A 54,306-nucleotide genomic window follows, 5' to 3' on the forward strand; every position below is an offset into this window, starting at 1 on the left:
GTCAGAAGCCGCTCAGGATCGGCCCGAGATGAACGTCCGGTGCCGACCCGGTCCGGTCCGGAGACGCTTAATAATAATCACCGTCGTAATAGTCTTATGGTGAAGCGCCCTGGGGCGCTCCGCTGGGCGAGGGGCGCCACGTCCACGCGAGTTGTTGCCGGCTTCCCGTTCGGTACCGCGCCTTATCACGTCGTCGAGGCGCCTCAAAGGCGCTTCGCAAGGTGTGCGAGCAAAGTGATGTGTTTGCATCACTCCGGGACCCCCACCCCGTGCGAAGGGCACGATCTCAACGCAAGTTGCTGTTGCTGCTGAGCGTACTGTACTTCTGGCGGCCAATTTGCATACAGCAATAATAATAATAATAATCCTTGCATTTGATATAGCGCTTTTCACGTCGGGAGGACGTCCCAAAGCGCTTCACAGAACACACTGTAAAGTGAATTGACTGTATATTTGTGGGCGAACGCGGCAGCCAATTGCGCACAGCAATGTGGGCAGGACTGGCAGGACTGGTAGGCGAGGGCAGGCAGCGCAGGGAGGGAGGGGAGGGGCTGCAGGGGAGGGAGGGCAGGGCTGGCAGAGGGAGGTCAGGGCAGGCAGGGAGGGAGGGCAGGGCAGGGCTGGCAGGGGAGGGGAGGGCAGGGCTGGCAGGGGAGGGGAGGGCAGGGCTGGCAGGGGAGGGGAGGGCTGGCAGGGGAGGGGAGGGCAGGGCTGGCAGGGAGAGGGAGGGCTGCAGGGAGGGAGGGCTGGCAGGGAGGGGAGGGCAGGGAGGCGGAAGGCGCAGGAGGGCTGGCAGGGGAGGGGAGGGCGAGCAGGACAGGACAGGGCGGAATGCGAGGAATCTTTGGCACAGGTAAAAGCGTAAACAGCCATAAATCAGCCACTCATTCCCATGGCATCAAAGCCACTGTTCCCCCAAACAAGAAGGAATGTAACCCTTTCAGGCTCGTCAGCCCACTGCATAATAATAATAATAATAATAATAATCATCATCATCATCATCACGAAGGTGATAATCCACGCATTTGATACAGCATCTTCCAGACTTCATCAACAACAACAACAACATTGCATTTATAGAGCGCCTTTCACATCGGGAGGACGTCCCAAGGCACTGGACAGTTGGGTCGGGACCCGAGCCTTGGGGGGAGATGGTCAGGGGGAGGGGAGGGAAGGGAGGGGGCAGGGAGGGGGGAGATGGTCAGGGTGAGGGGAGGGAAGGGAGGGAGCGAGGAGGGGGGGTGGTCAGGGTGAGGGAGGGAAGGGAGGGAGCGAGGAGGGGGGAGATGGTCAGGGTGAGGGGAGCGAAGGGAGGGAGCGAGGAGATGGTCAGGGTGAGGGGAGGGAAGGGAGGGAGCGAGGAGGGGGTAGAGAGTCGAGAGTGGAGCTGAAGGCTGAAGGTCAAAGAGAAAGGTCTTGAGACCGGCCTTGAAGGAGGAAAGGGAGGAAGCGGCGAAGGCACTGGGGATGGACATCCAGAGCCTCGGGGCTGAGAGGCTGAAGGCCACCGATAGTAGGGCGGTTGGGGCGGGGGATGTGGAGCAGACCGGAGCCAGAGGAACGGAGGGTACGGGCAGGTAAGTTGGGGGAATCAAACACCTTCGGGGTATGTACTGCAGAGTCCGGCGACTGCATGTGTTGCGGGCGAAACCGTCCCCGCGCACGGCCGCGGATCGAGTGACCGGATTATTATTTTGGGTTTATGTTTTTTTTTGAAGGGGCTTTGTTACCGCCCGGAAAAGCGATCCGTCGATCAATCAACAACCGGCTCCTGCTTACTGTTAGGTAAATGGAGGCGGGCGGAAGGGAAAACTGGCCTAAGGTTACGCCCTTCCCCGGGGGAATCGAACCCGGGTCCTCTCGCTTCCTAACCACTAACGCTCAGGACACTTAGTGACTGACTAAGTCTCTCAGTGACTCAGTCTCTCAGTGACTGTAAGCCGCTCCACACTCAATTTCTGGTTCGCACAAATATTGCCTGAGAGAATAATCCTCGCATTTAATGCAGCGCCTTATCGGGTCTCCGAGACGTCTCAAAGCGCATCACAGGACACACTGTAAAGTGGAGTGACTGCCTGTTTTGTTCGCCGTACGGGTGAAAGGTGACAAAAAGGTATTACCAGCGAATTCCGAGCTTTGACTGTGTGTGTCCAGAGTGACGTCGGTCACTGGTGCCCAGTGTTCGGGGGGAACGAGTCACAGCTGTTGTTTGGAGGGAGACTACCGGGGACCAATCCCTGTAGTGGATGCTTCTCTCACAGATAAATCCCAGGCACAAAAGATGCTGTTCTGAAGCAGGATTTAGACACCATTCTGTGGGGATTGGCCTTAGAGCTGCCTTGGGCTGGCAGCCCGCAGTGGAGATGGCTGCCGCCAGGGTCAGGGACCAGTCTAGATGCTTCCTATGCGGAACCGCAATGGAAATCCGGTCCGTGATTACGTCAACGCTGGGAGAGGACAGCGAGCTGTGTCCTGACTGTGGTCTGCCCCTCCTGTGTGCAGTCACGGCGGAGGTGGAGCGACCAGAACGCTCAGGCGTCCAGCCCGGGGCGAGTGTGTCCCAGAGTTCTGCCATGTGTCCCGTTAACAGCCACTGGGATGTGGCCGGTGATGAGAAGCCCTGGAGGACAACTGGCTGGCCACGCACAAGGGAGGACGCCGATTGTTTGAGGAGCTTTGACAGGCAGCCTCGTCAGACGCCAGGTTTTCCTGCCGCTGACCTGGCCAGAGATGGCTTCTCCTCCGCGGGCTTCGGCGACGAAGCTCAGAGGTGCGGGTGTGGGGACGGTTTGAGGACCCGGAGACCAGGTGACCGGCTGACGTCAGAGCGTTGGAGGCTTTTCCCCGCCGGCGTGTCTGTCTCCCACAAGCAGAGAGCCGGGAGCATTCCCCCCCGCGGCCCCGACACCGTGGACGGGCAGCTGCTGAGCCAGCTGCAGAGGTTGGGCCTGGAGGAGCTGCCCGTCGACCGGGCCAACAACCCCGCCATGGGGACGGAGGAGGCCAGGCTGAGCACCTTCCAGAACTGGCCAAACGTGGCAGCTGTTGAGCCCCGAACGTTGGCGAGAGCTGGTTTCTTTTACACAGGTACACCTTCCCATCGCGGCGTCCCACACCGTACCCCCGCATTCCCCCAACTCTGACCCACGTCCCCAGCCATCTCCAGCGCAGTCGCTTACATTTGACGAAAAGCAGACACATTCATACATTCATTGCTCCATCTTCACATGTCCACTCCCTCCTACTCCAGCCCTCGCACCCCCCCCCCCCACTCCCCTTCTCCCTCGCCCCCCCCGCTCCCTCACTCCCCCTTTCCCTCACCCTCCACACTCCACCTCTCCCACGCCGGCCCCCCCCCACCCCACTCCCCCAGCCCCAAATGCCCCTCCCTCCTCTCCCCCACCATCACGGGAAAGCGCACATTTGCTGAGGTGCAGCTGTAGCCACCCCAGCACCCAGCAATCACACTGCGCTGCCCCTCACGGGGTCGGGGGTGGGGGGTGGGCTGAGCTGCCTCGCCATGTCTGGGATGCTGTCATTTGCTGAGTCCTGTGACACCCATGTTGTGGGAATCTCTGAGCTCGAGATAAACTCAGTGGAATCAGATGGAACCTATGAAAAGCAAATGAGTGCTGCTCGTGAGCAGCGAACCTTCTGCCCTTTGTCTCTGTGAATTGCTGACAGGCAGCGGCTGGCGGAGCCTGAATAGAAAGTGTTTAGAGCAGAAAATGTGGGTTGGACACACAGCCACAATCAGCCCCGGCCTCAGATTCCCCACCACACGCACAGCTACCCCAACACAACAGCTTGCATTTATATAGCGCTGTTTACACGGGGTAGGGTCTTGTAACTAAGAATTGATTCGGGAGTTTGTACATCTCTAACACAGGCCAGGGCAGTGTGTACTCCCCTTTCAGGCCTCTCGCTCTCTCTCTGCCTCAACATTGTATTATCAAACACAGGAGGCTGAGCAGGAGACATTGCTAAATCAACTGATTTAGATCCCAGACATTGTACTGCGTGCAACGAGTCGCTGGGCGGTGAGGTTTGGCATCATCTGCCGGGAAAAACATAAATGTGACTGAAACCATCTCTGTGCACAGGACACCGGGACAATGTCAAATGCTTCTACTGTGACGGTGGATTACGCAACTGGGAATCGGGGGACGATCCTTGGATGGAGCATGCAAAATGGTTCCCACGGTACTAACAGTATTGCCTGCTCCCCCTCCCCAACCCCGCTTGCCCCCCCCCGCGCTTGTCCTGCTCCCCGCCTCTCCCCCCGCCCTGCCCTCTCCCCCCGCCCCACGCCCAAGTCCTAGCCCCTGACTGTTCAGCGCCTTGACGTGAAAGGCGCTTTACAAATGTAATGTATTGTATGTGTTGTCTTCCTGCTGTATCGCTCACTGGTGCCTTGGGTTTGCAGGTGTGACTACCTGCTGCAGGCGAGAGGCAGCGAGTATGTGTGCAGTGTGCAGCAGCTACACGCCGACATCCTGCAGTCAGTGGTGAGTGGAATGTTCTGGAATGTTGCCTGCTGTGTTCTGGCGGTTGCTGTGTTGCGGAGCTGACACGTGCCTTTGTACAGTTTCAGGGCCGCTTGCAGATCCAGTCGCAGAGACCTTCCACACAAGGTTTGCTCTCAATGTTCCGTTTTATGTCTACCAACACCCAGTGTTTACAACCGCCACATTCAGACCATCACGTCTCTGTTGCAGGAGTCAGTCTAATAGCACGCACGCACTCACTCACTCACTCACTCACTCTTTGCCCATCCTTCAACAGTCACCCCAACTGGGCTGTGATCTTAACGGCTCTAATGTGTGATGGTCTGGCGGGCCAGGCTGGGAGATACAAGCTATTTTCCAGAGAGACTCATGCATGATTGGAGAAGTTCCAGGTGGGGCATTGCCTCACTTACATAAGAACATAAGAAATGCGAGACCAACAAAAGACCAAGGTCCACCGAGTTCACCATCGCTTACCAATAAGAATTAATTCCGGGGCTGGGGCTGTGCTCGGGCGTGGCCGTGCAGGGGCGGGGCTATTCTTGGGGGTGCGTGACCGTGCACACAGGGAGAATTGATCTTCCTGTGCTGTGAGCCAGTGCAGACTCGATGGGCTGAATGGCCTCTTTCCACACTATAAATTTCAGTTTCCCTGCTCCTCTCCAGACTGTGGAGTCGATACTTTATCCGTTCACTTCTTGCACAGACGGTGAATGAGGACTTGGCCGAAGCACACCTCAAGGCACCAGGAAAGTGGGAGACGAACAGTGTCGGCAGATTGTTGTTTCGCTCACCTCTTTCTCGCTGGTGGAAACACTTTGAGAAGAGAGTGAGAGAACGAAACAGGAAAGAGGGTCAGGTGTTACATAAAACACTTACATAAAACTGTCTCTTTCCAGAGGCAGTTGGTAATCAGGAGCTGGATCCTCGCATGCAATCTGCTGTGGTGCAGAGTGCTCTGCAGATGGGGTTTGACCACAGTTTGGTAGAGAGTTTGGTTGATAGCAAGTATCTGCTGACTGGGTCACAGTACATCTCCATCACTGACCTTCTGTCTGATCTGTTAGGAGCTGAAGAGGAAGAAAGAGAGAGGAGGGAGGAGACCAGAGGTAAAAAAAAACAAATCATTTTTTGAGTTTTATTTTTGAATTGTTTTTACTACATTAAGGTGTTTTCTGGATGAGCCAAGCATTTTAATATTTAGGTAGCAGCCTGGCTCAGTTGTAGCGTTCTTATCCCTGAGTCAGAAAGTTGTTGTGGGTTCAAGCCCCATCTTGGGATTTCAAATTTGAATTCACTTTACAGTCTATTCTGTGAAGCGCTTTGAGACGTCGAGAAGATGTGAAAAGCGCTATATCAAATGCAAGGATTATTATTATTATTATTGAATTACACCGTGTAAGATGGTGCTCCTCTGCAGTGCTGTGGGTGTGCAGCATTGTTGGAGGGGCCGTCCTTCAGATGAGGGTTTCTCCCCTGTCCTGGCCAACAACCCCCCAAGTGAAATTGGTTATTCACCAATTGGCTGTTTGTGGGACACTGCTGTGCGCAACTGGCTCCCGTGTTTTACCCACAAAATACACAGTCAAAAAACTTTACAGTATATCCTGAGACGACACGATGATGTGATAAGGCTCTTTATCAAAATGCAACAGTTATGATTATATATAGAACAAATGTAAAATATAAGAAGTCGACTGGCTGGGGTTTGGGGCACATCCCCTGATGCTTTTCAATTGTTTTCCAGGTGTCGTTCAGAGGCCAAGCGAATCAGCCCAAACTGGAGCAGAGCGGAGAGAGACGACCCCCACACAGAGAGGTGATCAGAGCATTGAGCACACGAGAAAGAGTCTTCTTAGTCATCATCAGTTACATTGTGGGTTGACCAAAGACTAAATCCTTCTATTTGATACACATTGTCACCATGTACCCAAAGGCTTCATAAGAGTTCAAAGAGTATTGGAGGTGAACAGGGTGAGGGCTTCCAGCCTACATTGAATGAAAGAATACACCAGCGTCAGAGGCCATTCAGACTGGATTAATACTCGGTCTTTTTTCTTCCTAGGTCTGAGTGCTGAAGAACAACTGCGTCGGCTGAAGGAAGAACGGACCTGTAAAGTGTGCATGGACAAGGAGGTTTCCATTGTCTTCATACCTTGTGGACATCTGGTTGTGTGCGGAGACTGTGCTCCTAACCTCAGGAGGTGCCCTATATGTCGAGCTCTCATTCGAGGCAGTGTTCGAGCCTTCATGTCCTAACTCTGTAACTCGCTCTACTGTAAATTCTGAAGTTCCTAGTTTGAAAGCAGACCATTCTGTCCCTTTGGAGGGTGGGTGGTGTGTATTGCAATATATTGATGCCCCAAGGAGTAGTGACATTGATTATCCACTCACTTCACTTCTCAATCTCTACTGCATCATTGTGGGGAACAGCCCAAACACTTCCCAGTCAAACCATCTACAAAAACAAGGGAGCTTTGGGCCTGGACTATTCTCAAGCACTTCCTCAGAGTGACCTGGCTTCAGAGCAGCTTCGGTCCTTTTGGCTTGAGATGGTTAGTGACTCAGAGAGAAAATGAACAGAGTTTGAACTTTGCTATTTGTTCTGAATCTGTAGCTCATTGTGTCACACCTGCCTTGTTTCCTGGATGATGGTGGCACTGTTTTGTGACCACATGGTTCTGCCTGCATTTAAGTTCTGTCGGAAGGAGGGAATTGCTATTTACCAGCGTGTTATAGAGAGCAACGTTTTCGGCGCCAGCTACTCAGCGGGCCTGGAGACGGCCGAAGAGTGGAGCCATTTATACAATAAAGCCTTAGACTCGGTTTCTCTGTGAAATAACTGCCCGCAATAAACCGTTCAGTAATTACAGTCTTACGATCTGTCACTTTTCCTACCATTGATTCTGCCCGCTTGTCAGACATTAAAACCTGGATGAATGCCAACTTCCTCCAGTTGAATATGGATAATCCAGAAGCCATCCTCCTTAGCCTTGTCAATGTCTTGTCACTCGTGGGTCCGACCCCCTTAACCTCCCTGGCCTCAGACTTACTGAACCTCAGCTGTCCTTCCTAGCTCACACTGGTCCCTTCATTTGCCTCAATGCCCCACCGTTTTCTTCTCCTCCGCCACCTGGCCCACCTCCGACCATACTTCACATGTGTCCGGATCACCCCAATCCTTGCCAGGTTCTACTGGCTCCCTGTAGCATAGCAGATCGATTCTCACAGTCATCTGCAAAACACTTCATGCCGTAGCACCTCCTTACATTTCTAATCTGCTCTGACCCCCACACACCTTGTCCCCACACCCTTCACTCAGCCAGCTCTGGACATCTGCATGTCCTTCAAGCCCTTCGCTCCACAATCGGCGGCTGTGCTTTCAGCCTCAAAGCTCTTTAATTGCTTCTTCACTAAAATCTAATCACTTTTGAATATGCAGTTACTGATACGCAGTTTCCACTATCTCTCTGAGCGGTCATAGAAACAGCAGGAGGTCATTCAGCTCCTCAAGCCTGTTCCGCCATTCTGTAGGATCATGGTTGATCTGTACCTCAAGTCCAATTACCTGACCTTGACCCTGACCTAACAAATAGGTCAGAGTATTAAGGGATACATCTCTTTCACATGTTCACCATGTCCTGATTAGTTTCCCCTTCTGGCCCTAAATCTCTTTTGTAGAGCTTTGTGGTTATGCCAAACCTATTTGCATTCAGGGGGTTAGGAGGTCGCAGAGGTGGGGTGGGGTGAGGCTATGGAGGGCTTTGTATGTGATGACCAGGATCTTGAACTGGATCCTCTGAAGGATAGGGAACCAGTGGAGTCAGACGAGAGTGGGGGAGATGGGGTCACAGAGTTTGGTGCGGGAGAGGACATGGGCTGCAGAGTTCTGGATTATCTGCAGCCAGGTCCGCGAAGATTGAGTAAAGAGGAGAGGGGGTGTATGAGGATGGAGTGGTCGACAGTGTTGAAGGCGGTAGAGAGGCGAGGAAGACAAGGAGGCAGAGGGAGCCCTGATCACAGATGTTCAGAATGTCATTAGTGACTTTGACCAGAGCTGTTTCCGTGCTGTGGGCAGCGCGGAATCCGGATTGGAGGAGTTCAAAGAGGAATGGCGAGAGAGAAAGGAGCGGAGCCGGGACGCAACGACTCGTTCCATTTGGAGAGGAATGGGAGGTTAGAGATGGGGCGGGAGCTGGAGAGGAGGGATGGATCCAGGGAAGGTGTTTTTAAGATGGGGGTGATGACAGCTGTTTTTAGGGGGGTGGGAACTGAACCGGTGCACAAGGAGAGGTTGATGACATCGGACAGGAGAGGGGCCAGAAGGTGGAGCTGGGAGACGAGGAGAGAGGTGGGGATGGGATCGAGGGAGCGGGTGGTGGGTTTGAGTTTGCGGACAGTCGTGGTGAGGGAGGAGGGAGGGATAGGGTCGAAGGATTACATCTTTGTGATGGATTTTCCCACAGGCCCCAATTTATATTTCGAGGATACAGTGTTGCATTGGTAGAGAAGTTTCACAATAATGTTTGAAAACACGTTCAGACAAGAGGAAACAAACTTGTTAGTTGGCAGGATAGGATTTGCCACATTGAAACCACCAATTTTGCTGATGGGTGTTTTGGAATATTTTCTATTTTTCTTTAAATAAAAAAGAAAGTAAGCCAATAAAATTCTAGCAACTCGATCTTCGAGAAGGTTTGTTCCAGTATTGGTGGTTGCAATGTGGTAATTTACGGTACTGTAAACCATTACAGTTATTGTACGAAATGGCCATTGATTTGCTCAGGTCCTTCCTGGACTTCTAACCTTGTGAATTTATCTCCAGTTTGCGCTTTTACTTTACTGGGAGAAGCAGCTATGTTTGAGAATAAAGTCTTGCAGGCTTGGGACTATGTTGTTTTTGGAGTTATGCTGGCTGTATCAGCTGCAATCGGAGTTTTTTATGCTGCTAAAAATGGGAAAGGAACTACTGAAGAGTTCTTGGTGGGAAACCGGTCAGTACAAAACTGAAGTTCAACGAGTAATAATACTAGTCCTTGCATTTGATATAGCGTCTTATCACAACAACAATAAAATTAAATTTATAGAGCGCCTTTCACGTCGGGAGGACGGGCCAAAGCGCTGAACAGTCAGGTGTCGGGGCCCGAGCATGGGGGAGGGGTGGAGTAGGGGTGAGGGATGGCTGAGAGGTGGGAGGGAGACCAAAGGCACGGTCAAAGAGAAGGGTCTTGAGACCGGCGTTGAAGGAGGCGAGGGAGGAAGCGAGGCAAAGGGACCGTGGGATGGAGTTCCAGAGTGTGGGGGCAGAGAGGATGAAAGACCGGCCACCGATGGTAGGGCGGGTCGGGCACGAGACACGGAGCAACTGGAGCCCGATGAACGGAGGGAGCGGGCAGGTTGGTAGGGAGTCAGCAGATCAGAGAGGTAGGAGGGGGCAAGGCCATGGACGGCCTTAAAATTGAGGACGAGGATCTTGAACTCGATCCTCTGGGGGATGGGGAGCCAGTGGAGTTGGGCGGGGGTGGGAGCGATGGGGTTACGGAGCCTGGTGTGCGAGAGTACACGAGCTGCAGAGTCTTCTATACGTATCAAAGAGCATCACAGAATATACTTTAAAGTGAATTGACTATACTTTGTGGGTGAAACAAAATGCAAATTAACCATATTATATATATTTATTCCTTTTGGATGTTTGAATGTGATTTAGTTATTTGAAAAGAAATGCCGCTGCTTTCATTTGCAGTCCTTGTTGTTACCTAATAATATATAATAATCCTTGCATTTGATGCAGCGCCTTATCACGTTGTCGAAACATTTTTGTTGTTGTTTCAAAGTGAGTCACAGGATGTACTATAAAGTGTTTTTTTTCTTACAGGAAAATCTCTGCATACCCAATTGCTCTTTCATTGGCATCCAGTTTTCTGTCTGCTATTACTGGTACGTGGATTTTATTGGCTTATTCACAATCAAAATAGTAACATGAGTCAAACTCTCCACTATTCATTACCTATTTCAATCCAGTGTTCCTTCTCAAATTTATCCAATACATTACAATTTGGTGACTCCAGTTAAGTGAATGCAAGTTGTAGACCTACTTTCAGCTCTGTACTTTTCAGGGAACTTTTGGGAGTCAATTTAGAAAAATTGCCAAAAAATGTTGTTGGAAAGCTTTGTTTTTGGGACAGTTCGTCATGATTTACCCCAATATCTTAACGTGCAATATTTACAATCGTTAAAATCTAGCTGGTGGGTGAACAATTAACAACAGGAATTGTAGACAATAATTGTACAAAATAGTATACGTTTACAGAAGAAACAAAGTAGATACCGGTGTTTGTTGATTTAACTATCTGTATCTGGTTTAACTGAAAACTATCTTTATGGGCAAGCTTGTTTTTATAACATTGTACCTTTGTACCAACCATAAATTTGGACCTTAAAAAACAATAGTGTTTTTCCTCTGAATATATTTTAGTAATAATAATCCGTGCAATTAATATTGGGCTTTTACATTGGGAGGACGTCTCAAAACCTTTCATAGGATTTACTCTACTATGTAGTGACTGTGCATTTTGTAGCCTTCAATAAACGCTGAATAAAATTTGCTCTAATGTTAAAATGTGAAAGAAATGCCTCTCTTAAGTTGTTTTCTTCTGATTCTCATTACAGTGATTGGAGTTCCTACAGAGATTTACACATATGGAATAATGATTGTGTTGCACAACATTTGCTCTCTTTTTACAATGGTAGTAACCTCCCTCATCTACATCCCTCTATTTTACAGACTGAACTTGATTAGCACTTATGAGGTAAAATATTTTTAAATTTCCTGTTACTCCTTCCATGTTTTGATCTCGTTTATTCTTTCTCTAACCCCAACTTGAACTTGTATGGTACCACTCTTGTAGGATTATGTCTTGGTGACATCATCCGCAGACATGGGGTCAACTTCCACATGTATGCGGATGACACCCAACTCTATCTTTCTGCCTCCAGCCTCAACTCCAGGACCATCCTGACAACTGTCTGTCGGACATCAAGTCCTGGATGAGGGCAAACTTCCTACAGTTGAATGTGAACAAGACTGAGGCCCTCCTGATTGTCTCGCGCCAGCGCCTCAGCACCTCAGGCTCTGGCAGCATCACCCTCCATGGTTGCTCACTACAACTCACCAGTCAGTCAGGATCCTGGGTGTCGTGTTCGACCCTCAACTGTCTTTTCTCCCCCACATTCAAGCCATGATCCGCTCTGCCTTCCCTCACCTCCGTAACATCGCCTGACTCCGCCACTATCTCACCCCTCAGGCCACTGAAACTCGTGTTCATGCCTTCATCACCTCCAGGCTCGACTATGCAAACCCCCTGCGTGTCGGCCTTCCCAACTCCTCCCTCCACACACTGCAGATAATCCAGAACTCTGCAGCCCGTGTCCTCTCCCGCACCAAACTCCGTGACCCCATCTCTCCCACTCTCGCCCGACTCCACTGGTTCCCTATCCTTCAGAGGATCCAGTTCAAGATCTTGGTCCTCCTTAGCCTCCTCCAAGTCCCGCCTCAAGACCCTCCTCTTCGACCCAGCCATTGGCCATCCCCTTTCCCCTCCACTCCCTTACTCCCCCAACTCCAGCTCGGGTCTGAAATGCTGTTCTCTGTTCAGCGCCTTGGGACGTCCTCCCGACATGAAAGGCGCTATACAAATGTAATCTTGTTGTTGTTGTTGATTATGTCTCAATGTGCTTTATAGAGACATTGAGACGTTGTGGTTCCCCAATCAGGGTAGGAAGGTGATTGGGTTGAGGATATTGCCCACCTTCCTTTACATGTTTAGTTTTCCTTATTTTAAGGACAAAATGATGGACTCTTTATAATTTTCTCCATAAACATTGAACAAGTTTTGAATCAAGACATTACTACATTCCTATAGCAACATAGTACCAACTCCATCTAATTGGATCACATAAGAGGTGCATTTTCCTGTTGTTTTCTTACAGTACCTTAATAGAAGATTTGGGAATTTCGTCAGGTACCAAGCTGTTGGTTGTTTCTTGTTGTATATGGTAAGTTCGAAGAAAGATTTATAAAAATTTTAGATGTTCCCTATGCTTCTGGGACACACATCTAGTGGATTTTTGTGGCTTTAAACTGATCAATTCAATGTTTCATTAGCATCCACATTTTGAATGAACTCCACTACATTTTATAATCTCTCTGCTGTGATCCATACATTGAATGACAAGATTTGTTATCAGTGACTAGGCTCCAAGGTGACATGTTTGGCAGCAGAAAGTCAGGTCGAGCCAGTCCTCTGTGACGGTCTTTAATCTGGTTTCTGAGCCAGGTGGATCTGCAGCATTCCAGGGCACTGCTGATGACAGCACAGCCCAGCCTGGCTCATCAGCGGGACTTGGAAGGGCAGACCAGTCACTGGGGGCAGGGAATCCTCCTACTCAGCTCCTTTAATCCTACAATCCAAAGCCCTAACAGGCAGGGTGGTTGTAAATGGACAAACAGCAGGAAAGCTTGGCAGACAGCGCTCTCAATGGCAAACTATGCTGGTTAGACTCCAGCAGTTACCATAACGCACACTCTGGGGTCCCCAAACCATGGATCTTGCCAACCTGCACTTAATACTCTCCAGAGTTAGGTAAGTAAGATGCTTCCCTCTCGGGAGCAAGTGGGCATTCCATTCCAATAAACATCTCTGGGATTTCCAATTGAAGGTGGAATGCAAGGAATTCTCGGATACTCTTAAGCACGGTGATGTGTTTCCGCATGTGCCAGATACCTGGCTGAACCAAAAATCCTTATCAGTTACTAATATAATTTAATGACTCGCAATGACAAGCTGGAAATGAGCATAGGATTCACTCTCTAGGTTTCCCTTCCTCTTACAGTCAAGCATTAAGATTGAAATTGGTAAATTGCTACCTTTGGAATAGTGTTTGGGTGTAGCAAAGGAGGGTGTGTGTGCATGTTATTATTTTACTTGTAATCTATTAATTATTGAGATGGCGGTTTCCATCAAACGACCAAATTGCAGTGTTGTTCTGAGGATGGGCTTCACTATAATCCACTCTAGATCATCATTAATATGTTGTATTGTTTTTTTTTCCTAGTTTTTTTATCTTGGGATTGTCACCTACATACCCGCCCTAGCACTAAGTGAAGGTAAGCTGGGAACATTCTCAGTATGCTGCCATAGTAGTTACTGTTCAAAGCTACTGTAACGAGGGGTTTCTGCTCATTTCCACAGAATTAGATTTCCATCCCGTGCTTTGCTAAGAAGTTTGGTTTGACGAAACAAGTTATTCATTGTGGTTTTAAAAACAGGTCATAAAGTATGTGTTATGAATAATTAAGACACCCGGATCAAAGGGCATGTACATCAGAATCTTCCAAGAAAATCAGAGAAGAAGTATGTGAGGCTGTGGTTAATTACTGCATTGATGAGTTTTATAAATACTGATGCTCCACCTCGATGACATATTTTTATCATGATTCGATACGTTCGTTTTTCAGGAATGATTGATCAATCAAAGGTAACTTGATGATACATACCGCAATGGTACCCCAAATCCAGTATGTACCATCAGCTTATCTTTTCTTATCTCATCTCAGCAAGTAGCGCTTGAATTTGTAACCTGCTACTTGTGGCATTGTAGTTTTCCAATAATTTTCTCTTTTTCAGTTACAGGCTTAAACTTGTGGATATCCATCATAACAACAGGGCTTGTGTGTGCACTATATACAACACTGGTAAGGGAACGCTGTCTAAGTGTTCAGTCGAGTTACTAGTAATAGTTGAAAATACGCTGTCTCAAATGCAAGAATTATTATTATTTTACGATTATTACGGGCATCTATTTTGTATCATACATATCATCTGTCATACATAAGGTATAGTTTACCAGCTGAGTGAATACCCTGCTGTATATTGTCATTTGGATACCAGTATCAGACCTTAATTAGAACTTTTATTGGTGTTTCTAATTTCTCCCCAGGGTGGCATTAAAGCTGTTGTGTGGACAGATGTTGTCCAGATATGTGTGATGATGGCTGGACTTGTGGCATTGTTTATTCAGGGAACTATTCATGTTGGAGGATTTGGAAAGGTCTGGAGCATTGCAGAGAGTGGCGGTCGCCTAAATTTTTTTGAGTGAGTAGTTTTGACACAGGGGTCCCTGGCCTGCTCCACGTTCCCTGTCTGACCCGCTCCACCATCAGTGGTCGGGCCTTCAGCCTCTCTGCCCCCATCCTTTGGAACTCCATCCCACAGTCCCTTCTCTTCGCTCCCTCCCTTGCCTCCTTCAAAGCATGTCTTAAGACCCTCCTCTTCCACCGTGTCTTCAGTCAAACTCCTTTCTCTGCCCTCCACGCCTCCTGATCCCAACCCCCATCTCGGGTTCAGATCCCTGACTGGCCAGTGCGTTTGGATGTCTTCCTAACGTGAAAGGCGCTGTGTAAATGTAATTTGTTGTTGTTGTTGCCCCTTATTTCTTAATGGCATACTTTTGCACCTTTTCTATCTCGTGCCTAAAAATCTACAGTATATGGTTTTAGGACATGACATGTCAAGCGACTGCCAGGATGGTGGAAGGTGAATTGGATGGACCTCGGTCTTCGTTCGCCAGCAAATTATTCTGTTCTTATGGAGCATTTTTCTTCCAGCTTTGATCCTGACCCTAGAAGAAGACTTACATTTTGGACCATATTAATTGGAGGGACATTTTCATGGGTGACAATATATGGTTGCAACCAAGCACAGGTACAAAGATATCTGGCCTGCAAGAGTGAAAAAGAGGCAATAAAGTAAGTTAACACCATATTTGATGATTCACTGTCATTACATTGAACATCTCCAAAGCTTTGCGAGGTTCTGGCAAAAGACCCTTCATGATTTAAACCTTTTTGTCTTCTATGATTTTTCTTTATCCCTGCCTGTCCGGTGCCTTGGGATGTCCTCCCGACGTGAACAATGACAACAAGATTACACTTGTATAGCGGCTTTCACATCAGGAGGACGTCCCAAGGCGCTAAACATATGTAATTTGTTGTTGTTGTTATTATGGGGACATCGTAATACAGGCATGATGTATTAGAACGTGTGATATATCTCATAAGAATGTGACTAGTTATAATGTTAATTGCAACATTGGCATTTGAATTCTGTGTGTGTGATCTCCCAAGTGCTCAGGTATGCAACTCCTGCATAAATGCAAGTTGTTGTTGTTGTTTTGATCCTGTTTTCTGCAGTTACCAACTTTTTTTTCTCTCTCTTAACAGAGCTGTCTTACTGAACTGGCTTGGAAGCATTATAGTGACAATCCCTGCTTGTCTTTGTGGATTGGTTATGTATGCTGTGTATGAAACCTGTGATCCATTGATGACAAAAAGAATTAGCAACCCCAATCAAGTAAGTTTTTTAAAACATTTTTTTTGAAAACTTTCATCATTTAAAATAAAAGATCTGTTTGGAATACATTTGCTACATTCTTGGTATTTCAGAGCGTCCAGAATTTGGAAAAATTTGTCCCTCACCTCTGTAACATCGCCTGACTCTGCCACTATCTCACCCCTCAGGCCGCTGAAACTCTTGTTCATGCCTTCATCACCTCTAGGCTCGACTGTGCAAACACTCTACTTGTCGGCCTTCCCAACTCCTCCCTCCACAGATGCAGATAATCCAGAACTAACTCTACAGCCCGTGTTCTCTCACACACCAAACTCTGTGACCCCATCTCCCCCACTCTCGTCCGACTCCATTGGCTCCCTATCCTTCAGAGGATCCAGTTCAAGATCCTGGTCCTCACCTACAAAGCCCTCCATGGCCTCGCCCCACCCTACCTCTGCGACCTCCTAACCCCCTACCAACCCGCCCGTTCCCTCCACTCAACCGACTCCGGAAAACAACATGTTGAAGACTTTAAACACATTTCGCCCACAAAATGCGCAGTCAATTCACTTTACAGTATACTCTGTGAAGCGCTTTGAGACGTCTCCAAGATGTGATGAGGCGCTATATCAAATGCAAGGATTATTATTATTTTTATGATGATGATTATTATTATTATGATTAAAAAATGCCAATCCAATTAATTTGTTTTACTTGTAATCTTTCTAAAGATGACTCCATTGTTGGTTATGGATATTCTTTCTCAAACCCCCGGAATCCCTGGCCTTTTTGTGGCGTGTGCATTCAGTGGTACACTGAGGTACAGAAACATATTGTTTGAGATACAGTGCGTTAGAACGTGCAAGTTAGAACAGCAAGACTTCCCATTCAGCGCGTCGCTACCTCACTTTACCTTTGTAAACCACTTGTGTTGATGACCTGATGCGAGCGGAAAGTTGAGGTTTAATCCCATTTCTTTTGGCTTTAAATGTTGCTTTGGAGAGAATGTAGTCAAATTGAGATTGTGTAACATTCCTCATGTAATCTTCTCAGAAGTATGTTTTACATTTAGAAGGATCTTAAAGAATATGTATATATATATATATATTATATATACCTGCACACAAACAAATGAAAGGATCATTGATATCAGGAAAACACTCAGCTGATAATCGCAGTGTCAAAGTGATACATCATTATTTAGTATCTATGAAAGCATATTTTTAAAATATTAAATAAAGCCGGTGGAAGCAGATTCGATAACAGCTTTCAGAGGGGAATTGGATAGGTACTTAAAAAGGAAATATTTGCAAGGCTATGAGAGTAAGAGCGAGGGAGTGGGATTAGTTTAGCTCTTTCAAAGAGCCAGCGCAGGCACGATGGGCCGAATGGCTGTAACATTCCCTGGTTCTATGAAATTATATTATGGAATCGCAAGAATATCGGATTCTGTGGTACTTGTGCGTAAGATTACTTTTGTTTTCCTTGTACACAGCACAGTGTCATCGGGAATTAATGCCATGGCTGCAGTTGTGGTTGAAGATATATTCAAAGCAAAATGGAAACCTTGGAATTACATTTCTAATGACAAGAAGACACTGATCTCAAAATTCCTAGGTTACTTTTTAACTTATAAGACACTTTTCCTCTTCATGTATGCGCTATATACATATATATTGGTGATGGAAGGGGTGGGAGGGGTGGGCGGTGCATATTTACTGGTATATTTCCTATTGAGTTTATTTCAGTGGAAGGTTTAAAATTATATCTTATTTTGCAAGCTTTTGAGTCTTTGCTAACCATTGTATAGTTATATTTTAGCCATGACGTTTGGACTTGCTACAATAGGCCTGGCCGGGGTAGCATCTACTTTACAAGGAAATATAATGCAGGTAAACACAAGTCTGCTATTTGTAAAATTCTTCTAGTTTGTACCATTTAAAAATAAATAAGTTGCAAACAGTAATGTGGTTTATGTTCCTGGTGTTGTATCTTTTATCTTCTACACAGGCATCACAAACCGTTCTAGGTTTAATTCAGGGACCAACATTAGGTGTATTCACTTTAGCAGCTTTGTTTCCAAGGAGCAATAGCAAGGTGAGGTTTCACATATACTGTGGTAAAATCCTTTTACAAGCTCATTTTCAGGGTCTGGTACTTTAGTATTTTATGTTAATGTTTGAAAAAACTTGACAGAATCAGGCTATTCTTGCTTTTGTTGTTCATTTTTTATTGAGGGGAATAATCCCTTCCAAAATATTAATTTGGGTCACTCACTCCGGGACTGTTTGTGGGACACTGTTGTGCGCAATTGCTGCCGCGTTTCGACCACAAAACATACAGTCTCTACACTTCACAGTATATTCTGTGAAGCGCTTTGAGACGTCTCGTGATAAGGTGCTGTATCAAATCAAGGATTATTATTATTGTTAACTGCTGTGATACATCCTCCCGATGGATGCAAAATGTAAATCGTGTTGAAAATTGTCTCCTAGCCTTTCCTTTTCCGCTAAGATTATTTGGTGCTTTGATATAGATTGTCGGCCAACTTAATTTCTACTGTATTGAGAAACAGCATCTAACAAATATAAAAAGTGGCTATGGGATTAGGAGAGGGGCATTCTATTTGTTGAGCTTGCTCTGACTATTTATACTTGTTATATTTTGTATTTTTATACATTAGTCAACAATATACTGTATTACCTTTCATTTCTTTTTTTCCTCGAAGGGAGCACTTGTAGGCATGTTTGTCGGTTTAGCGCTTTCTTTGTGGTTAGGGATTGGGGCACAAATCTACCCACCTGTCACCAGATTTGCAAGGCAACTCAACATATCTTCAATAGGTTGCCTGCAGCCTAATGCCACCATCTCGACCCCAGTGAATGGATCATCCCTGGTCACAACCACGATAGCATCCGAAGCACAGGAAGGGATGTAAGTCATTCAGCAACGTAGGACTCACATCTTACATTCAATTCACATTTTTTTTTTAAAAAAAGAGTTTAAAAACGCAATAGAATGCAGTGACCTTCTGCTGTTTAAAATATAGAACAGCAAACAAACTCAGTAATGTGAATATCCAATAGTTCATTCAAATTAATTACAATTGTATAGCGCCTTTCACGTCTGGAGGACATCCCAAGGCGTTGGATAGTCAGGGATTTGGCCACACAGGGCCTCAAAGGCGAGGACGAGGATTTTGAACTCTATCTTCTGGGGGATGGGGAGCCAGTGGAGCCGCGCGAATACAATAACATAGGATCACGGAACACGTGTGATGCAGAGCAGATCACACCTTATTCTAAAAGAAGATAAGATAATTGAAGTCTTTGAAAATATGTCGCGCTGGCCTAAAACAGACCCAATCTGGATCGGAACTGCAAAACTCCGTCAGCAGTAATTGATCTTTTATTCAGCTGAATCCACATTTAATTGACTTAGAATTTTGACGCCTTTCCCGATTTTCGAAGGCTATTACTAGCAAAAATATAAACTCTGTTAATGGGCCAGATCAATCGTTGTATATACTTTTTTTTATTGCATTGACGAGTGACTTAACTTTCATCGAGATGAACAGTTAAGCTGCCTATTTGATAAATATATGCTAGGTTAGGAACACAAGTTCACAGTGCATTAAGAAATTACTATAACTGTATGTTCTATCAAGAGGGTCCCATTTGTCCCCTGAAACTAGAATTGTGCTTTTTGAAAATATTGTTTTTTTTAGTTTCTTTGGTCAGGAGGATTTATTCTATTGAATGATACGATGCTGTTCCTTGTTTCTCCCACCAGAAGGCATGCTCGAGAAGGCTGGAATGGGAGCTTCGCCCACACATGTCTTGTTGCCCTGTTTTGTGGAACTTTTCTTTTATCAAAATATTATTATTAACTTGTCCTGATCCATGCCCCATCTTCAAAGGAATGTATCTAGCCAGGAATTCACAGGAAAACATTTTGTTTGTTTTGCCTACAAAATACACAGTCTGCACTTTACAGTGTATCCTGTGAAGCGCTTTGAGATGTCTCGAAGACGTGATATGGCGCTGTATCAAATGCAGGGATCATTATTATTGATTGATTGATCGATTGATTGTTTTCACCCGCAAAAAAATAAAGATAATATTGTTTAGGCACAATGTGGCACTATTAATTGACTGGACCATACAGTTTGATGTAGTCCCAGAATAAAATTGTTTGTTTAATAGGGACACAAAACGACTCAATCTGGAAACTTAACCTTAATTACTTTCTTTTGTATTTTAGATCCAGCATCATGAAAAATTTCTACTCCTTATCCTTTATGTACTATTGCCTAATTGGTTGCCTGTGTACAATTTTAGTAGGTTTAATGGTCAGCTTTTGTACGGGTAAGTAAAATGATATTACAAATAGTGACTAGAAAAATCCTATCACAAAACTGAATCAATGAGGTTGAAAAAGCCCTTGAATAACATAACTACTGAAAAAAACTCGTCATCTGTAACAACTTCTATACAGGAATTATATCAAAGTCACACAGTTTAGTCTCGCAGAAGCAAAGAGAGGCAACTATTGAAGGTATACTTATGCCTTAGCATAATGCCACTAAGATGGGAATCTCAACAAAGCCAGTTTCATTTTTTATTTTAAAAAAAGACCTTGGGATATTTTATAAGAAATTAAAACATATGATGAAATCTTGAGAAAATAGCATATTTTCACATACGGATGTATTTTGGTCTATGTACTTTTGCCAGAGTGGCACAAAAGACCAACAGAGATTTAAATCGATGTAAATTATGAAATATGAATACTGCAATGCAAATTTTTAGGTCTCTTTCTGAATAAAGTTTACTTATATTTTAGTCATTGTGTTGCTAGGTACCCACAAAATGTCTTAGCAACATTTCCTCCAACTGTTTGACTTAAATTTTATATCTGCTATGGTTAGTTCACTTTCACTGCTAACTCTGAACTCAATATTATAGGAGGAGCTAAAGATGTGGATCCAACTCTCATTGCTCCGATAATAAAGAACTTTTCCATGGCCCTTTTGAGGGAAGAACAAACCCCTCCATTACCTGAATCAGTAAGATTATGTTTCACTTCAACTTAACATGTGGTCATCGTGTAGAGTCCCGTAACTTAATGGTTAGAGCGCTCGCCTCTCAAGCGAGAGGACCTGGGTTCGATTCCCGGGCAGGGCGAAATGTTGGGCAAGTTTCCTTACTCCACACACCTCTGCTTACCTAGCAGTAAGTAGGAACCCGCTTGTTAGTTAATTGTCGGAACGGTTTTCCGCGGGGGTAATAATCCCTTAAAAAGATAAAGAAAAATAATAATAATTTGGACACTCAATCCATGACTGCTGTGCGCAATTGGCTGGAGAGTATTACTAATATAACCACTTTGTATATAGAGATATACATACACAAATTTTAGACTCTCTCAGTACTTAAAATTTCCTTTATAAGGTTGATTATTTTTGCTGGTTCTCAGCTGAATTGTTGGGAGAGTTGTCTATAGAATTTAGAAGAGTAAAATTCAGCCTCCACACAGCGCAAACGACTCATGGAAGCCACATGTGAGAGCTGCTAAACATCCTTTAGTCCTTGCACTTTATGGGTAACTTAGTAAGATTTTATTTCAGGAGAAGTAACTTCATTTTGTTGAAGCAACACACATTGAGCAAGAATGAGATCTTGAGAGTTCAAGCACTGATGTGAGTTAAAGAATAATTATAGGAATAGAGAACACTGGTTTGAAATTAAAAAGCAGCATTTTTTTCCGTCAGAGAAAAGTTGATAGCTTCAGTAAACACATTAGCATGTCTCACAGTTTATAAATCTATTTCTTCAGTACATGTTTCACCATACAACAACAAATTGTATTTACATATAATAACACCCCTCACATAGTCCCATACTCAAAAATGTCCAAAATAATGTTCAAGGTTACTTACATTCAATGATATTTGTCACATTTACAGAATGAAAATACGTTGCTGAATTTGGTGGACAATCATTTCGAACTGTTGGAGCCAGTGAGGTTAAAGCATAAGATAAGTTTATAAACTGTGAAATATCCTTTAAAAGAGCTGACGCAGACACCATGGGCCGAATGGCCTCCTTCTGTGCTGTATAATTCTATGATTCTATGAGATATGCTGTGCAAAACTAACTAATATGTAGTGATTTTTTCTTTGAGAAATGCTGACTGTTGAGTCATTACATTTATTTGAAATGGAAATTAAAACAAAACTTCCAGAAGGATTTTGAAAGTCAATAGTGAGGATTGTAAGATTTATATAAAATGTAAGAATCTCTAACCAGTTCTCTAAATGGACGAATATATTGATTGTACTAATCCAGTTAATTGATTGTGAATAAATAGTGAAACTGTTTAACAAGGAGTATGTCTCTTCTTTTAACATGGTGTCAGACTGAACTGAGCCCATAGCATGGGTATAAAGTAAAGAAAAGGTTATCTTTACAACAACAACAGAAATAAATGATGTTTACACAGCGCCTTTCATGTCGGGAGGACATCCCAAAGCGCTGGACATTCAGGGATTTGGACCTGAGCTGGGGTTGGGATTGGGAGGGAATTGCAATGATTTACAATGATGATGAAGTAAACATTGTGCATCTGGAACACCAAAGAATGGACGATAACATGTATTCACCAACCAAAGCTCTTGAAACTGGCAGACAATTGCCAAGAACACCGGGTGAAGTTTGACACAAGGTTTGAAATCTTTCCAAAGCAACAGGCAGGACCGCAAGAGAATCACAGTGCTGCTGAAAACGGATGGGATAGAGTCAATAGAACTAGAATTCAGCTGAGAAACGTGACATAACGTTAAGTATTAAAGATGACTGAGGGCCATCAGTTGTGGCGAAGAGAACATAATAATCAAAAGGTTTGAATTTGGAATAAGACGACAAACAAGAAGTGAAAACCTCGACACCTATTACAGGGCGCTGGGGTTCTGAACCATTCTTGTGAGTTCAGGGAATTAAGGGATGACATGGTGAGAGATAATCTGACAATAAGAATCTGGGAGCCGATTATCAGGAAAAAACTGTTAATAGAAAAACACGAGTGAGCAACAGAAAATTGTGACGTTATAACATGCAAACCATTGCCAGGCCAGATGCCATGAAGATGGAAATGGACACATGGTCGTGTATCATAAAGGATGAAATGGGATATTGTTATCAAAGGGACCTGAACAAATTCATGAGAAACCTTCGAAGGGGAAACGGCTGGAGTGGAAAGAAGTGTGGTTAAGGCACTTGATTGACAATTGGCACAGCATCAAAACCGGAATGGACTTGCATTAAAAGTGGTGACCACTCAGCGGGAGTAAGAGGTTTGTGAATAACTAGTGAAACAGATTAAAGGTGTATATCTCTTGACTGGAAACAGACTGTGAAACAGAACTGACACAGCAGAGTACAGTAAGTGAAAATGCCTTTATGAAATAACAGTTACACATTTAAAGGTAAAATTATTTCCAAAATACTCTCCCACTAGGTGGGAGAGTAAGCTCTGAGGATGATGCAAAAAGATTGCAACGGGATATCGATAGGCAAGGCGAGTAGGTAGCAAATGGAATTTAATGTGGGGAAGTGTGAAGTTATTCACCTAGCTAGAAAAAATAGAAAAACAGATTATTTTCTAGAGGGGGAGAGATTAGATAGTGTTAGTGTTCAGAGGGATTTGGGTGTCCTTGTACACCAGTCTCAAAAAGTTAGTTTGCAGGTGCAGCAGCAACTAAGAAGGCGAACGACACGTTTGCGTTCATTGCAAAAGGTTTAGAGTACAAGAGTAGGGAAGTCTTGCTGCAACTGTATAGGGCCTTGGTGAGACCGCACCGAGAGGATTGTGTGCAGTTTTGGTCCTTATTTAAAAAAGGACATACTTGCACTCGAGGGGCTGCAGCGTAGATTCACTCGGTTAGTTCCTGGGATGAGGTGACTGACCTATGAGGAGAGGCTGAATAAACTGGGGCTGTATTCTCTATAGTACAGAAGAATTAGGGGAGATCTTATTGAAAATTATACGATTCTTAAAGGGCTGATAAAGTAGACACTGAGGGTCTGTTTCCCCGGTGGGAGAATCTATAACCAGGGGTCACAGTCTTAAAATTAAGGGTCAGCCTTTTAGAACAGAGTTGAGGAAACATTTCTTCACTCAGAGGGCAGTGAATTTATGGAATTCACTCCCCCAGAAGGCTGTAGATGTCAGTCCTTGAACATTCCCAAGGCTGAGACTGATAGATTTTTAAAAAATAGAGGAATTAGGGGATATGGGGAGAGGGCGGGTAATTAGAGTTAGGTCAGAAGATCAGCCATGATCTTATCGAATGGCGGGGCACAGGCTCGAGGGGCCGAATGGCCGACTCCTGCTCCTAATTCTTATGTTCTTATGTTCTTATTCAACAACACTAATCTGATCAGAGAAATATGAACACATTCATTTGCTCGCACAATCTTACTTCAGCAAGGTGAGAGATTAAAAGCCAAGCTATTGAATATTTAAGTTTAAAACACAGTGCAAAAGTTATGGTCTGATAAAAGTTATTTAGTACAGTACCTCTGAATATTCCCAATAATTAAATAGCATATTTTTATATGGTTTGTTGAAAGTAATTTCAACTACGTTTTCAGGCCATGATAAAGATTCAATACAAATACAGTATAAAAAAAGGGGTGATAACTTTCTTTGACAATGGTATTAAAACTTCATAGAGGTAAAATTTGTGTTGATATTGAGTATGGGGGCTTCCAGTTATTTAGTTTATTATATATATATTTATGAAGGATCTAGGAAAAGAATATGTGTATGTATACACTGTATATATATATATATCCTCTATTAAAGAAAACAGTAGCTAGTGCATTGATGTATATTTTGAATACTTTTAACTGGCTTTAGGATAAGAACAGCAACAATTTGCATTTATGTAGTGTCCTGCATACACGATAGTGCCCCAGAGCAAAGATAACACCTGACAGGCAAATCGGGACTATTGAATCCTATTTAACCACAAGGTTATAAAGCCAATAGAGTAACTATCATATTTCCATTGCAAGAAGTGAGCAGTCACATGTCTTTTGATGGATGTGTTATTCTTGGATTGGTGACCTCCTTTTCCCCTTTGAAGGTCACTCATGAATTCTTTTCGTTCAGTGCTTTTCTAATTTTGATCTGAATTGGAGAAGCGACTATGTCTGAAAGCAAAGTTTTTCAAGCCTGGGATTATGCCGTGTTTAGTTGCATGCTGGTTATATCTGCCGGAATTGGGGTTTTTTTCGCTCTAAAACCTGGAGGAACTGGAACTACTGAAGAGTTTCTTGTAGGAAACAGGTAAGTCCAAAACTATAATTGTAAGCAAAATAGAGATTTTACTTAAAGCTTGTAATTAACCTAAAAAATCACTTTCATATTTCAGTTCTATATAAGGAAACAATTGATTTTTACAATTACAAAAATTCTTGTAATTGCAAAGGGAAAGGTCCTACATTTAGCTTTTTGTCTGTGTTATCTTTTTTCAATTGGGATGGACAATTGGTCTTAATATCTCCCGAGTTAGTTAGAGAGGGACAATATTTGATGAGGTTTTCCAAAGAAAAGAAAATTAGATCCCTCAGTCCACGACTGTTTGTGGGACACTGCTGTGCGCAATTGGCTGCCATGTTTCGCCCACAAAATACCCATTCACTACACTTTACTGTATGTCATGTGAAGCGCTTTGTGACAGCTCAATGACGTGATAAGATACGATATCAAATGCAAGGATTATTATTAGTATTTTCATTAATACTTTTTGGCAAGCTGGTTGCCCCCTTATCTCCCAGTTGGTGTCTTTGTATGAATAGTAGGGGAGGATAGGCGATTCAATGTGATTTGCTCAGTGGTTGAGTACCTGGTTAGGTTAACTGCCACATTCAGATAGGAAAAATAACCCCCAGATAAAGTAACTGAGGGCTGACTGCATTCATGCAACTAACTTAGCAAAAGTATTCCCTTTAAAGAGAGGAGGTAAATGGTCCAACCCAAAGGGAAAGTTAATGGGGGGGGAAAAAAATGACTTCTGTTTGTTTTAGGCAGATGTCTGCTTTCCCGATTGCTCTTTCGTTGGCATCCAGTTTCCTGTCGGCTATTACTGGTAGGTGGATTTTGTACATTTGCTCAGATTTGTCAGAAAAAATGACATCAGGGATGGATAAATCATTAAATCAATTTATGGAACATTGCTGTCTTTGCCTACAAGAATACGCAGTTACTACACTTTACAGTAAATCCCGCGAAGCACTTTGAGACGTCCTCCCGACATGAAAAGCACTTTATTGAATGCAAGGATTTATCACGATTGATTAGTTTTACCAGCGAAATACTAAAAAATTCCCACCTTTCTTAGTTTCTTCTGATGGAGTGCTGTTAAGTTCATGGGAACATTACAGATGGAAATCGTATCTGTGCCACTGAACTTCCTTTTTAGTGCCATTCAGTCTTCAGGATCAAAATGAATAGACTGAAATACTACGGATAGAACACAATTTATTCAGGACAAGAACCTTTGTATTCTTACAATAACATGCCAATTTTTGACTGGTTAAGAAAACTTACAGTATATTTAAAATGGTTGAATTGTAGAACATGGATGAGCAATTAACAGATAGCTATTTGCACTGTTGAGAAGTTTTGGAGTTTGGGCTGCAAAAGTACTAGAAAAACTACAAATTAACAGAAGCAACAATGTAAATGGTGTTGGAGCTGGTATTTCAGTATTCCCGAATTGCCAACTTAATGGTTCGTGTTAATGTTAAGAAAAGGACCTTTGCACCAGTCACACCATTGCATTGCCTCGTATTATTCTGCCCTGGGGTAACATGAGGTAAAAAGCAGCATTCACAACCAAAATTTGCTGCGTTAAGTATGATTTCTGTGTTAGCCTTAAATTTGGGCAATTTCTCTTTCTGATTGCAGGCAGTGTTTTGTTTTCAACCGGTTCTTTACTAAGAAAAGGCACGAAAAGTGCAAGTTGATTAATAACTTACTAGGTAATTAGGGAAGCCTTTCAGCCTATTTGATCTCCAGAATATCCACGATAGTGTCTTCCCATCGCCACATCGAGCATTTTTAAATGAGTCCAGCACCCTGACCTGAGCCACACTTCCCAACAACCTGTTCCAATTATCAATAACTCTTTGTCGTCTGTCCTGAAATTCCCCAGAGCATCTCTAAACCTACCTTCCTTGTCCTACTGACTCGGTGCATCTGAAAGTGCTAAATAAAGTCTAGATTCTAACCTGATTAAGTATTATTATAAAAGAGTTACATTAATCTCATGTGCTTCAGAAATGTTGCTCTTACCTTACTCATCAGAGATATCTCTGATTGTTGTTACAGTGATTGGAAGTCCTGCAGAGGTGTACACATTTGGATCGATGGTTCTGTTGTACATCTTCTCTTCTTTAATTACCATGATAATAACCTGTGTGATCTATTTACCACTCTTCTACAGGCTGAACATTCTTAGCACGTATGAGGTAATGGAAAAAAAANGTCTTCTTTTCTCTTTGCTATTGGGAATGGGGAGCCAATAGAGCCAAGAGAGATTGGGTTGATTGACTCACAGAGCCTTTTATGAGAGAGGACATGGGCTACAGAGTTCTGTATAGTCTGTTGCTGGCATAGGGAAGAGCTGGGGGTGGTGGGGTGGGGGGAGTCCAGTGAGCAAAGTAAAACCTGCACATGATTGTGTCAGTCGCACTTCTCAAGGAACTTCTCAAAAAGAATTCTTAATTGAGAGTAAATTGTATAAGTAAAATTAATAGTGTTTAATTTTCCTGTGTTTTTTTCCCTACAGTATCTAAGTAGAAGATTTAATAATCTAGTGAGGTATCAAGCAGTGTGCTGTTTCTTGTTGTATATGGTAAGTTTAAAGAGAGTTTTTTTTAAAAAAAATCTTAGATGTCACCTATCTTAATTCTACATCAATATCTAATGTCTGAGCTTTTGTGTCCTTGATGGAGTTTAAATTGAACTGTATTGGCACATTCCTTGTATTCGAACATTTGTGATGTCTTTTGCAAAATATGAGAGTAAATTCATAAATATGTCGTACTATTTTGAAGATCTTTCTCTGTCAGAAATGCTCCTCGACTCATCTGTACATAAGGTGCTGTTTTATTCTTTTCTAGTTCATTTATCTTGGCATTGTCACCTACACACCTGCATTAGCATTAAGTAAAGGTAAGTTGGGCATTTTTGAATGACAGTTATTTTATTATTTGAATACTTGTAGATATTCTACATTTAAATTTTGGAAAACCTTTAGACTGTGCAAAGCAGGAGATTGATACACAGGTTAGAAGACACGGAATAGGGAAGGCATGTTGGAAGTAGAATGGGAATTACCTGAACTGAACAAATAATGGGCAGCTGTATGTGTCAGGCTGGCTCAGTTGGTAGCATCGTCGCCTCTGTGTCGGAAAGTTGTGGGTTCAAGCCCCACATTGAGACTTTGAACTCACAATCCAGGCTGTGCTTGTCGTCCAGCTTCCAGATTTGCCTACAGAATACATGGTCACTACTCATTGCAGTAAAACCTGTGAAGTGCTTTGAGAAATGTTCCTGACGTGAAAGGCGCTATATCAAAATGCAGGGATGATTATTACGTGAAGCGTTACATGGAAGGAGGTCACTAGCAGGCTGCCTTAGGGGTCAGTGTTTGGACCAAAGTTATTTACATTTTACGTGAACAATTTCAAATGGGAATAGAAACCAAGTTGTCTACATTTTCTGATGGCACCAGACTGGGTGTTTGAATAACAGTGAAAAAAACGTAACAACAAGCCACATACATAATATTAGAAGAGCAAATATAATATAATAATAATCCTTGCATTTGATACAGCACATCGTTGAGACTCAAAGCGCTTCACAGAATACACTGTAAAGCGAATTGACTGTGTGTTTTGTGGGCGAAACGCGGCAGCCAATTACGCACAGCAGCGTCCCCACAAACAACCGTGGATTGAGTGACCAAATTATTATTTTTTTGTTGAAAGGATTATCAAATTTAAATTTAGGTTTAACACAGAGAGTGGTGAATATGTCCAATGGATTACCCAGCAAGGAAGATAGAGGAAGATATTGAGCCGCAAGGAAAATAGAATAGTGTGTAACAATAGTTTTTTCCAGTTCTGTGTTTTCCTGTGTAATGCTGTATGACGAGTTCTTCTCATTCCCACCAGCATAAATGTGTTATCTCTTTATCTTTCAAATCATGTTCTCTAGTCAATTATCATTCAATCATCTATTCATAATATTAACTGTTTTCATCCATTGATTCTTTTTCAGTTACGGGCTTAAATTTATGGATATCCGTGTTATCAACTGGCCTCGTGTGTACATTATACACATCAATAGTAAGAAAACTCACTCTGAATGTTTATTAGAGTTAGTAAAATCCGCTGAGAACTGCATCAATCATGCATTGATATCTGCAATTATATTCCCTATTCCTGACAAATACCCTTTGGGTGTATTTCATCACAAACACTGTACTTTGGGTCTGACGGTTTTGGTGATAAGGTGTCTCTGTATAATCGATTATTGATAAACACACGACTTATTTTATGGAAAAATACAGTATTTGCCTCGTGAATTCAATTGGATCATAAAGTCTAAAAATGTTTATCTTTGCAAATGATTGCACCACAGAAAATCAGCTGTGGCTCTGTACTCGAAATTGCTTTACAATCTAGTTCAGGTACTTATTATTATTATATTATCATCATTATTATTACTTGCCAATGAGTAACACGTAAGAGAGACTGCAAGCACTGGAGAAAACTGAAGGTGAAAAGCAGAGACGTCAGGAAAATGAATTGTGAGATTTTAAACAGGCAACAAAACGTTAGTGAAATGTTGTGATATTCCATTCACGTTGGTGAAATGTTACACCTTACAGCAAACGCACACAATTTCCATCTTCCCGATATAATAGCCTGTCACAGCCAGGAAAACTGCTGAGTCTTTGTTTCTAAATGCGAGAGTTTGTATTACACTGAATCGTATTTTATGTTGATTTCATTCTCGCCGGTCAATCATCATGCACAAAAATCATTTGATCAGATATGAGGGGTGTTATAAAGAATATAAAGCAAAAAATCCACCTTAAATACCACTCGTTGTGGGATTTACCAAAGGCAGCCCTGAAATAAAGTAGATGGCTTATGAACTGTTTATCATGAACTCTTTATTAGCTGCCAAGCAGAATTGTCACATCTAAGAAAGAAAGTAGATTGGTCATATACAACAACAAGATTACATTTGTACAGCGTCTTTCATGTCAGGAGGATGTCCCAAGGCGCTGAGTAAATATGCAAGGTACACAATAGCAACTGTGAGTGAAACACACAGTGTGTAATGATTGCTCATTAGCCCTCACTCACCACCTCTCATTTCCATGTGGATTGTAAGAATGTTATTTCTAGTTGTGATTTCTCCTCAGGGCGGCATCAAAGCTGTTGTATGGACAGATGTCTTTCAAATCTGTGTGATGGTGGCTGGACTGCTTGCTGTGCTGATTCAGGGGTCCATCCACGTTGGGGGCTTTGGAAAGGTTTGGAGTATTGCACAGAAAGGTGGTCGCCTCAATTTTTTTGAGTGAGTAGATGTCGCTGCTGTGGGTGTAGAAGATTCAGTTACTGTAGTTTGTCATTGTAATTACAATCTTTCCCTCTTTACCTGCTGTACACAGACATTGCAATCTTCTTTTACTAAAGGCAAGGAAACTCGCTCCCAGATTGCTGATGTGAGACAAACACCAGGACATAGCAAAGGAACAGTGCCTGTTGAGTCACAATGAGTTTATTCCTCCGTCCCTCCCTCCCTCGGGAAAAGTTTGGAGGCAGCAATGACTATTTTAGAGAACCCTTCTTTGTGTGTAATATATAACTTTGTGGACAGTTTTATTCAAGTTTATTTTTAAAGTATTAATTCTGTGTCTAACGTGACAAACCAGTTACCTGAGCCGCCCTCAACTACTCTTCCTGGCAATCAGTTCCAGTGGTTAATTACCCTCTGGGTAAAGAGAAACTTCCTGGTGTCTGTCCTGAAATTATTCTTATGTCCTCTCGTTTTATTGATATAAAAAAATACTAATAGTAATTTGGTTACTCAATCCACAACTGTTTGTGGGACATTGCTGTGCGCAATTGGCTGCCACGTTTTGCCCCAAAATATACAGTCATAAGGTGCTATATTAAATGCAAGGATTATTATTACTAGGGGCTTGGATTGGAATACATCTTGCCCCTTTTTCTAACAAGAAATTAAAACAACATTTAAGGGAGAGATTTAGGAGCAGGTCACTTATATGATGTACCTTATACTGATATACTCTAAGATGCTACTCTGCATGGCGGGTGCTATATAAGTGCAAGATGTTGTCGTTGTTGTTGATGTAATAGAAGCTGCAAGAATTAAAATAAAAAGTAATGTACAAAGTACTTACAACAAGAGCTGTGCAAAAGAAGAAATCATTTTGCATTTAGTTAGAAGAATTATTCTCTTTCAGCTTTGATTTTGACCCAAGAAAAAGGCACACATTTTGGTCCATATTGATTGGAGGGACCTTTGCATGGACTGCAATTTACTGTTGTAACCAAGCACAGATACAACGCTACCTGGCCTGCAAGAGCGAAAGAGAGGCCAGAAAGTAAGTTAACATGATGCATAAAAAAATCAATTAGTATTTTAAATTAACAGTTTTACAATGAATGAAAACAAATTGTGAGCCAATCAGTTTATGAACCTGAACATATTCAATTCACATTTTAGTCCACAATGCACTCTTGGAATGTGTAGCACATCTGTTAGGCCAGAGGCCAGGGCGAAACCTTAGGTAAGTTTCCTTACTCCACACGCCTCTGTTTACCCAGCAGTAAGTAGGAACCCGGTTGATAGTCGATTGGCAGATCGCTTTTCCGGGCATAATAATACCTTCAAATATTAATAATAATAATAACTTGGTCACTTAATCCACAAACGTTTGTGGGACGCTGCTGTGCACATTTGGCTGCCGTGTTTTGCCCACAGAATGTACAGTCAATTCACTTTACAGTATATTCTGTGTCAAAGGCGCGATAAGACGTTATATCAAATGCAAGGATCGGCTGACGTGTTCGGAAACTCTTCCATTTTTATTCTGAATCTGTCATCCTGCTTTGTGAATTTACAAATCAGTTTTTTTTTTGCTTAACAGGGCTATCATCCTCAACTGGTTTGGTATGTGTATGGTGACAATCACAGCCTGTTTCTGTGGCTTGGTTATGTATGCTGTTTATGAAACCTGTGACCCTTTAATGTCAAACAGAATCAACGATCCCAACCAGGTAAGTATTATTTAGCTCTGTGATCAAAGTTTTGTTCAATAAATACAGTATTGCAAAATTCCAGTGATTAACACAGTGTTGCAAGTGGGAAATGTGTTTTCTAATCATTTACTTGGTTTTCACATCTCCCCAAAGTTGGCACCGTTACTGGTTTTGGATATCTTTTCTGAATTACCTGGAATTTCGGGATTGTTTGTCGCGAGTGCATTCAGTGGCACACTGAGGTATGTAACGCCATTCATTAAGATACAGTACAAGAGCATCAACGGGAATGTTTGACAATACTAAGACCTCAATAAAAGAAGTTTGGAATTAATCATTTTTTGTTGAAAAAGCAACAATATCATCCAATTTTGACTTATGCTTAAATGCTGTTGTTTTTCTTGCACACAGCACTGTCTCCTCTGGCATCAATTCTATGTCTGCAGTCGTTATGGAAGATTTTATCAGCACTTCCTGGAAGCCTTGGAAGTACCTGTCGAGAAGCAAGAAAACATTGATCTCAAAACTCCTAGGTTCAACTTGTAATACATATCATCTAAACAGCAAATAGAGCAGCTTAAATGTTGCGGACACATTTGGATGGTTCGATGCACAACTTTTGTTTGGTTTTGAGAATGAAGACCTTTCTTGGAGCCCTGTAGCTTAGTGGTTAGAGAACTTGCCTCGCAAGTGAGAGGACCTGTGATTGATTCCCGGGCGGGGCGAATCATTACTCAAATTTCCTTACTCCGCACGCCTCTGTTTACCGAGCAGTAAGTAGGAACCTAGTTATTAGTCGATTGGCAGATCGCTTTACCGGGGGTAATAATCCCTCCAAAAAAAATTAATAATTTGGTCACTGAGTCCACAGCTGTTTGTGGGGACGCTGCTGTGCTCAATTGGCTGCTGTGTTTCACCCACAAAATATACAGTCAATTCACTTTACAGTATATTCTGTGAAGCGCTTTGAGACGTCTCGAAGATGTGATAAGGCGCTATAATCAAATGCAAGGATTATTGTAGGATTATTTTTTAAATTGCTTCGGTTACAGTGTGAAGTTCAGAATGGTATTTTACCGAAATAATCAGCCTCTCCTAATTCTTGTTCTGTCGTTATATTTAGTGGTGTTTTTCGGATTTACATCAATAGGGCTGGCTGGGGTCGCTTCTCTCTTACATGGAAATGTAATGCAGGTAAACACAAATCCTACGTTTTTATATTTGTACATTTATTTAAAAAAAAGTTGGGATAAAAACATGATTATGTTCCAGCTCATGTAACGATATTCTCTTTGTTGTACCCAGATATCTCGAAGTGTTGATGGCTTACTGCTTGGACCCCTAATCGGTGCATTTACTCTTGCAGCTTTATGTCCAAGGAGCAACAGCAAAGTAAGGTCTTTTAGACATTGAAGTCACAATGAAAAACATTTCGAAGCTAGTTTTAAGTGATATTATTTCATATTTGAAATAAGCTTTTTTTTAGAGGGGGCCTTGTAATTATAGTTCCCATCACACAGAGGATACAGTTCAAGATTCTGGTTGTCACCTTCAAAACTCCCCCTACCTCTGCGACCTCCTAACCCCCTGTTTGCTCCCTCCGCTCAGCGGGCTCCAGCCTGCTTCACGTTCCCCGCCTCATTTGCCCCACTATTGGTGGGTGGGCCTTCTGCCACTCTGCCCCCACCCTCTAGAACGCCATCCCACCAAGATTAGGAGACAACTGCAGTGAACAAAGAGAAATAGTAATTGATTGGTTTATGCACCGATTTAACAGGTCCTTAAAATAATTATTTTTCTTCTTTTATCTCAGGGAACATTTGTGGGTGTGCTTGTTGGTTTAATCCTTTCCTTGTGGTTAGGAATTGGTTCTCAAATCTACCGACCTTCCGATAGATTCACAGAAACACTTACGTTCTCAATAGCAGGCTGCGTGCAAGCTAACGTCACCACCTCAAGCTCTGTAAATATAACAGCTCTGATGACAACTATAACTTCTGTAAAACAGGAACAAGAGTAAGCCATTCAGTCACTCTCTCCAGAGCTAAACAAAAATGTACCAAATATAGAAGACTTACTGTTAATAGTTTGTTTCTATTTTAGGTTCAGCATTTTGGATAATATTTACTCCTTATCCTACGCGTACTACACGCCAGTCGGTTGCCTGAGTACAATTTTTGTGGGTTTAATCGTCAGTGTATTGACCGGTAAGTAAAACAAATAATATAATATGAAAGCCAGATAAAGGAACTGGTGGCCACAGTTAATGCTTTGTATGGTGTTTGCTACACTTTGCTATTTGAGATTGGCAGTGATACCACATTGCTCCTGAGGTCACATAACTATCTTTCTAACACTGTAGAAAAAAGTGTCTCTATCATTTTACTGAAACCAGGGCATGAAATGATAACAATTCAAAATGCGTCTAGCAACGACACTGTCATCACTTACCAATTTTATAAACACGCCCCAGTCTGATACCATATTCAGACAATGAGCGGGACAGTTTTTGTTTCCTAGTGTAGCATAAAGTTTCACAACGGTTTCATTTAAGTAAGAAATTACAGGAATATTAATTCCGAAAAGCAGATTTTCAGTTGCCATTAATGAACAATTCTTTTTTTTTTGCATTATATAATCAGCAAAATGTCAAATTTTAGGGACATTTTCCCCAAATCTTTCATTTGGAACTTGCTGGGCAAAGGAAGACCAAGGTCCTCGTTCGCTTTCCACCATCCTGGTAGTTGCCATGTCCCAAACTATATAACAACAACAACTTGCATTTATACAGCACCCTTCACACGGAGTAGGGTCCTGCAGCGCTTACTAACAAGATACCGTACGATATACTGTAACCTGAGATATTATTTTCTAGCGGAAATCTATCTAATGTGTTGCTGTTTGCACTGTGAACTCTGGGAGTACTGTTCCTGCTAAGTCTCACCTCACTTACAGAAGGTGCGAAGGATGTGGATCCCGCTTACCTTGCTCCTATCCTGCACACCATACACAGGATGGTCTTCAAGAAGGAGAAAATCCCACCCTTGTCGGAAACGGTAAGAATTCCGAATTCACAGGATTGAGGGACACAAAGAAGAATAACGGTAATATTTCAAAGGCTATTTGACACTTTGCAGGCCTGAGTGAGAAGAATCCCTTCCCCCAGTAACTGGTCCACCCCTCTAAGTTGTGCTGACGAATGAGAGTAATTGTTCTGCTGGTTCTCAACTCAGCATTGTTTGGGAGGATGATTGACGTTTTACTGTACACATTCACTGTAATTCTCCTCCCCACAGGGAATACAACTCATCGAAGGGACTTACTTGAACGGGAACTGCTAGCCTTTCATCGGTGGAATGGGTCCGTCTTATCAATTCATAGGTAAAAGTGACAACGTTATACTAAATCGTAAAAAGACAGCATTTTGGTATGAATGTTTTCCATTATATTTTTGATGTAACTTCATAATATAATATACTACAGTACAATTTCCACATTTATATACATATATATAGAGAGAGAGAGAGAGCACCTTTCATGTGAGGAGGTGCCATCCTTCGGATGAAATGTTAATCCAAGGTGCCGTCTGCCTGTACAGGTGGATTTTAAAGATCCCACTATTCGAAAAGAGAAGGGAGTTCTTCTCTCTCTCCCGGTGTCCTGGCCAACAATCCCCTAAATAAAGTTGGTCACTCGCTCCACGGCTGTTTGTGAGACGCTGCTGTGCTCAATTAGCGTTTCACCCACAAAATACAAAGTCACTACACTTTACACTATACCCTGTGAAGCATTTTGAGACGTCTCAATAAATGAACTGCCAATACATTTATTATTAATTTATCTATAAATAATAAACCTGGATCACAGGACAGAAGTGTAAAACAGGCATTTAAGTCTAGAAAGTACTGAATGTTTTTTAACGTGTTGAATAAGTTCAAACCCTAGCGAGAACAGTTTGACATTTCTGTTTGTATTTCCATGGATTTGCTTCATCTGTTTAAAAAAAACATTGAATCAAGATTTTAAATATTGACAAAGTGGTGAGAACAATGGTCAAAGGGTTCATTATTTAGAGCTATTGAGTTTCTCCTTCCTTTCATTTCATATAGAATGGAAACCCTGCTACCTCGGTCTCTGGCAATTAAAAAGCATTCAAGAAAAATATTAAATGAAAATCAAGCTTTAAAGCTGGGAATAGTTGGAGGAATGTTTTAATGCAAAGTTTGTTTGTTTAACTCTGGAGTGGAATGAGATTATAGTAAAAAAATGTAATTTGTTGTTGTAAGAGGTGGCAGCTTTTAATGTGAAGGCTGATTAATACTGGGAGGTTTGGTGAAGTTGATGGGTATAATTTTCAACCCAGTATCATTTGTATACTGAACCACTTAAATGCATTGTCAAACATGCAGCCTGATGCAAATATCAATAAATGTGCTTTTTAAATTAATGATGGACGAGCCTTTGTCTTTTGTCACCTTTAGAAAAGAGAACTTAGATTTGAACCCATAATAGGTATCAGAAAAACAGTGGAACAAATTATTTCTATTCCATGTGTCATTTGATTAAAATAATGAAACAAGGCATAAATTACCAGAGATTGTGTTTGGGAAATAAAAATAAATAAATTCTCCCATAATTGGCTATAACCAGCAGTCATGAAGCATAAACCAAATAGTAAGAGGCCACAGAGAGACCACAGTAGATGAAGACACAGCCTTTACTAAATTTAAGGTTACGGGACAATTGTTTAGAAAGTGTTTTCCCTGTAAAATCAGCACAATTGGTGGATTTTTGCAGTTGAATGTAACACTAGATTTTATACACCTTAATCCATTTTTTGTGCATTCACAGATACAGCCTAAATAAATCTTAAAACGAACAATTGATAGAATTTGTTTAAAAATGAAAAGTAAGATTGCAATCCCGGTAACTGAAAAATGAAAACTCCAAACCTTCTTACGTTTGCAGATATTTTTATTCCCCCAAATTAACCAGGACTGTGTTAGAAACAGCCTATACAAAGAAAGAATTATTACAATCTGGTAAAATAGCAATACAGGTAAAGACGCTACGAAATCCCCAACATTTCCTACTGTGATTAAAGTTTATTGCTTAAAAACCTACAATTCTATTAGCAGTGTATTTAAAACCATCGTGAAATTTGTATTGAGTTACAGACAACAACAATTACTTGCATTTATATAGCATCTTAGAGTGCTTGTACTTATCTCCTCAACTTTGGCGACAGAAATCAAACAGCATGTGTTGATATGTTCAGGATGTAAACACGGTGTTGGGATACATTAAAACTAACGAGTCTGTAAGTATACTTACAATGTGAATTCAAAACCAAATAGTAGTGTAACAACTTCTGAATGACATAAACAGGAAAAATTAAATGCCGCAGTTGCTGCTTTGCTCCCCACCCTCTCTGTACCGCATTCATTGCTCGATTCACTTGGTTTAACCGAAGGGAGCTGCTAGTACAGAAACAACAACTTGCATTAATATAGCGCCCTTCGCGGTTTCGGGGTAGTGTCCCGGAGCATTTGACAGTGGCGGAGTCTGACCCCGAGCCCGGGGGAGAGGGAGGGGGGAGGTGACCGTAAGCACAATCAAAAAGGAAGGTCTTTAGGCTGGATTTGAAAGAGGTGTGGGGAGGGGGCGAGGCGGAGGGATTGTACCCTCTGTCACGCACGTGTACTTTACTGAACGCTTTGAATGTCGTAAGCGACACAGCCACGCAATGTGAATCCCAAGTAAAATGAAACCCTTGTGCTTCCTGGTGGGATTGAACAATTGAACGCCCGATGGACAGGAAGCTGACTGTCTTTGCAATGCCCTTGGATGTAAATCTTGTTGCCTTCAGCCGAGCCCTCAACCCGCTGCAAGCGAGCCTGATTTGCCTCCCAATCGTACGCTCCGTTGTTGCGAGACAAGTTTCTGTTGTGGACGAAGCGCTTCAGAAAACCGCTTCCAGATCCAAGGAAAAAATGAGGATAAGTAGGTTTCTTCACACTTTGAATATCCTTTATTTTGCCTTTGTACAGATTGTTCAGGGTAGTTAATGAGTCCGTTAAATACTCATCGTGTTTCTTCCCAGAAAGATCGTTACATTCACTGTCTGGCCAGTGCAACAGCAACAAGATGAAGTGAGGGATTGGCTTGTCAAAATCCAGCCTCTGTAGTTGAAGGCTGAGCTCATGGAGTTGCTCTTCAGAAACTTTGTCTTCCTCGGGAGAGGTGGGTTTGATCATGGCGAAGGCAATGCGTGATAACACATAATTTTCATTCAATTTCTCTTGTTGATTAGTATCCATATCTATGATTTCCCTCAATTTGTCAGCAGCCAACGCAAATATTGTAGAGAATCTTCCACCACCGAGGTAATTAATCTTGCGATGTTTTAATAAGGCCATCTGATTTTCCATGTTTTCTTTTTTCAGCAGCTTTTTACTTGGACCATCGAGGGGACAGTTGAAGAAAGACGAGAATTGTCTTTCGTTTTTCTTTAAGTTCTCAAAAGCGGCCTGTACCATGGTCTCTGTTCCCTCGTCAGGCTGGAAGTAAGCCATGTACACATAAATCCATTCCATTGATTTGCAAATGTTGTTGTGCAATGACTTCAATTGATCATGGAACGGGGCCCAGGAGACGTTTATTTCTTCTGGGACCCATTCAGTCACTAGATATTTAACAAGTTTGGGGTAGAATCCATTCTTGTACTCTGAAAATATACCAAGTAATGGCATAAGCTGCACAATGTAACATCCAACCTCCACCTCACCAAAATAGCCGCTGTTATTCCAATCGGTCTCTGATTCCGATGCCTCTTGGGATCTTTGGAAAGCATTGATTGCCTTCAGGGCTAACTCAATTGCTTTGTCGAGTTTACCCGGATCATTGATTGGGAAGGTTAGCGAATATAACCATTTCTTGTATACCTGACCCTCTGTGTCCAAAATATAAGAATTGGAAGGCAAAAGGATCTTAGCTTTTTCTATCCATGACTTCGCCTTTTCAAACTCTCCTGTTTTGCATAAGAATCTAACAAGTTGCTGAATCACGATGGCATCTTCATCAAAACACTCGCAGGCCTTTTCCTGAACAGCCACTGCCTTAGTATTGCTTTCGCTCTTAGCTATGTGTGCGATCATGGGAGGGAATTTGAGTCTCTGTTTTGAATTCTTAGGTTTTCTCTGAACAAACAATTGCCTTATGAACTTTGATACTTGAGTTGTAGATTTTTGTTGAAAAAATATATCCTTCTCAAGAAGCTGGGTGACGACCTGACTTTGGTTGGGTTTTATCTGATCCAGTATTTCTTCTGCGACTTTGTGATGTATTACGCGGATGCACTGAAGTTCTGTTGTAGCTTCAAACAAGTGAGAGAGCAGAAAATTCATCGGTTTGTTTGAAGTGCTCTCAAAGCCTTGCGAAAGATCAGTTTGAAAGCTCGCATTTAAAAATGACACAAACTGAGATACGGTAATGTATGAATCCTGAACGTAATGATTTAGCAACGCAATGGATTGAAGCAAGCGACCCTCAACAGAAGAGAAGCCAATATCTGTCAGCAGGTCCTTCACAAATTTCGAGAGGACTGACTGGTTATATTCTTGGGTCATCAGAACGAATGTAAGGATGGCGTTTTCCTTAAACTGTTTTTTAAGCACTTCCAATTTCCTCTTAAACAGCGATGTTTCACGTGGGGATAAGTTGTAATGAACCATAACTCTTTCAGGCACCTTATACGTTTCTGGGTTGTTAACCCTCATGCAGTGTAGCAGAATGACTTGCAGATTTGAAACGTTAGTCTGGTGTCCCACTGCTCTCGTCAGCTGATCTTTTAGACTCATGATGCATTCCTCGTCACAATCTTCAGCAAGCAGGAGCATTGGCGAACTCTCATCCTTCTTTTCAGACTCCTGTAATTTGACGACATGCTCACAGATAGATTTTTCAGGCTGTGATGTGTTGATGATCCCGCACCTCAGTCTTTTACTGAAGTCCCACAGAATGTGACGAGCTACAGTACTTCCTCCACTGCCGGGCTGGTGAGCTATCGTCACAGTTAGCACCGGTCCTTTTGAGTTTCGTTTCTCTAACGCCAACTTCAGTCGCCTTTCCACTGCCTTGTAGGCATCTCTTTGGATAATTTCTCCACAGTACTCATTATCTGCTAACCAGAAATTCATCCAGTTAACTTTACCACCCCGGTAAAAGTACATCTCTGTGTTTTTGATTTCCTCCTGACACTGTTCATCATTTTTATCGATGATGTACTCACTGTTGTACTCATTTGCTCTCAGTACTTCAATAAACGGCAGCAGTTCCTCATAGCTTTTGTCGTCACGTAGCAATTGCCTAGTACTAATAGCTGAAGATTGTATGATCTGAATCATTGCGTCTAAATGGTTGAGTTTTGTTCCTACAATACTGAGGTTGTTGATGGTGTCTCTGTTGCATGACTGGCGTACAAAGCTTACCCAGTTGCTGTAATTCTGTCTGTCTGCTGCAATGCATTTGATGCCAGTTTTGCTATTCATTCCTGTGTAGAATTCCTGAAATGCTTCTGCAAGTGGTTGATCCACAGTTGACACCAAGAGAAAAAGTACCTCGAACGAGCCTGGCGGAAGGATGGTTTTGCAAATTTGCGATATGGTATTTGCCAAAGTTTCCCTTCGGGTTTGCATCCAGGTCCCATCTTCACAGGGTTTGCGATCGCCGTAATCATTTTGCCCGTTACAAAATATCCAAGCAGTTTTTTGAAAAAAATCCTTCTTTACATCATCTGCCAATTCCCCGCCGTCAATGGTACAGTCTTCCAAGAAGTGGAAGCTGGCTTTGGGATAGCGACTGCCTAAACCTTTCATCTTAGAATTGGGGTCAAAATCGAAAACGCAAAAGAATCTCATACTTAACAAAAAGTTGAGATTTTCCAAATCCTCCTCTTTGCAGCTGTTGATTACGAGGACGTACTTCACCTTGTTGTTAATGTGCCTTTTCACACTGGCAAACAAGTTGGCCAGTTTCCTATACACGTCATTGCTGACCAACTCTTCCCTCCGCTCAGCTTCTTCTCTCTCAAAGTCTCTGCCGCGTATGTAGTCGGGTATGCTTTGAATTTCATTACCCACAGATATAGAAGCTGCGCCTTCTCTTTTGTAAATAACCCAAGGAGAACGTGTGTTCTTTTCCTTAATGTCCTTGAGAACGGGAAGGCGAACGGAATAGAAAATCCCTTGCACCACAGCTAACGATGGAACAATATCCACTTCAATAACAAAGCACTGTTGTTCCCCAGGATCACCACTAGTTACTTCTACAAATCTTGGCGGGCGAATTGAACGCTCAGCATGAAAGCAGTACTTGGGCATAAAGCATTTTTGGATATAAACATCTCGCGCCTGAACAAAAAGCGCTGGATCCCTCACGGGCACTCCTACAATTTCACCGTGTACATAATCTCCATCCCCATCTTCAACCCCAAAATGAATGGTCCCATTTGTTCTCGTGTTCATACAAGCTGCAGCGAATTTCATAACGTCAGTCCCAAATTTGAGCCTCTGCTGATTCTTGTCTTTGAGGCACATCTTTTGGAAAGATTTGTACTCGTGACATGGAGTAATTAAATCTTTGCTACCTGTTTCTGGTGGAAGCACAGTGTTTCTTATATATTTGAATTCAGCATCTTCTGTGTCAAAAGGATGGGGATTACACTGATCATAATGCCTACTTGTCCCTTTGGTTGATTTGGGGGGATTCGGCATGCTGCTCTTCGCTCTTAAAGTCTAACTTTTCTGGGTTGTTTGTCTGGAAAATAAAAGGTTTATTTTTCAAAGTCAAATGTAAATTTGCTTATTTATATCTCAGTTCCAACAGCAAGAAAAAAAAACATTTGTTAATCATTAGGTGGAGTCCTGGAGCTTAGACCATCGCTTCATCTCACCTTGCAATCAAGAGGACTTGGGGGCTTGGTTTCCAGGCAGAGCGAAATGTTGGCTGAGTTTCTTTACTCCACACGCCTGTTCACCTCGCAGTAAGTAGGGACCGGCTGTTAGTCGATAGATAGAGCACTTTTCTGGGGGTAATAATCCTTTCAAAAAAAAAAAAAAATTGATCACTCAATCCACGACTGTTTGTTTGTGGGACGCTGATATGCTCAATTAGCTGCCACTTTTCGCCAACAAAATATACAGTCAATTCACTTTACTTTATATTCTGTGAAGAGCTTTGATACGTCTCAAAGACGTGATAAGGCGCTGTATTAAATGCGAGGATTTTTATTATTACTCTGCCGAATCTGAAGTATCATTATTTGGCAAAGTTTAAATTTCAGTTTGAAAAAACAAGTTCCGTACTATTTACCCACAGTTTCTCTCCTACTCACCAATGAATTCCAAATTCTCACCAAATTCCTGCTGTAGAAGTCCTCGCTCTGTAACCGTTTCACTCCGTCCTCAGCTCACTCTGCTGCGCTCTCCTAACAGAACGATTCCAGCAAATAATTTATTTGCGATCCTCCTCAGTTCAAAATGTAGCAAAACCAGTACCGCAAATAAATACTTTGGGTGTTGATGAAAGCTTCTCAGTTCCTCAGCATTCCTCAGCAATGCCTTTTGAAAACAGTAACACAAAGGTGTTTGTAGAAACCATTTGCTTCCCTGTCACGTGATTTCTTATAAATCGTTCCAGAGATAGGTTTCATTAACGGGTTGTGACACTGTAAGGAGGCAGTTCTACATAGATTTACAAACATACGTGGAAACGGGTTCTTCGCCCAAGCCAGGGCTTGCTCTGCTCTAAACGAGGCTCCACTTATTAGACAGATTTCTGCTGGACAATAATAACTCAGGATACAGCATATGGTTTGGGACACGATTTGTCAAGCGACTGACAAGATGGTGGAAGGTGAACTGGATGGACCTCGGTTCTTCCTTCGCCAGCAAATGTTTTATGTCACCCCCTCGACCTGGTGATCACTCGGGGCCTCACCGTCTCGGACCTCAGCATCATCGACAAAGCGATCTCAGACCATCGCTTCATCTCCCTTAACTCCTCAATTCCTCTCCCCAATGGCACCCAACCCACCTCCATTTCATACTGCCCCTGGAAAAAAATCTCCCCCTCCCTCCCTTTCAGCTGCCTTGGGAGTCATCTGAACTCCTTCCCCTTTGGGCTTCCTCCCGCAATGACCTATCGTCCTCGGTCACCCTTCTCCACAGCTCCCTCCCCTCCACTCTCGATTCCCTCACTCCCTTCTCTTCCCGAACCTTCTCCTACACACGCAAATCACCTTGGTACACCAGCCATCCCCGCTCCCTTGAAGCCCAGGCACTTTGCACTGAGCGCTCCCGCCTTAAATCAAACCTAACTGTCCACCGGCAGAGCTGGCTGGACCATGTCAAATCCTACTGCTCCGCCCTTGCCTCCACCAAATCATCGTTCTTATCCAAGACAATCTCGGAGGCTAGGACAACCCCAGACTCCTCTTCTCCATCACAAACCGAGTCCTCCGCCCACCCTCTCACGGCTCACCCATCCTCACCTCAAATGCAAACTGCCAGGCGATGCTGGACTTCCTCGAATCCAAAGTGGAGGGAATCCGCTCAGCTGCTCTGCCACTGCAATTACTACCCCCCTCCCATTCCAGCCCCTACCGACCCCTCCCTCCACACCTTTGAACCCGTTTCATCACCACCATAATCTGTATGAAACCCACCACCTGCTCCCTCCACCCCATCCTAACGCCCCCCTTACCTCCCAGCTCCACCTCCTTGTCCTCTACTCACTGACATCGTAAACCTCTCCCTGTCCTCTGGTACTGTTCCCACCCCTTTAAAAATCGCTGTCATCACTCTTATCCTTAAAAAACCCTCCCTGGATCCTTCTCTACTCCCAAACTACCGCCTCATCTCCAACCCCCCCTTCCTCTCCAAGGTCCTGGAATGAGTTGTTGCTTCCCAGCTTCGCTCCTTCCTCTCCCGTCACTCCCTTCTCGAACTCCTCCAATCGGGTTTCCGTGCTGCTCACAACACAGAAACAGCTCTGGTCAAAGTGACAAATGACATTCGGTCCATCTGCGACCAGGACTCCCTCTCCTCCTCAGTTGAACGTCAACGAGGCCGAGGCTCTCCTGATTGGCTCCCGTGAGCACCTCCTCACCTTGGGCGCTAACAGCATCACCATCCGTGGTTGCTCAGTGCAGAACCTTGGGGTCTTGTTTGACCCTCAGCTATCCTTTCTACCCCACATCTGCGCCATGACCCGCTCTGCCGTTGCCCGGCTCCGACACTGTCTCACACCGCAGGCTGTCAAACCCCCCCATCATTACATCGAGGCTCGACTCTGCTAACTCACTGCTTGTCGGCCTCCCCAACTCCTCCCTCCACAGGCTGCAGATCATCCTGTGGCCCCTAGTTACGGACTCCCCAACAAGTGAGAACAGCCTATTTATTGCTAATCTTATTGAACTCTTTTATAATTTTAGGTTCTCTTTTTAGTAAAAAAATGCCTAACCTATCTGGTCTATTCTGATAGCAGTAACCTGCCAGCCCTAGTATCATCCTAGAAAACCTGAAACATACTCTTTCCATCAATGTTATATCCTTTTTATAGTGTGGCTCGCAGAATTGGACACAATGCTCCAAATATGGTGGATACCAAAGTTTTATACCTTGTTCTGCTGATGCCATTGGGAACAAAGATTCTTACCACTTCAATTCCAGACACACGGAAATTTCCACAGTGACGTACACATGTGGAACTCACAGTCTGGTTTGGTTACTCTTAAGCATGTCGCGGGGTTTATGCATGTGTCAGACACCCGGCTGACTAAAATAAATTGAATAAAATGTAAATCAAAATTATATTCTTGTTATGAAAGTTATTTTATTTAGAACAAAAAGATGATTGATGTTATTCTGATGTTAATGTTATTCCATACAAAGTTAAAATATCCCGTGGATACATTGTAATACAGGGTAGGAAACAGAGCAAAAAAACACTAACAACAGGCACGAAACAGATTAAATGTGCCAACTGTTTTGTATCTTTCCAAAAACAATCACAACTAATACATGAAATAAAAGCATTAGATTAAGTGAATCGCCTCTGTGTTTGTAAATAAAACCTTTAATACCATGACACCTTTTATACAAGATATATAGGTATAGTCCTCAAATATCCGGATCTAGAACATTTGAGAAAAGAATAGAATTTAAAAGCACAGCTCAGAAAGTTTATTTTCAACTGATGTTTTAAAAAAAACTATGTTTTTGAATAATAACTGGGAACACCTTATATATGACGTGCGATAGAAAAAGCTGTGATGGAAAATATTATTTGAAAACAAAGCTGAAGTTCAAAATATTATTATTACCCTTCCACTACAAATCAGATCGAACCCCACACTCTACTCACGTTCAAACACATTTCATAAAGTATTCCAGTGCAAGTGAACAAATTGAAATTCTCTAAATTTACAAGACAGAAATTCTTACATAGCAATGGGTACTTACTAACAAAGAGTTGCAGTTCATAAAACGTTGGTCATTTTCAAAAGGTAGAGGCAACGTTTACTCGGCACTTCGTAATATAGGAACAATTTCAGGCTTGAGTAGACCATTGATCCAGGCAATGATCCATCCAAGTTTACGAGTCCTCCCTCAGTGATCATTCAAAAAAGGAAAGCCCTTTGGGGACCAATGTTTCCCTATAGCTCTGCTCCTATATTAAGGAATTAATCTCATAAGCCTTTGTTGCACTTGTCGTACATCAACGGTTTGGACATGCTTTCATTTAGGCTCCTATCAGTAAGCTTTTCAAGGGCACTGCTGTGAAGGATCCTATTAAGTTCAAATCCATTTCCTAAGAAAAAGCGAGTGTAGATTCCCCTTTTCCTTGGAGCTACAATCTTGATTTTGATGTCGTACAATCTGGGGATCCAGGAAGTGGTCATACACAAATATTGTAATCTGATTCAGGTACATTCTTGGAATAACTAGAATGCATAAACATGTGATGCATAGAGAGATATTTGGGGCGGGCAAATTTGCCGGGCTATGAAGAGAGCGCGGGTGACTGGGACAGCTCTTTCAAGGAGCCAGCATTGACACGATGGGCTGAATGGCCTCTTTTTGTGCTGGATAATTCTATGATTCTATAACTGAAACCAACCAAAACCAAATGTAGCGAGCAATTAGAGGAAATGTAGCATAGATATGAGTTTTCCAGTTTAAGCTTTCACTTTGATATCATAAGCAACAAATCCATTGAATGTAAACCCCAGGCAAAAGGTTACATTCTCATTGCCATGAGGCATGGAAGCAAAATGCAATGGCAAGATACTGATCTTGCTTTGTTTGCAATGACCACGTACAAAAAGGTTTTCCTTTTCAGTCCATCCGTTTACACGCTTCAATTTCTTGATGATATTGGGATTCCTCCACACGTCACCAGTCAGCCACTTCAATCTTCTTTCGTTTAGGCTTCTATCCGAAAGCTTTTCAAGTGTACTTTTGTGAATGAACTTGTGAAGTCCAAATCCATTTCCTAAGAAGAAGGGAGTGTAGAGTCGCTTTTTCCTTGGTGCTACATTCTTAATTTTGTTTTCGTACAATTTTTTCATTGTTGTAAGTGCTGTCTTCAAGATGGCCTCTTTATCCGAACTGGATTCTTTGTCACAGATTTCATCTGGCCAAAACAACAGTGTAAGTAAAAAGCAGGCATTTGAATTGTTCAGCTCTTTTTCTTTCTGAAATCGCAGACTCAGGTCCCGTAATTTCCGGTAATCTACCAGTTTTGGGGACCCTGGTGCAACACAATTCAGTGTGATATGACACATAATGTAGTTAATAAGATCAGTTAGTTCCAGTTTTTCTTTTTGAGGATTTTCGGAATACAGGGAGATTATCTCTTCCAATTTTTGAACAGCTCGAGCAATCTTCTGATCCGACAACTGTGAAAGAATCATTGTAACATTTCCACCACCAAGCTTGTAAATTTGAAGGCGTCTTACCAACGGAGACAAAGAACTGAATTCCTGGGGTAAGTCTTCTTCCAGTTTTGCAAAATCGCAGGCAAAGAAGCGTGCATATACTGATGCTTTTTTCGTCAACCATTTTCTAGGATTGTGCAAATGTTCTTCTATTTTGCTCTTTTCCTCTTCATCGTCGTCAGTTTTGTCTGTTTGAAAATAGCTAATATCTTCAGATATCCATTCAAGTGCTTCATACATTCCTTTTTGCAGGCCCTTCAATTGGCCGTGGAAGCTTCTCCAGGGTTTTTGAATTTCATCAGGAATCTCTTGGCCCAGCAGGTAATGTACTAATTTTTTGTAGCACCCATCCTCGTCTTTTGAAAAGATGTTCAGCAGAGAAAGAAGTTGCAGCAGATGACATCCAACTTCTACTTCACCTACAAAACCAGAGTTATTTATAGAATCTAACTCTGACTGAGATGCCCTTTGAGCAGCTCTGAAGCACCGAATTGCTTTTAGGGCTATTTCTATTGGTTCTTTCAGCAATTCAGGAGTAACCACTTCACTTTGACAACGTGTTATATCAAATTTCAAAAAGAGCTTTTTTCTGTACACTTGCCCTTCAGTGTCCAGAATATACGAATTGAATGGTAACTGCTTCCTTGCATCTTCAGCCCACAGTATGGCTTCGCTAAAATTTTCCTGTGTGTATTGTAGTCTTGCAAGCTGCTGTGCAAAAAATGGATCTTTCCCAAAACTTTCATACCCTTGTGTCAAAACTTCCACTGCCTTTTCTGGAGTTTTCTCTTTATTGCGAATATCTTCAATAAGTGGTGAAAAAAACGTATCAGCGCTGTCACCTCTACTTCTTTTGTGACGTTGTAAGAACAAGTTTCTGATGGATTTGTAGAACTCATCTCTGGCAAATCGGTGTTTGAAAAATGCCTTTTCCTGGAGAAGTTTCATCGCAATTTGACTCAGAGGCTGATGTGACAACTGCTGTAGTACTTCCTTTGCTACCAGCGGATGTACTATTCGTACAGAGCGTATCTCAGTGCTATCGTCATTGAAGTGTATAAACAAAAGACGCGCCTGGTCAGTCAAGGAAGATTCGAAACAGTGCTGGCGCAGATGATTTACTTGAGGACCAAGTCCCAAAAATGCCTCACAGTGAGATAGTGAAATGCTTGAATTGGGCACGTAGTCATTCAGCAAAGCAACGTATTTTATCAACTGAGTGGCAAGAGAAGAGTGGTCAATACCTTCCAAAAAGTGTTTCACAACATTTTCGATGTAGTCCTTCGGAAATTCGTCACTAAGTAGAACAAATGTCAGTATGAACTCCGGCTCAAACTGTTTCTCCAGTTGTTTACGTTTAGCAGAAAATGATCTCTTTTCTTGCTGAGTGAGCTTGTGGGTCACAGCAACTGTTTCCAGGGGTCTGTTCTTGCACTGTTTTTCAGGGTTATGGGATCTTCTGCAGTTCAAAAGAATGAAGAAGGTTCTCATAGTATTATCTGTTTTACATGTGATCGCAAATCCTAATTCCTGCTTAATCTTATCAAGGTAGTCTTCATCAGAGTCTTCAACCAACAGCAGCACTGGGATACACTGATCGATATCACTTTCTTCATACTCAAGCAGTTGGATGGCATGCTGACAGACTACTGCGGCTTGATATGACTGCTTGACAACTGCACATCGCAGCTTCGTCCGAAAATTCCACACAATCTGTCGGGCTACGGTGCTTCCTCCACTGCCTGAATGATGAAATATGTGGACTGTGCTAACTGACCGCTTCACTGTCTGACCATTGACCATAATTCCATCTACAATCCTAGCCGCATCAGTGTAAGCATCCCGCTGTATAACATCCTCACAAAAATTTTTTTCTCCTAGGAAGAAATTCAGCCACTTGACTTTGCCTCCACGATAGAAGTCACTCTCTATCTCTGTGATTTTTATTTTCCACTCAGAATCCTGTGGATCAATTTTGTAATCTTCACACTGATTCACACACAATATCTCAAGAGATGACATTCTTTCTTCATCTGATGTTTTGAGTAAACACATGGCTTTTGTAGACACTTGTAAGTATCTGCCACTCTGCTTTGATATTGGCTGCATACTCTTGACTGTGTCATTTACATGACTAAGTTTCATTCCAACAATACTCATTTCGTTAATAGTCTCAATACTGCAGGAGACCTGTGCAAGATTTGCCCATTTTTGATGATTTTTGTCACACTCTGCAATACATATAATGTCATTTCTGCCATTCATTTCTGCATAGAATTCATGGAAGGTGTCTACTATTGGCTGCTCTATTGGTGACAACAGCAGAAAAAGCACAACAAAAGAACCATTTGGCAGAATATCATTGCAAATCACAGACACTGTTCTTTTCAAGTGCTTCTTTCTGCTCGTCACCCATGTACTCACATCACATGGCTTTTCATCCCCATCAAAATCATTGCGGCCATTGCAAAATATCCAACTAGTTTGATCAAATAAGCACAAGCGACTTGCGAAGTCACTGGTGCTGTTACCATCATTAGCATAGTCTTGTAAGAAGTGAGTATTTGCTGTATGGTGTTCCAGGTATTGCTTGCAAAAGCCATCGGTTTTAGAATCAGGATCAAAGTCAAAAACACAAAATATCTTAATGTCCAACAAGAAATCTAAATTCTCTAAATCCTCTGGTCTGCATTTGTTAGTGACTATTACATACCATAGGCTGTTATTCATGTATTTCTTGCCACCAGTTAGAAGGAGTTTTAACTTTCTTCCTTGGTCGTCACAAAGGTTATTCCCGGGCTCTTTTCTATTCTCAGCTTCTTCTCTTATTTTGTCTCTAACCTGCACATTTGAAATAAAGTCATCCTGGTCTTCTTCACTGATTGGCTCAGTGTTCGCTCCACTTCTTCTGTAGATTCTGTAGAGCTTATCAAATTCTATTTTGTTTTTGTTTTCACTAAAATTTGGAAGTCGAACTCTGTAAATTTTGTTCCTCACAATGTCTATTAACGGTTTCACATCAACCTCAATAACAAATCTTTTCTCACCCCCATCCCTGCTGATGACTTCTACAAATCTGGGTGGTCGAATGGAAAGTTTTGCATCGTCTGAATAACGCTTGAAGCATCTGTCTATCAAATCTAAAGCATCGACATAGATGTCTTGATCTTTTACAGGTACACCAATTATTTCACCATGTGTGTACGCCGAGCTTTCTTGCCTATCCATGATCCCAAAATGTATTGTACCATTGGTTCGCATATTCATGCACCCAGAACTAAATCTGATAACTTCACGTGCAAACTTTATTTGTAGTTTTAGTCTGTCCAGCTTTACAGCGTTGTCAAGAGATTTATATTCATGACACGGACAAATTAAATCTATGACACCAGTTTCTGGTGGAAGAACTCGGTTTCTTACGTACTTAAATTCTATAATGTTCTCGCCAAATGGATAAGGTTTGCACTGACTGGAGGATGGATGTTCCACCACAATATTTTGGTCCTCACTCGTACCAGTAGGCTGTGAAGCAGCAGAACTCTCAGCTTCATCTGATGCTAACTCAGTGATGTTGTGCTTGCTTTTCACTTCGCTGACTATATTCTTTGTCTGGGGCATCTGAGTAGGAACCTTTTGCTGCTTGTTTTGTACTGAGGAAAAGTCTCCTCCATCCTTTCCTTCCCTTTTGCTACAATCAGCTATTTCTAATCTCTGACTGTTCAACAGTATATTTCTTCTTTTCAAAATCAGCTTGATTTGACCTCCTTTTAATTGCAGGTTTTTAAGAAAGTCTTCGTCAATCACTTCAAGCACAGCTCCAGTTACTTCTTCCTCGTACAATACCTGGACGTGTGCATCTTTGATCCCAATACATTTTAACCAGGTTTTCACATGATCTTCATTCCATTCCTGCAAACGCAGCTTGTTTAACTCTTCTAAACAATAATTAAAACCAGAAACAGTCTGAGTGAAAACGTTTGGTGCAGTTTTTAATACAGTCACACTATATTAATAATAATACATCTTTCATTTTGATTGCAATTGTGCCACCTCCACACCCCCCCCACCCGCTGAAGGTGCTGATTCATTTTCTTTTGGTCAGCCAGGTATCTGACATGTGCAGAAACTCATGATGATGAGCCAGGCTGGGCTGTGCTGAGCGATGCCCTGGATTACTGCGGACCTGCCTGGCTCAGGAATTGGACCAGAGCCTGCACAGAGGATGGAACTCGGCTCCAATAATCCATTGTCAATCACATCAACTTGGAGCCAGTTCTCCCTTCTCCCAAGGGAGAACTTATCCCCCACACCCTGGAAGATAGTCTCCGGTTTTCCTTTGGAGACATCTGACAAACGTGGGTTTGGGCCCTCACTAGGTGAACGGCAGATACCGGGAACGCCCTGTGAGCTTCCTGGTGGGCAACACAGCTCAGGATGGAATGCTGAATCCATGCTACGATGCTAGGGGTGTTTGATGGATATATCCATTTCAAGAGGCCATCCTGCATATGTGACCATAAACAGGGAGTATTGACAGCAAGAGTATTAACTAAAATCATCAAACAGGTTGCCAAGAAGGTGTGTCAGTTGTCTCAATGTGCTTTTAAAAGGTCATAAACAACTGCATTTATTTGAGGTAATTAGTGATGATGGATCTTGCTCTGGGCGTGCTGAATAAATAGATTATTATAATAATTCTTGCAATTAATATTGTGTCTTGTCACATTGTCCAGATGTTTCAAAGCCCTTCACAAGGTTTTACTGTGCAATGTGGTGACTGGTATTACATTCAAACTTAACATTTCATGTGGCCTTTTTGTCACAGAGCGGCTTCACAGGTCAGTTGAGAAAAAAACATTGACAAGTACAGGAGGTAACTAACACACTTTACAGTTTGTACTTTTTAAAATGTGTTTAGTAAATAAATATTTGATTTTAACTCTTTAAACTGACTCGCTGTTCAGATACCTACCCATTGTTGTTCCTGGAGATGTTAGATCTGTCAACGGTGATGCAACGTGCAGTTCAATTTCTATGATCTGGGGCAGAAAAACAAATTCGTGAAAGATTTTTTTTAAACATTGAGTTCTTTATAAATCATCAATCGACTGCTAAAAGTAGTGTGACAGTGATTTAGCAAATTGTCCTTCAACCTCCGAGAGGTAGGTTTGACTCCAGCTCATACTGATAGAATGAAAAATCTGAATTTAGAGTCAATTGGACATGGTACACACAACACAGAACACCTGGAAAGCTGAACATTTCACTCTCAGTTGTTGACTGTGGAAGAGCTGACATTGGCACAATTTGAATGCTCTTGAGGCTGAGGTGTAGTCAACTCCTGATCACTTGATTTTGGCTTAACTTGTCACTCTCACTTAAATCATCGTGTTGCATGCATCCCAGTTGCATTTTATTTACAGAGCATATGTTATTTATTTTATTTACACAGCATATTCGTTTCCTGCTGCTTCTGATAGCTCGTCACTGAGCCCCTTTCCCCTGGAGTGACAAGTTATCAGCAGTTTACTGTACATTATAAGGGAAGGGCGAATGTTAGTTTTTTTTGGCATCACAGGTTTACAACAGATTACTAAGTAAGATGCCCGTCTTAATAAGTCAGTGATCGGTGAAAACAGGGAGGAAGAATGAAGGGGGGGGGGGGGGGGGGGGGAGAGGGAGAGAGAAAAAAGGTGTAGATAGATCTCGATAAGGAAACACAAGGTGAATGGACTTTCAATATCCGGCAATAAAGTAATAACGTAATAAAGTAATAACAATGTTTGCATTTGATATAATAATGATAATAATGATAATAATGATAATAATAATGCTTTGCCTGTCATGTCTCCAAGAAGGTGACTGCAAACCTTTTCTCTGACACTGATATTGCTCAACATGTCCTTACATCCACCCTTCTTTGTTACATACTTTTTGAGGCCACAGTCCACCATCTGTGATAAGATTGTGCAATTCTTTGCTGATCCGTTGCCCAAACTTGAGATCCAAGAGGGCCTTCGATCTCCTCTCTGGTTCCTCCCCAATGGTTTCCGATGACTTTCCGGAGGGTCCCACAACATCAATAACTCGCAATGGCACAGAGCCCCTCTCACACCCGAAGGTCACGTCCCACAGCACTCGGCAGTGATTGTAACACTCACCGATGTTGGCGGCGGCTTAGATACTGCGCTTCAGTATCAGCCGAAAGGGAATGTGTGTTCCTCCTCCGAAATAAAAATCCTTTTTTAGCACATTTTGAAGTCAAAGAAGCACTCGAGACACTCCGCGTACTTCTCTTCACCTGAGTCCGATTTACCCAAACGCAGGCATTACATTGTAAAATAAGTGTATAACGGTTTGATTCAGGAAAGGAGGTTACACCAGTGTCGGTCAGACCCCCACAACAGGGAATAAATAAATACAATCCCCCCCCGAACTGGTTATAGAAGGCAAACCTCTCGCTTTCTTCAGCTCAGCCCTCACCGACTGCAGAATCCAAAGCAGATTCTGCACTTCGTGGCGTCGCTAAAAATATAAAGCGGAAACATTAACAAAAGAGAAACTACTGCAGTTGGTGGTGACGCCCAGAAATGGTAAAACCCAACACTCAATCTGCAGATAAAGATCCGTGATTCACGAGCAAAGGCTGAAGAAGCTCCTTCTGGCTGTTTGAGCTCTTCTTTCCAGAACACCCATCTCCATATTACACATCAAACTGCTGGTTCAGTGGGTCCGGGATCACCACCACAGCCCTCAGAACCAGTTGGAGCCATTAATTATCTTCAGTGAAAACAAACACCTCCTCCTACAATTGCCTTTCTTCACTGCTTTGGACACATCTGAAATGGCTGCCCTGGGTTACTTCCTCAATCTCATTTAGCCGTTACCAGAGCCGTATAATGTTTCCTCTGACACACCGACACACCAATGATAAACTCGATCAAGCATTTCATTTACAAATTCCATTTTATAGGGCTTTCACAGGGGTAGTGCCCTCTAAGGCACAAGGAGGGGGGTGGGTGGGTGGG

The 54,306-nt window shown here is 42.6% G+C and overlaps 5 protein-coding genes across 8 annotated transcripts; 3 read left to right on the forward strand and 2 right to left on the reverse strand.

The window, feature by feature from the left end:
* The first annotated feature begins 2,417 nt into the window (after positions 1-2,417).
* On the forward strand, positions 2,418-7,416 carry birc7 (baculoviral IAP repeat containing 7). The gene is made up of 7 exons (XM_042342558.1): positions 2,418-3,087; positions 4,104-4,203; positions 4,427-4,508; positions 4,589-4,634; positions 5,576-5,617; positions 6,256-6,327; positions 6,574-7,416. The coding sequence occupies exons 1-7, from the start codon at positions 2,418-2,420 to the stop codon at positions 6,765-6,767; spliced, it is 1,206 nt and encodes a 401-aa protein (XP_042198492.1). The 3' UTR covers positions 6,768-7,416.
* A 1,915-nt stretch (positions 7,417-9,331) lies between these two features.
* On the forward strand, positions 9,332-22,280 carry LOC103175629 (sodium-coupled monocarboxylate transporter 1-like). Its single transcript, NM_001292861.1, is given in 17 exon segments — positions 9,332-9,502; positions 10,384-10,445; positions 11,178-11,317; positions 12,498-12,563; positions 13,623-13,674; positions 14,195-14,262; positions 14,508-14,662; positions 15,175-15,315; positions 15,790-15,919; positions 16,630-16,718; positions 17,394-17,515; positions 17,720-17,790; positions 17,909-17,995; positions 18,627-18,832; positions 20,162-20,265; positions 20,866-20,966; positions 21,867-22,280. Coding segments are annotated over 17 exon segments (1,815 nt in total). The 5' UTR covers positions 9,332-9,365; the 3' UTR covers positions 21,951-22,280.
* Positions 22,281-22,464: 184 nt separating this feature from the next.
* Positions 22,465-36,724, forward strand: LOC103175628 (sodium-coupled monocarboxylate transporter 2). The gene is made up of 19 exons (XM_007888750.2): positions 22,465-23,340; positions 25,050-25,252; positions 25,993-26,054; positions 27,299-27,438; positions 27,759-27,824; positions 28,093-28,144; positions 29,255-29,322; positions 30,411-30,565; positions 31,479-31,619; positions 32,166-32,295; positions 32,431-32,519; positions 32,689-32,810; positions 33,401-33,471; positions 33,583-33,669; positions 34,091-34,293; positions 34,381-34,484; positions 35,233-35,333; positions 35,574-35,658; positions 36,387-36,724. The coding sequence occupies exons 2-18, from the start codon at positions 25,113-25,115 to the stop codon at positions 35,616-35,618; spliced, it is 1,776 nt and encodes a 591-aa protein (XP_007886941.1). The 5' UTR covers positions 22,465-23,340; positions 25,050-25,112; the 3' UTR covers positions 35,619-35,658; positions 36,387-36,724.
* Positions 36,725-37,233: 509 nt separating this feature from the next.
* Positions 37,234-42,301, reverse strand: LOC103175627 (sterile alpha motif domain-containing protein 9-like). Its single transcript, XM_007888749.2, has one exon. It carries the CDS (start codon positions 42,048-42,050, stop codon positions 37,983-37,985), a length of 4,068 nt encoding a protein of 1,355 aa, XP_007886940.2. The 5' UTR covers positions 42,051-42,301; the 3' UTR covers positions 37,234-37,982.
* A 4,100-nt stretch (positions 42,302-46,401) lies between these two features.
* samd9l (sterile alpha motif domain containing 9 like) lies at positions 46,402-54,039 on the reverse strand. 4 transcript variants are annotated; one of them, XM_042342507.1, is made up of 3 exons: positions 53,734-54,039; positions 52,251-52,317; positions 46,402-51,213 (listed from the first exon to the last, which is right to left on the reverse strand). In XM_042342507.1, the coding sequence occupies exons 2-3, from the start codon at positions 52,252-52,254 to the stop codon at positions 46,517-46,519; spliced, it is 4,701 nt and encodes a 1,566-aa protein (XP_042198441.1). In that variant the 5' UTR covers positions 52,255-52,317; positions 53,734-54,039; the 3' UTR covers positions 46,402-46,516. The 4 variants fall into 4 exon arrangements, with proteins under 4 accessions (XP_042198441.1, XP_042198442.1, XP_007886939.1 ...); XM_042342508.1 differs by lacking the exon at positions 53,734-54,039 and adding an exon at positions 53,440-53,451; XM_007888748.2 differs by lacking the exon at positions 53,734-54,039 and adding an exon at positions 53,210-53,420.
* Between the last annotated feature and the right edge of the window lie 267 nt (positions 54,040-54,306).

The sequence above is a fragment of the Callorhinchus milii genome, unplaced genomic scaffold (assembly GCF_018977255.1).
Source record: "Callorhinchus milii isolate IMCB2004 unplaced genomic scaffold, IMCB_Cmil_1.0 Scaffold20, whole genome shotgun sequence".
NCBI classification, from domain to species: domain Eukaryota; kingdom Metazoa; phylum Chordata; class Chondrichthyes; order Chimaeriformes; family Callorhinchidae; genus Callorhinchus; species Callorhinchus milii.

Bases quoted from the DNA above. Each gene is read 5' to 3' on its own strand.
- birc7 (XM_042342558.1), top strand. From the start codon at position 2,418: ATGGAAATCCGGTCCGTGATTACGTCAACGCTGGGAGAGGACAGCGAG. The intron at 4,509-4,588 runs GTGAGTGGAATG...GCCTTTGTACAG, and splicing joins CCGACATCCTGCAGTCAGTG to TTTCAGGGCCGCTTGCAGAT. The intron at 4,635-5,575 runs GTTTGCTCTCAA...CTGATCTGTTAG, and splicing joins GCAGAGACCTTCCACACAAG to GAGCTGAAGAGGAAGAAAGA.
- LOC103175627 (XM_007888749.2), bottom strand. From the start codon at position 42,050: ATGCCGAATCCCCCCAAATCAACCAAAGGGACAAGTAGGCATTATGAT.
- LOC103175628 (XM_007888750.2), top strand. From the start codon at position 25,113: ATGTCTGAAAGCAAAGTTTTTCAAGCCTGGGATTATGCCGTGTTTAGT. The intron at 25,253-25,992 runs GTAAGTCCAAAA...TGTTTGTTTTAG, and splicing joins GAGTTTCTTGTAGGAAACAG to GCAGATGTCTGCTTTCCCGA. The intron at 26,055-27,298 runs GTAGGTGGATTT...TTGTTGTTACAG, and splicing joins TTTCCTGTCGGCTATTACTG to TGATTGGAAGTCCTGCAGAG.